Genomic DNA, 69,904 nt, shown 5'->3' with positions numbered 1-69,904 from the left:
GGAACCACGCCTTCTTCAATTCTGTGTCCCCAAGAGCCTAGCACATGGCCTGGCTAGAAGACGCTTTAAAAATGTCAAATACGCCCTGGCTGGTGTACTCAATGGATTGAGCACCAGCTGTGAACCAAAGGGTCGCAGTTGCGATTCCCAGTCAGGGCACAGTCCTGGGTTGCAGGCCAGGTCCCCAGTAGGGGGTGCGTGAGAGGCAACCACACATTGATGTTTCTCTTCCTCTCTCCCTCCCTTCCCCTCTCTAAAAACAAATAAATAAAATCTTTTTTTAAAAAAGTCAAATACTCATTGACCTCCTGGAAGTCTTCCCTGATCACCCTAGGGAGCACCGAGAGCATTTCTTCTCCCGGCATCCTCTGCACACTTGGCCTGAGGTTGCGGGCTCACCCTGCACAGTTTATCAAAGAGCCATGCCCACTGCAGGGACTGGGCTCGCTGCCACCTCCACACCTTTACCCACACAGTGCGCCCTAGCTGGCCACTCTCCCAGGCTGATATGAACATCGATTGTTTCTCTCTCATCTTCCACTGCCCTGACAGCAGTACCCCAATAAGTCACTGGAAAGCACAGTAATATTTAAGTGGGATGAACCCCCATCCCTGCCAGTCAGCATAAACTATCCCCCTGGCCACAGAAATTAGTTCAGAGCTGGGCAATGAGCCAATCAGAGGCAATGTAATACTTGCCAGGACTTTCAAAAATAAAAAGCAATGTTTCTTTTCTGAAGGAAATACTTCAGAGTTTCCCTTGGGTGTTGCAGGGTGGAAGACTGAGGGTCAGCAAAGCAGCAGCCGGCTGGGGAACATGTGGGAAGAACCCGAAGCTAACAGGGGCTGCAGGGAGGAAGCCCCGTGGGAAGCCTGAAGACTAAGAGAAACCTTGAGTCCTCAGTGTGAGGGTCTGAACTGCTGAATCAAACCTTGCCCGAAAGCACACAACCTCTGGCCTCTTCTGTAAAATAAGCGATATTTTCCCTTCATTGTGTAAACCCATCTGAGTTGGGTTTTCCATTGCTTGAATGTGCAAGACTCCTAACCGCTGCAGCATTCCTTTTCTTTCTCTCCACTGAGTCCACCTCTTCCTTGAAGCCACAGGAAATCATTAGAGTTGCTCCTCCACCGGCCTTACCTTCCAGCACAGTGAAGGCCAGGGTCGACGGGGACACAGAACAGGAGGCCCCTCAGGGTCATCGCTGAGGGCGGTACCTGCACAGTCCTCATAGAAGAGGTGCAAATAGGAACGGACCCCATACCACTTGCCATCTTCCACGTTGGGGCCCCGGCTACATCCACAGGAACGGTCATAGCTTGGCATCTTGGATTCCTGCAGGGCAGGGAAGGTTCAGCCAACAGAGGGAAGGGTCAGTGAGAGCTGCGCATGGAGACCATTCCAGGCTCCTGAATCTTCGTGTGCCATCCACTTCTGTTTCAGACACTCCACACTCATAGCACAGCCTGGCCTCCCAGAATCCTGGCCTGGCTTTCTCTGGTGTACTGTGAATGGGCCAGTGCACTGAAGTGCTTTGCCCAGTGCCTGGTAATCGTAGGTGTCAGTAAAGGTGTGTGTTTGCTCAGGAGGCCACTCAGTGGCTGGGACGGTGGGCTCTGGAGCCTCGCTATCTGGACTGCAATCCCAGACCCACTACTTCCTGACCATGTGGCCTTAGACAAGTGCTTCCACCTCCTTAAGCCTCAGTTTCCTCATCTGTAAATCAGGGCTAATGATCACACCTTCCTTTGTATAGTTATTGTGTCTTCCGGTGCCAAAAGCAATGGTAGCTGTTGTGATGGTTATTATGATGGTAATTTCTTCATTATTATTTTTATCCTGTACTTTTTGAGTCCCATGTCTGGAGCGAGAGGTCCTCATCTCCATCTCCTCTGAAAATCTCCCTGCCCTTCAGTGTAGCTGTCCTGGCTGATGCTTGTCCAATCAGGCAGAGCTCCCCAAGCTGCAAGGCCTGAAAGGGTCTTTCCCCAGGGCTGCCACTGGAAAGGTGACAACCTCCAAGTCCCAGGGAATCTTGACTCCACAGGAAGTGAAAGTCAGGAGCCCTTGGGATTAGGGGCCCTTAGGGTCAAGGGCGTTAGATTTCTAGAGAAGACTATCTAAGGTCCCCTCTCCTCATGCACGGAACCACAGGTATCAGGAATGAAAGGTACTTGCGTATCCACACACAGGTAGGACTAGAATCAAAGCCGGGGAGTGGGGCGGTGCTGGGGGAGGACTAGGCTCCTGCCCCTCCCACCTCAGTGATGGCCCTCAGACAAAATAAAGGAGTTTACACCGAAGGGGAAGACGAATTTCCAGCCCCCTCTCACTTCCAATCAGATGTGGCCCTCAAACCCTTGCAGAGAGAGACTCACCAGCAACTCCCCCCCCAAACAGAAACATACACAGATGGACACGGGCACACACGCACCACTGAGACACACACCAACACAGACACCCGGAAGAGACACGCCAGACAGCCACACGTATTACACCGCACAGAGACACAGGCAGATAAACACGCACAGCACAGAAAAGTAAACACATACAAACACACATGAACAGACACACGCAGACACACGTAGGCACACGCACAGCCAGTGTTCGTTGGGGTGATTCTTGGAGCCCCCCTGCGATCCACCCATGTCACAGGCGTGCCGTAGCTAACACCTGCCTATAAATCACAGCTCCTCACAGCCCTCCCCTGCAATTCAGGCAAGAAAGAGGAGAAAAAGGAAGAAAGAGAGAAAATTGACAGGGAAAAGGCCGAGACTAAAAGCGGAGGAGAAAAAGGACCAGAGGGCTAGAGAAGGCGGGCGGGGCGGAGCTCCGAGGAGGCGTGGCCAGTGCAGGGACCGCCCCGGGCTGAGGAGCCGAGGAGCAGGGGTGGGAGAATGAATGGGGCCCGCGGAACAGCCGGAGTTAGGGCTGACACCAATAATTTAAGGCCCTACGGAAGACAGCAGGGAAAGGGTTCGGGGATGGCTGGCCTGGGTTAGCTCCTCCCCTGCAACTCACTGTCCTTCCCCAAATATACATAATCACTCAATCCTGCTGGCAAGGAAGAAGGAAGGTGACCTTGACGCTGCCTCCCCCTCGGCCTGGCCCCTCCCCCTCCCCTTCTCCAGTTGCTAGGAGGCGGTCTGGCGGTCGGGAGGGGGGAGGGAGAGGATGCTGAAGACCCCGCGCGAGTACCCGGGACGAGGCTTGCCGCGGGAACACTGGGGAGGTGCCCAGAGGCGGGAGCGGGGAGGAGCTCGTTGGGAAGCGAGCGGGAAGAGGAGGGGGCCCAGCTTCCGAGAGGGGGCACTGCGGCCGAGCAGGCGCTCGGGGGAAGGCGTGCGGGAGGATGACCGGCGCGAGGGCCTGGAGACGGACGGAATCGCGCCTCTTTGCACCGCCTCAGTCAGTTCTCCTTCACTGAGCCCCAGACCCGCCCACTCCAGCGCCCTACACTGCCCAGGCCCGGAGAAGGGGCGCCCTCCTGGGGGCCAGGACGGAGGAATCAGGCCAACTCCCCTGCCCCCCACCACACCAATGTTTCTGACCCAACCTCGGTTCTCTGGTCGACAGTAACTGCGTCCTTTCCCCTAGAGGTAAACTAAGTCGGGGTGGGTGGGGTAATGGCTTTTTAGTAGAGAGGTGGGCGCGGGTCTTGTCCTGAGAAGCCTCCTCGCAGCCTATCATCCCAGGGATGTCTGGGGCGATGGCTGGTGCGATCGCCGCCCCTTGCTACTTCACCGAGAGCCCACCTCCCAAAGCCCGAGGCACCCCAGGGCTCGGGCGCTGCAGTCCTGCCGGAGGGAGGCGGGACGCAGCCTGAGCTGGGGATTCGGGCAGGGGTGGGGGTTCGGGCAGGGGTCGGTCAGCGCGTGGAGCGGGGTTAAGCTCACCTCTCCGCCTGCGGTCTCAGCTGAGCGGGAGCAGGAGCGCGAGCAGAGCAAAAGCCGGTTCGGTCGCGCCTGCGCCGCAGTCGGGAGTGGAAGGGCCCCCCCAAGGAGTAGCTCTGCAGATTGCGGACCCCTGCAGGATCGCGAGCCCTGTCCCCTTCCAGAGTTCCGTTCTCTGTCTGAGTCTCCAGGCCCCCCGCAGAGACCCCACCACCTCCCTGGACCACAGGCCTCATGCAACCCCCTCAAACTCTTCACCCGAATCCCGCAGCACTCCCTCTCACTGAAGACCCTTGCCCTCAGGGAGCCTTCATCTCCTCACTGTACCCTCCGCCCCCCCCCTCCAGGTCTCATTCCCCTCATGGAGCCCTCACCCCAGTATACAAACGTCTATCTCCTCCTGAGCCCCCACCCTCTTCATAGACTTCATCCCCACCTTCTCTCTGAGCCCCCACCCATCACTGAGCCTCACCTATCTCACTGAGTCCCTACAAGAGCCCTTATCTCTTACTGAGGACCCTACCCTCACATTGAATCAGCCATCCTCTCTCCATTCTTTTTTCCTCTTTGAGCCTCTACCCCTTGCTAAGGATCACCGCTCCCCCCGCCCCGCCCCATCATGAGAAGGGAGTTGGGATTGGGGTGGAGGTGTTGGAAAAGAAGATTTTTTTCTTCTCTTTCTTTTTAAGATTTTATTTATTTATTTTTTAGAGAGGGAAGGGAGGGAGAAAGAGAGAGACATCAATGTGTGGTTGCTGGGGGTCATGGCCTGTAACCCAAGCATGTACCCTGACTGGGAATTGAACCTGCAACACTTTGGTTCGAAGCCCGTGCTCAATCCACTGAGCTACGCCAGCCAGGGCTGGAGTAGAAGATTTCTTCCCCTAGGAAGAAGCCGATGAGACAGGCTCCTTTGGTGTCTCTCCCAACCTACCCCTGGTTCTGCCCTGGGCAATGTGTGCCTATGGCCCCTCTTGTTGGAGACTCCTTGTCAGGTGCCTACAACCTTGGTTTTGTCCCACGTTTGCTGTGTGGCCTTGGGAAAGTCAGTGCACCTCTCTGGGCTTCCTCAGGTGCCCCTGCACAAACATGTCTTCACGTCTTGACCATCCATTCTGTCCCTCTTCCTGCTAGGGGCTGGGACATGGGGATGAATGAACTCTGCACATCCTTTTTGTTCATCGTTGTATACCGAGCCTCACATAGGGCTTGGCATTGAGTAGGCAGCTCAATAAATATTTTCCAAACACAGACTAATAATAATATCAAATATACAGAATGGGGCAAAAGTAGATTGACAAATGCTTGTATGGAAAAATATAATTAATAAATAATAATACAAGAATAAGCTCTGTGTTTCATAAACCTACTTTTGCTCCACCCTATGTGATGCTCATTATGTGCAGAGGCTTGTCTAAGTGCTTTATATGTACTACTTACTCGTTTAACAGAGAGAGAGAGAGAGAGAGAGAGAGAGAGAGAGAGAGATGGAGCTCAAACTATAAGCCTTGAGTGGAGAGGCAAGCTACAAGCTATGTGAGATCCTTCAGGGCCTCATAATGAGTTTGGACTTCAACCGAAGAGAAGTGGAGATCCATGGAAAGGTTCTAAAGAGTGCAGGGATGTGATCTAATTTGCACTCAAAAGCTCCCTCTGGCCCTGGCTGGTTTTCTCAGTGCATTGGAGTGTCGTCCAGTACACCAAAATGTTGTGGGTTCAATTCCTGGTCAGGGTGCATACCTTGGGTGCAGGTTTGATCCCCAGCCAGGCCAAGTATGGGAGGTAACCAATCAATCTTTCTCTCTTTCTCTCTCTCCCTTCCTTCCTCTCTCTCTAAAAACCAAAAAAAAAAAAATATCCCTGGGTGAGGATTTAAAAAATAAGAATAAGAAGATCCCTCTGGTTGCTGATCCCTTCGGGGAACAGGATAGAAAGCTCAAGAGTGGCAGCAGAGAGACCAGCAAGGAGACTCCTGTCCAGAGATGATGATGCCTTGCCCAGTGAGCTTGCAGAGAAGTGGATTCAAGAGATGTTAAGGGCTAAAATGAACTAAAGAGATGGCAACACATTGGAGACAACCTGTGATCATGTAAAACACGGCTGCAAATTCTTTAGCACTTGTCTTCTGGAGTGCCCTCTCTGTGTGTCTTGAGTGAGCTGACGACTGCTTCAACCACTAGAGTGTGGTGGGCACTATGCCCCGACTGCCAAGGCTAAGACACGGGAGGGTGTGCACTTCCCAGGGAGCTCCAGCTCTTGGAGGCCCTAGGCTTTATGCAAGAAATCTGTCTACCGGGAGGCTGCTGTGGGGTGAGGAAGCCAATGCCACGTGGAGGGCCCACATGAAGGCACCACAGTCTCAGCTGCACTCGGCCTTTGAGTCATCCTAGTTCAGTCATCAGACAAGCGAATGAAGAAGCAACTAGATGATTTCAGCACACTGCCATTTGAATCAGCTGCAGTTCTGATGATATCAGAAAGGGGATGGGTGGGGCTCTGGAGGGGTGAGGTTAAAGTCACGGGAAGATGGGCTAGGCTTGAGCGAGTACAGAAGAATCCAGTGTCCTCTGCTCCGTAACAAACTAGCTGAATCCTGGGGTGGGAAGAGACAGAGGGTGCTGGTTGTGAGCTGAACTCTGGAGTCAAACAGATTCAGGTTGGAATCTCGGTTCTGCCACTTGCTACTTGCGTGATGCAGCTGCTCTGAGCCTCAGTCTCCCTGACTGTGAAGTAGAGGTAGTATTAGTGGTTGCCTCTCAGAGGGTTAGAAAGACTGAAATGAGATGTTCCTCTAAGACACCTAGCAAAGTACCTGGAACATGTTGTTACTACTATTCATGTTACATTAGTTTATGGGTGGGAAGTTGAGCGACGTGACACCTGATAAATTGAATGCTCTTGAGAGAAACAAGACCCATTATCTATAAAGAAAGAGAAAGGTTTTAGTTTAACAGGAGGCCTGAAAAGGGCAGTGAAGCAGACACAAAGGCCACATTTGGTGTGATTATATACAGGAAAGATCCAGTCAGAAAATCCGTAGAGGTAGAAAACAGATGAATGGTTCTAGCAGCTGGGGGAAGGGGAGAATGGGGAGTCCTGCCCGAATGGACTTTTTTAGGGTGATAAGAATATTCTAGAACTACATAGTGGTGTTAGTTGGCCAACATTGTGAATAAACTTAATTTCACTAATGATAAGTTTTATGTTATGTATATCTTACCACACTTTCTTAGAAAAGGTGGAGAAGATCCAGAACAATCGGTAATAATGATGACAGCAGCAATAAATATGTTATTGAGTATTTACTCAATAACTGGATATGCGCCTGGATAATTTATCTTCTCAATAACCTTGTGAGACAGAAGCTGTGATAATTCCAATTTTACAGATGATCAACCCTGGGTTTGGGGAGGGTGCGTCACTCGCCTGAGGTCATTCAGTCACAACGTGGCAGACTCTGAACTGGCTCTGATGCCTCTGAGGCCATGATCTGTGGAGACGGGGCCCACATGGCTGTCACTTTCTTCGGCAGTGTCAGGAGAAACGGGAATGAAGAAGACCGCTGATGCCCCAGCTCCTGGGTCAAGTGAGGTTCTCCTGGACGGGGCGGGGGTGGGTGCAGAAGGAGGGAGTGATAGGGATGCAGAGAGCAGGGGAGAGGGCAAATCCCACAGTGAACCGCAGGAGGATCCTGGCTCGGGGAGGAAGGGTGCCAAGGCAGCCCAGGAGAGGAGCAGATGGGTCTAGAGAAGATGCAGGGATTCTAGACTGAGGAGCTCAAGGAAGTCCAAAACAAACAAACAAACAAACAGCTGGATGGGAAGGAAGAGAGCCTGGAGTCAGAGTGTGGGACCCTGTAGTTCAAGGTTTTAGATGTAGTACTTGTAACAGATGAGAAGGTCTAAGCCAGCGCCATCCAATAGGAGTTTCTGCAAAGATGGGGATGTTCTACATCTGTGCTGCCTCCACGGGAGCCACTGGCCACGTTTGGCTCTGAAGCCTTTGAAATGTGGCTAGTATGAGTAAGAACCTAAACTCTAAATCGTATTTAATTTTAATTACTTTAAATTTAAGTTCAGCCCAGTGCAGTTAGTAGCCACTATATTGGACAGTCCAGGGTCAGGGGGACAAGCCTCGCTGTCGGGGCCCTGCTTTGGACCTGCAGACTGCCATCTCAGACCCCCGTCCCTCCCCATCACTCACTCAGTGCTTTCACCTGCCCTGAGCCGTCTCTTCTCCACACTGCAGACACAGCGATCCTTTAAAGCGTGAGTCGATTCTCTCCTCTCTGTCCCCTGCTCAGAGGCCTCTGATGACACCTCAATTCAGGGTAAAAGGAAAAGGTGTTGTGGATTAAAGATGGCCACAGACTCTTGGTCCCCCTGCCCTTCCAGAGGTGGAACTGACTCCTCCTCCCCTGGAATCTGAACTGGCTGGCAACCGCTTTAACCAATGGACTGTGGTGAAAGTAGTGATGCTGTGCCAGCTCTGGACAAGGCTTTCAAGAGGACTGGCTTTCTCTTCCCCCTCCTGGAACACTCATCTGTGGATCGCTCCCTCTTGGACCCCAGTCCCCATCCTGAAGGGGCCCAAGCCACGTGGAGGTGCTCCAGTTGACGGCCGCAGCCAAACTTCCAGCCCATGGCTAGGACCTGCTGATGCGTCGGACATGTGAGTGAGTCATCCTGGATGCTGCTGCCCACTTGAGCCCTCAGATGACGTCACACGAGCAGAAGAACCATGCCAGTGATTCTGTAAACCCACCGAATCTTGAGACATAATAAAGTGATGTTTTAAGCTACAAAATTGTGAGATGATCTTGCAACAACAGATAGCTCCAACTAGTCCTTACTATGGCCTATAATTGCACCTCCCCCAGAACCTTACTTGCCTCCTCATCTCATCTTCTCTCACTCCCTCCCTCACTGTTCTCTAGCCATGCTGGCCTCCGTGGTGTTCCCGGCATGGGCCGAGCACATCCGGCAAACTCCTACCTCAAGGCTCGGAGCCTCTGCACTTGTTCGTTTCTGTCTCGTGCTCTCAGCTGGGGCTGAGGGCCAGGGGCCTCCTCTGAGCGGGTCTCCACAGTTTATGGGGCTTCCTTGTAGCCCGGTGGCTGGTTCCCAAGGACGAGTATCCCAGGGAAGGGGAGATGAGAGCCATACACTTCTTAAAGCCAGAGTCTGCAAACTGGCACAGTGTCATTTCTACCCTATTCTGTTGGTCCCAGAGGTCAGATTCAAGGGGCAAAAATATGCCCCCAACTCTCTGTAGAAGCAATGTCAAATAATTTGAGGGCTATGTTTTAGAAAAGCTAGGGCATTGCAGAGCTGGTGTGTGACCCTCCAGTTTTCTTCTCTCCTGCCACAACGCTTGCAGAGACTGCGTGTTGGCACAGTCGTGTCAGAGAAGTCGGTAGTGTCAGTGACGGAAGTGGGCTGGGTTGCTGAGCCTGTGAGGGGAGGACAGCTGCTCTGGAGAGTCACAGCATTGGAATATGTTTCAGTATGAAATAGGCCTTTAGCCCTGGCTGCTGTGGCTCAGTGGATTGAACACAGGCCTGCGAACCAAAAGGTCGTCGGTTCAATTCCCAGTCAGGACACATATCTGGGTTGTGGGCCAGGTACCCAGTCAGAGGTGCATGAGAGGCAACCACACACTGATGTTTCTCTCCCTCTCTTTCTCCTTCTCTTCCCCTCTCTCTAAAAGTAAATAAATAAAATATGTTTCTAAAAAAAGAAATAAACCTTTACTGTGCCGGTCCACTGATATTTCCCATTGTGTGTTAACTGGGTCACAATCCAGCCTATCTTGACTCACAAAGAAATTGGTACCAGAAGTAGGTTTTTTGGGTTACTTATGTAACCAAAACTAAAATAGGTGGCAACACCTTAGTGGCTGGCACAGCGGGAAAGAGGGCGGGCAATCCGTGTTATGCAAAGGGAAAACGTTCAGTAAAACCTTCACTGCAGTAACTTGGGAAGCAGGCTGTAAAGGCACCTTGGATAGCATTTGTCCAAATGTTGAAGAGAGAGATGGACTCCGGAAGGAACTGGCTCGTTCGCCAACAGAAATAAAAGGAAACGGAGTTCAGAAGTTTAGGTCCTCGCAGATGTGGCACAGTCTAATGCTTCTTGAGCCCAGATAGAAAGAAATGAGCTTTTCAAAGGTGCTGAGCACAGTAAAACCAATGAATTCTTAAAACATTCCAAGGCAAAGATTAGGTTAAGGCAGCGGTTTCCAACCATCACGCTGCAGGAGTTTTTAAAACATGCAATACCTGAGTATTTAGTGGGGCAGAGGTGGGGGGCACTGCCCTCTTTTTCCCTTAGATTGTCAAATAAAAAATGACAACAGCCAACACAACAATAGCCATCCGGTGTGAATGAATCAAAATTATACCTACTTTTTTTTTATCAGGTTGGCAAAAATATATTTTCCGGTGTGCCATAAATTTCAGTAGTTAGTTTATGTGCGCCATGAGATGAAAACGGTTGAGAGTCTCTGGGTTAAGAATATGGCCTTCACACTCATTGGAAAAACTTCTCAATTGATTGGAGTACCTCAGGCTAAATAAAGTTGATTAAAATAGGAGATTGGATTTTTAAAGCTATTGGATGGAAAATACACTCAGATGGGTAAGATGATTCAGGGCTGAGATTATCTTAAGGGTGTGGCTTCACCACCTGTTACTCCCGAGAGCTGCCATCACCGGAAGAGACCTCGTAGGGTAAGAAGGCAAAGAAACAACGCAAGCCTGCGCTCTCTGTCCTGAAACATACTATGGGTGTGGTTTTGGTGCACGGCACTGGCTGGAGTCAAAGAGATAGGATGACTAAATTTTTGAGGGAACTCTGCTGCCAAAAAAAATCACAAGCCTGGGATAAAAAGCCCATGATGGTTTGAATTGCAAAATGATCCGGGTACCTACGCCTGTTGTCACGGCCACTGTAAAAAACAACAGCAACAGAAAATATACAAGTGTTGGTGAGGATGTGGAGACATGGGAACCCTGGCATCATGTTGGTGAGACAACGGTGTAGCTGCTATGGGAAACACTATGGAAGTTCCCTGAAAAATGAAAAAATAGAATTACCAAATGATCCGGCAGTTCCACTTAAAAGAACTAAAAGCAGGGTATCTGGAAGAGGTATGTGTACGCCAAGTTTACAGCAGCATTATTCACAGCGGTTAATGTGGAAGCGACCAAGTGTCCATTTATGGATGAATGGTTAAACGAAACATAATATATACATATGGTGAAATATTGTTTAGCCTTAAAAAGGAAGGCAATTCTTATTTTTAATTTTGTTATTTTTAAAATATTTTATTTATATATATTTTAGAGAGGGGGAAGGGAGGGAGAGAGGGAGAGAAATATCAATGTGTGGTTGCTTCTCAAACGACCCCCAAGCAGGGGCCCAGCCACAACCCAGGCATGTGCCCACCCTGGGAATCGAACTGGCTATTCTTTGGTTTGTAGACCAGCACTCAGTTCACTGAGCCACATTAGCCAGGGCAGGAAGGAAATTCTGACACATGCTATAACATGGATGTACCCTGAGAACATTATGTGAAGTGAAGTAATATAGTCACAAAAAGACAAGTAATGTAAATTCTGCTTATATGAGGTACCTAGAGTAGTCAAATCAGAGAGAGAAAGTAGAATGATTTTTGCCAGGGCCTGCGGGCAGGGGGAAGGAGGAGTTATTTGATGGGTGTAGTGTTCCAGTTCTGTAAGATGAATAGAGTTCTGCAGATGGATGGTGGTGGTGGTTGCTCAACAATGGGACTGCTTAATGCCACTGATTCATACACCTAAAAGTGGTTAAGATGGTAAAGTTTATGTTATGTGTATCTACCACAATTCTTTTTAAGTATCAAAGTGTTAGAAGAAGGAGGAGGAAGAGGAGGGGGAGGAGATCATCCCAGGGTTCCCAAAGTCTGCAGGCAGGAAACGGAAGGAAAATGCTGTGGGCCACCCCAGAATGCCAGGCAGCCCTGGGTCTGGTTGCCCTCCAGTCCGTCCCTTGCTCTTGCCCTGCCCAGGCTGCGTTTCCCAGCCACCCCTGTCAGCTGGCATGCAGCTGAGCTCAGCCGAAAGGGAAAGGCAGGACCAGAGACTGGCAGGAGCAAGGGAGAAGCCCCATTTTTTCTGCTCTGTCTCCTCTGCTTCTCTAGCCCACTCCGACTGATACGACCACCCCATCTGAAACAGTGGCCCCTTCTCACGCTTCAACCCCATCACCACATGGCATTATTATTGTATCTATTTAAGTGTTGATTTATTGTGTGTTTCCATCCGCTAGAGTGTGAACTCCATGAAGGCAGGGACTGTCTGTTTTGCTCACTGCAGAATTCCCAATCCTTAAGACATTGCCCGGCTCAGAGTAGGCACTCAGTAAACATTTGTTGAAAGAGTGACTAAATCCCATTACTGGGAATATATCCGAAGAAACCCAAAACACTAATTTGAAAGAACAGAAGCACCTCTATATTCATTGCAGTGTTATTTACAATCGCCAAGATATGAAAGTAACCCAAGTGTCCATCAGTAGATGAGTAGATAAAATAACTATGGGACAGTCACACAATGGAATACTATGTGTCCATAAAAAAAGTAAACTTTTACCCTTTGCGACAGCATGGATGGACATTGAGAACAGTATGCTGAGTGAAATAAGCCAGCCAGAAGAAAACAAATATCATATGATTTCACTCATATGGGGAATCTAATGAACAAATTGAACTAACAAGCAAAAGAGAGGCAGACTCATAGATAGAGAGCAGATGACAGCTATGGGGGGTGGGGAGTTGGGGGGTAGGGGGATCTGGCAAAAAGGATAAAGGGCTCATGGGCATGGACAACAGTGTGGTGGCGATTGCCGGGGGGTGAGGGTTAAGGGGGGTTAATGGTGATGAAAAAAATATAATAAAAAAGTGAATCAATTTAGCAGTCAGATAAAACACAGACATGAGAAGGGAGAAAGCCTTCAGGAGCGCCTGACAGGTATCCGTAATCTGCATTACAAACAGAGAGGCCAGGAAGCTTCTCTAAGTCACACAGCAAACCCTCCAGTGACTTCAAACTCGGGTCTCTTTCCATTCTGGGTTGGTATCCAGGTCTCTAAAGAGATCCTTGGTGGGAGATTGCTTTTTAAGATAGAAGAAGCAGAACTTGACATTCATTTAGTTAACAGGAAATCCTGTTGCTAAGAGACCTCTGAGGATTGGGGAGAGGGTTAGAATCTATTGCTAGGCAACCTGGAAGAAGCCAGCCAGGCAGGTTTGGCTATAAGCACCTTTCTCCCACCTTTTCATAGGCTCCTGCAACGCCAGGCGGGGCGTATTCTTACTGCCCTCTAGTCCAACCACCTCACTGAACAGAGGGGGGCACTGAGGCATCAAAAGGTCCTGAGATTAGCCCAAAGTTGCTCCAACTTCTGAAAAAGAACAAAGACAAAAGGCATGGGAGGCCACTGTCATGAGTGGCCTGGCATGGCTGAGGCAGTTCCAGGGCGGACCTGGTAGCTGAAAAAGAGCATAAAACAATAAAGGAGTCCATTGCAAAAGGCCTTGAATGCGAGGTCGAGAGCTTTGACTTTATTGTGGATATAGTGCAGAGCCGCTGAGAGGTTTTCCATAGTGGTCAGACTGCTGTTTCCAGAAGACCTCGTGGGCTGCAGTGTGGAGACTTGGGAGAAAGTCCAGCTGCCTCCAAGGCCCTTCACGCCCTTGCCAGTCTGCTCCTCTCGCCCACCACACTTCCAGCCACAGCTGATTCCTCTCCACATCAGCCTCCCGAGCCTTTCCGCTCGCCTTTACTGGCGTCTGAAAGCTCCGTCCTGTTGTTCTAGTTAAAATTGCTGTCCCCCAACTCAGACGTGTGAATAACCACCATTTCATTAGGCTCACGGACACTACGGGTCAGGAATTCAGACAGGGCAAGAGGAGGTGGCTTGTCTCTGCTCCGTGAGGGCTGGATCTCGGCTGGGAGGGCACTGTGAGAACTGGAGTGACTTGAATGGCGGGGCCGGAATCCCCTGGAGGCTCCTTTGCCTACACGTCTGGCCCCAGCAGGTGCCTGCATGCCCGGAGCACCTACCCGTAGTCTCTCCGTGTGTTCTGAGCTCTTCACCACGTGATGGTCTTAGGGCTGTTGGACTTCTTACCTGGTGGTTCAGCATGGCCTAACCTTGGAACCGCACAGCGTCAATCTGCTGTATCCTATCAGTTACAAGTGGATCACAAAGGCCAGCCCCGATTCAAGGGGAAGGATATTTATGGAAGCAATGTCAAAGAACTGGAAGCCATGTTCTACAACCACAACCACCTACTGAGGTCTCACAGCTTAAAATCACCACCTTCTGGAGGGCACCCTGCCCCAAGCCCGGACTGAGTGCCTCCTCTGTGTTCCCAGCCCTGCTGCTCATCTCCATCAGTGCGTTTCTACCTGTGTTTATGTATCTCTCTCCTTCTCAGATCTGTGGACTCAGTGGGAACGGAGCATGTCTGTCCTTTTCACCTTTGTCTGCCCAGGGTCTGGCATTAGCAAACCCTTAATAAATAAGGGTTTTTTCTGTTGAATGGGTGAGTGAATGAGACATTGAATAACCTAAGGTATGGAGTCTTCCTCATGAAGCTCACATATTCATGAGAAATATAGATAAAAATAAAAACTGTGTGTGCCAAATACTATTAAGAAAAATCAAACAGCCCTGGCTGGTATGGCTAAGAGGGTTGAGTGCCAGCCTACAAACAGAAGGGTCACCAGTTTGATTCCCCGTCAGGGCACATGCCTGGGTTGTGGGCCCGGTCCCCAGTTGGAGGTGAGCAAGAGGCAACTGATTGTTGTGTCTCTCACACATCAATGTTTCGCTCCTTCTCTTTCTTCTTCCCTCCCCCCCTCTCTAAAAATAAGTAAAATCTTAAAAAAATAAAAACACATAAATAAAAATAAAGCAAAGGAGATAGTATAAGGGGGGTGGTGGTGATACTTTATGTAAACAGCTGGGGAAGGCCTTTCTGAGGTAATGACATTGGAGCTGGGACGTGGGGGAGTAAATATCTGGGAGACGAGCATGTCAATCAGGGTGAATAGCATGTGCAAAGGGCCTGAGGTGGCTGTGTGCTTAGCAGCTTTGAGGAACAGCAAGGGAGTCAGGATGGCTAGAGCATGGCAAGCAAAGGAAAAGCCGTTGGAGGTGGGTACCCAGGTGAGCCTCAGCCTTTGTTTGGCTTTGAGTCTGAACGAGATGGAGACCCCTGGAGAGTTCTGAGCAGGGGGTGGAAGTCACAGTCTGATTTATAGATGAACCAGACCCCTCTAGCCGATGTGTGGGCGATTTAAGACTGTGAGTAGGGCGAAGGAGAAAGGAGTCTAACTTGATTGGGAGTAAAAAGGAGAAAACTGTATATGACCAATGATTAATAATAAAAAAAATAATAATAAAAAAATAAAAAATAAAAAAAATAAAAAAAAAAAAAGAGAAAGGAGTCTAGTGAAGAGATTGGTACAGGATCCAGGCAAGAGATGATGGGGGCCATGCCCAGCAGAGTGGCCCCAAAAGAGGTGAGAAGTGACAGAACACGGGACACATTTTGAAGGCAGAGCCAAGGAATCTGAAGCTGTGGAAGAAAGAGGAGCCAAAATGACAAGAGAGGTTTTGGGCTTTTTACTGGTATGGAAGATGTAGGTGAGGTAAGGGAGCAGGCTTGGGGGCTTTGTGGAAACAAGACTTCATCTTTAGACACACCAGGTTTGGGATGCCAATTAGATATCCCAGTGGACATGACAAGAAGGCAGCTAGACATACAAGTCTGGCAATGTTGGAATGGAGCTATAGGCCTGAGAATCCACAGTTAGGATAAGTGGAATTCTTCTTTTTTTAATTGTATTTATTTTATTTTTAGAGAGATGGAGGGAGGGAGAAAGAGAGGGAGAGAAACATCAACGTGTGGTTGTCTCTCAGGCGTCTCCTACTGGGGACCTGGCCTGCAACCCAGGCATGTGCCCTGACTGGGAATTGAAACTGCAACCCTTTGGTTCGCACGTAGGCGGGCACTCAATCCACTGAGCCACACCAGCCAGGGCAGATAAACAGAATTCCTAACATTGCTCCCAAGGTTACCACCTCCTGGCGTGCCTGCTGGACATAAGCCCTCCCCATTGTGAGCAAGACCAGTGAGCATAATGGATGGCACTCCTGTGATTAGGTTACATTATATGGCAAAGGTGAAGGGATTTTTCAGGTATGGCCCAGGTCCCAAATTAGTTGAATTTTAGTTAATCTAAAAGGAGATTTTTCTGGGTGGACCCGATTGAGTCAAGCACGTCCTTTAAAAGAGAGCTTTGCTTGAGTCAAAAGACCGGAAGCTGAGCGTCTCCTGCTGGCCTTGACAAAATAAGCTGCCACGCAGTGAGATGGCCTCTGAAGAAAGAAACCGTGAGCAGCTGGCTCCGAGGAACCAAGCATGGCACCAGGTGACGGCCAGGGAGAAGGCAGGAACCCTGTCCTTAACCACAGGAACTGAATTCTGCCCACCGCCGTGTTAACTGGGAAACAGGTGCTGGGCTCCAGAGAGGAATGCAGCCCAGCCAACACCTGGACTGCAGCCTTGTGAGACCCGGAGCAGAGAGCCCAGCAAAGGCACACCTGGACTCCTGTGAAATAATACACACAGGCTGTTTTAAGCTGCTGAGTTTCTGGCAATTTGTTATGCAGCAACAGATAATCAACACATTAGTGTGGAAGCGTCTTTAAATTCCTGGAACCAAGATGGCTCAAATAACCCAGGCAAGGGACCTGCCTGAGGGCTAAACCAGACTGCAGGAATGCTGCGGGACACACCCGACCCCAGCCCCAACTGCTTCCTACTCCTTTCGGCCACTAGGTGTCCCCAGAGTCCACATAAACAGATCTCCCCACCTTTCTCAGGTCAGAATCCATTTCCTTCTGAAATGGAAGGAACCAAATAGTAAATGGTGTCTCTTCTATTCCTGTTCCACCTCCTCCACTTTACATACAAGGAAACGAAGGCCTGCGAGAGGGAAGGGCCTGGCCCCAAAGTCCCCCAGCGCTCTAGCACTGGAAACCGCCAGGCACTCTACCCTCCCCTGTCCCTGCCCTGCCTCCACCCTGGGGATTCATCCTGAAGGGCAAACGGGCTGATGCTGGCTCTGAAGATTTACCAGGAAAGGGCTGCGAAGGAGAATGACATCAGCAGAGGGCTCTGGAGTGCCCTGGGGGATGAAGCTGGCGTCTGTGATGTCTACTGGGAAGGGTACAACCTCCAGTTTGGGGCAGTGTTGGTGGTGAATGGAAGAGGCTCCTCCTGACACCCCCTCAGAAGCAACTCCTGGGGGCGGGGGGCGGCAATCAGAGGTGCCGAGTTATGGGTTATGGTTGCTGAGCCGTGAGCCACGCCCTTGGTCTAGCACCTGAACCTTCCATTGCAGACTGGGTTCTCCAGAAGCAGACACAGAGACTGAATTTGGGGTGCAAAATATTTATTAGGGATAAACACCTGCAAAGAGAAAAGGGAGGGGGAGGCAGGACTGGGTACAGGAAGTCAATCAGTGGCGCAGGCCTGGCAAAGCCCCCCTCACCCTGGAGGGGCCCTGGGTGAGGATGGGGGGGAGGGCGGGGCAAGTACTGCCTGCTAGTGTCTGACCCACACTGAAGTGAGATGGCCAGGCAGTCACACCCAATTCTGCTCTGACACCAGACACAGGCTGCCTTGGCTGAGTGGCTCTCTGGAGCCGGGGCAGACAGACTGGCGGAGCGCCGACAGCTGGGGCTCTCCACTGACCCTACTTCCCACAGCTGGGGAAGTCCTTCCTAGGAGGGGTTCTGGGTGACACACACATCTGCCACACCTCCGCCACCCTTGTAGGACTTCTTTTGTTTTCTGGTTGCCTAGCTTCCAATTAAGAGACTGAGAAGCCGACACTGGAATTTCTACACTGCCCCAGGCCACCTTTCTGTACGAGCTCAGCCCTCCCAGACTTGCTCTAGTTCCTCTTTAAGTCACCTATAGGCATCCCGGTCCCCAAATACCCTCTGAATGAGGTCGGCACACTTGGCCTTGGTTCTTATTGGGAAAATGGCTTTGTCCAACCTTAGGAATAATTCACAGGATCTGGTAGAGTGAAAACTAGGGTGAGGGGGCCCCGGGGGAACAAAAGGATTTTGAAAAGCCTTGGTCTCGGTTTCCAAAACACACTGGTGAGAATCTCAAGGGCAGGAATGGCAATTTGGTGCTTTTCTTTACTCATTCAATAAAAATATATTTTGGGCCGGTTATGTGCCAGGCACTGGAACCAACACCACCACTCCAGGCCCTGAGCTAGTCTTACACCAGCTGCAGTTGCAAGCAGGGAGAGGTAGCGCCCTTAAGGAATACAGAGACCGGTTGGAGATTTGGAGCTGATCTGTCTCTGACCTTGGCTGCTTGCAGGTCTTCCTGCAAGTTGCACCACCACTCTGACCCCGTTTCCTCCTCTCAACCAGGGAATAATACAGTTCACGGAGCACCAAGTTAAATGCTTCTCACCTCAAACTTCATTTCCCCGTAAGCAGCAGGTACTATCAGTTCCCATGTTACACATATGGCAGTCAGGGTGAACCTGCTCAAGGTCATGCAGGTAATGGTGGACGGAGCTAGGCTTGGAGCCCAGACAATGCGGCCCAACCCTGCATTTCACTTCTCATTAAGATAAGGGTCAAACCGCCCCCCAACCCAGGTATGCTTATACATTTCATTTGGTCCACAAAGATTCAAAAGTCAGCTTTCATTTTGACATGGAGATGTTTAGAAATACCCAGATTCCACTTTCTCTTAAAAAACCTAGCCACTTGGCCACTGTGGGTGACAATCCCACAGGGTCACAGCTGGCAGGAGGTGAGCAGTTGTCCCCACCTTGAAGTGGGTCATGAAGCCAGTGTCCACCCAGACTCTCATCCATTTATGCTACCTGCCTGGCCCCTGCAGGAATGAGCTTGGCACCCTCAGTGAAGACCAGGGAGTCCTGAGATAGAGGGAGGCAGAGGCCTGGAGGAGCCAGGTGCCTCGTCCTGGAATTCCCAGCTCTTCCTGTACAGCGCTAAATCAAGAGACTTGAACCTGGCAAACTGGGAAGGGGTGAGGAAAGGCACAGACATGTAGAACCACAGGGCGAGGTAGGGGCAAATACACTTTATTCAGTCCTGGCATCAGACTGGCGGAAGTCCTGCTGTGGGTGCCAGTGCCCCAGATGGGAGGGATCCCTCCCCTCAGCTACTAGACTAGTTCTTCAAGACCACAGACAATGACATCTCTTCACTCACATGACGTTTTCTGGGTTTTTTTTCATTGTCTTTTTGTTGTTGTTTTACTTAAAAAAGAGAGAGAAAGAGAGAGAGAGAGAAAGAGAGAGCGCAAGAAAGGCCCAGAGCCGGAGCACCAAGCGTAAAGGAGGCAGCTGGTGGCTTTGTCAGCGATGGGAACGCGTGGGGCAGAGGCCAGCAGAGACCCTGGGCAGGGGTCCCGGAGGACTCTGGGACCGTTTGTTCCTGAGATTTGTGTGTGTGAATGAGAGTGTGTGCACACCCGGGGGGTGAACACACGCCGGTGAGATACAGGTAGTGAGGGCAAGGGAGGTGGGGGTGGGGGAGGCCGGAGGGGCGGGGCCTGAGCGGGGAATTGGGAGTTAGAGGGGTAACATCAGGGGCAGGGTCCCTAAGGCACCCCGAACTGGACACAGCTTCCTCTTACAACATCGCTATCCCTATTTTTTCACGTAGAAAAATAGGCGCAGGGCACACCTCCACTGCTCTGACAGCCTTTCAGTCTCACTGGTCCAATCGATGGTCTCAAGTCAGCTGCTCAAAAACAAGGCTCTTAAAAATGAGGCTCTTCTTGACACTCCATCTGCTATCGTGCTTCAGTCTCAAGCCCTTGGTAACAACGTGCCCTGCCTCTCCCACTGAATACTATCACTGGGGGCACAGGGAGGCTTGAGTGATAGGAAGAGGTTGTGGGCTTCAGGAGCCCAGGCTCGAGAGTGTGCCCTGAACTGACAGGGCACTTCCGGAGGAGGGGGGAAGCGGCAGAACACTGTCCCCCAAACACACTGTTAACGTGTCTCAGTTCTGAGTTTTCTTGGTCATCCCTTCCTCTCATGGTGAATTTCCAGAGAAAGATCCTACCCCAATTCCCAGGGTGAGGAATGAAAGAGAGGTTTCTGGGGACCAAGATAGGCCGCAGAGGCATTCAGGTAGTTGGTGTGTGTGTGGGGGGGTACCGGTGGGTCTGCGCGACCCCATTAAGTGAAAGGAGGTTACTCCACTTGGGACATTTTCAAGTTCCAAACCAACCCTTCCGGACCGGCTAGTTAGTCCCTTTCTCCCCCTTTTGAGTGCTCCTCCCATTAAGGCAGTGACGCCCCGTCGGGTTGAAAAGAAGCCGCAGCTCCCGGATCAAAATATTTCTCAGGATACCTCTGTACCCACCCCACTTCTGCCCAGTGCTGGCCAGAGGGACCAGCCCCCTCCTCCCAAGGAGCATTAAGCATGCGCCAAAAGGGGGCGGGTCCCTGCGTTCCCAGAGTAAAAGAAGCGCGCCCCTCCCCCCACTTGGGGGGGAGGGGCCTGGGAGGAGTGCGCGGGGCCTCTGGGCCCCAGCGCCCCCCTAAACGAGAGAAGAGAAGGGCTAGGCAAAGGCGGAGGGATTCCGGAGCAAGGGCAGGGGCGTGTCCTCCGGCCTCGAGGAGGGGCAAGTGCATAGTGGGGGAGGGGCACAGGTCTGTAGGAAAGGACGGGAGGTGTACCGGAGGGGGGCTGGCTGCTGGTGGCTGTGCAGAAGGGGGCAGGGCAGGGAGGAGCTTGGATGTCAGGGAAAGGGTGGGGGTTGGGCTGCCTTGGGGTGTGTCTGCGGGGGAGGGGCATGTCTGGATTCGAGGGGGGATGGGCACGTCTAGGAGGGGGGAGGCTGCGTGGGAGATGGGGTGCCAGCCTCGGCCTCCGAGGGGCCCCAATACCTGATTCCTGTATGTAAACAGCTGGTTTGGGGGCTTGCGCGCCCCGCTGACGGTGGGCTCAGTAGGTGAAAACCAGGTCGGCGATGCTAGACGGGCGCCAGTCCCCCGCGATCATCTCGGTAACCTCTGGGGTGCAGTAGTCCGGGAACTCGAAGTGCGACGTGCCTGACGGAGGCTGCAGGTCAGGGTCGCGGTCCAGGGCGCTGCAGTCCAGGCCGGCTGGGCCCGGGGGCAGTCTGGATAGAAAGCCCAGGGGCTCCTCTCCCGACGCCACCGTCTCCTCTTCGCCTTCCTCCGCCGCTGCTGCCTCCTCCTCCTCTTCCTCAGGCTCCTCGTCCTCCGACGGAGTAGGGGAGGCAGTGGTGACAGCCGCTCCCTCGCCCGACGGCCCCTGAGCGCGCTCCGCTGGTCCCCGGGCAGCCCGCCCTGCCGGGACCATCTTCCACAGCTCCCGCCCGGGGGTCTCGACCAGGCGCACTTCTAGCAGCTCCTCGTCGTCGTCCTCATCGTCGTCCTCGGGAGCCGCCGCGCTGCCCCCCAAAGGCCCTCCTGCCGCTCGGCGGCCCCCGCGGCTAGGCAGCTGCGACCCAGGCTTGAGCCGGCTGCCACCACCGCCGCCACCGCCGGGGGGGCGGGGCCGCGCCTTGGCTGGCGCCCCCTTGCTCTTTTTGCGCGGCCGGTACTTGTAGTCCGGGTAATCCGCCATGTGCTTGAGGCGCAGCCGCTCCGCCTCCCGCACGAACGGGATCTTCTCCGAGTCCTGCAGCAGCTGCCAGCGGCGGCCCAGGCGCTTGGAGATCTCGGCGTTGTGCATGTCGGGCCACTGGTCCATGATCTTTCGCCGTTCGTGCTGTGACCACACCATGAACGCGTTCATCGGTCTCTTAATGTGGCCGCTCGGGGTCTTGCACCAACCGGGCTCACGCGCCCCCTCCTCGGCCGGCCCCGGCCCCGGGGGCGGCGGCCCGCCGTCCCGCTTGGCCCGCGTGCCCCGCTGCTGCACCATCGCGCCTGGGCCCGGGGCCGCTAGACGCCGCCGGGGGCCGTCCGCATCCTCCGCGGCTGGGGGTGGGGGAGGAGGCAGCAGCGACGGAGGGGCGGCCCCGCCCCGTAGCTCGGCCCGGCCCCCGAGAGCTGGGGAGCAAGGAGCTGGGCGCTCGGGCCCAACGGACGGCGGGGGGAGGTCAGCAGCTCGGTCTCAGGCGGGTTCGGCGCGTCCCCGCCGCCTCCCGCAAGTTGCGCCCCGCTGCACGCTACACATTGTTTTGCGGGGGCGGAGGAATCGCACCCCCGGACCCCGCGGGCTCTCCTAGTAGCCTCCTGCTCAGCCGCGGCCCGCGCGCGCCTCTCCCCGCCCGGTTGCCTTCCAGTGTCTTTCTCCCCGCGCGGCCCCGCCGGCGCGCGCACCACCCCTCCCCCTCGCCGTCTGCGGGCCGCTGCGGCGCGCGCGGGGCCGCCCCGAGTAAACACCGAGGTGCCCGCTTGGGCTGCGGCCGGGCCACGCCTCGCGCTCGAGTGGCGCGTCACCCGTTGCTGGGCAGAGAACCTGGTATTTGCATCTCCCAATCGCTGACTGCCGGGACGGGGCGGGGCTGCGCGGTTTCGCGTCTGGGATTGGGGGTGTCGGATGAGATCGGTTTCTTTTCTTAGGTTGGGGATTGGAGGGGGGTGGGCACCAATATTGCCTCCCATCTGGTTCCGAAAGCTTGTCCCCGCCCCGCATTGCCTTTGAAATTTTAGATTATTCGGTGACACCTGCCGTCAGGTAAGACCTGTCCCCTCCTCTTTCGGGGCGTCTTTTTGGACCGTCCCAGAAAAGAATTTGGGGGACCCAGGCTCAGGAAAGCTCATTAAGGGGACCGACTCATCGAGTCATAGATGTAGTTCCTGCCTAACACAGACAGGGTCCATCCACACAGGGGCTCGATAATGCTTTGGGATCCAATGAGCTCTTTCATTTAGTATCTCGTTTGAGGCTCCAGTAGGGTGATTCTCTGAGAAAGAAGAGAATATTACGCTCACAACCCAAGTACGAAACGTATGGACTCGGGCTCGAATCCTAGGCTCTCTTCCCTGATCAGCGCAAAAGGGGTCGGGACATGTCGCCTACCAACCAAGTCCTGAGCAGAACGGACGTTCTGCTTTTCACAGTCCTAGGGCGAGATTCGAGAATGTGTAGATGCCCCATAACCAGGTCCCATTACCTACTGCAACGGGTCTGCTGCGGGACTAGGGCGCGACGCCCGTCCGGGATGAGACGGGCGTGCGCGGGCACGGGGGCGGAGCCTGATCAAGGGGCGTGTCGGCGACGCACGTTCAAGGCTCATGGCGAGGAGGGGCTGCGCGCTCCCTGCTCACCACGTGTGAACCTGCACGGGCACTGCGGGTTATGTGCTAACCCCAGGAGAAGTCACCTTCACTGAGACCAGGACTTGGGCGATGAGAGGGGGCGCTGAGGCCTAGTCCCTCGAAGTCAGTTGCTGGAAAGGGTCGGAATTAGGGGCTTTGAAATGGCATTCTGCTGGGGCGTAGTGGGTGGGCACCGGCGGAGGCGGACGTAACTTATCTCTGGCGGTATACCTTACCTCCACTCGGCGGGTGGAGGCTGAGAGCCTAGCCGGAGGGTGTAGGGAGTGGGGGATGGGATGAGGTGAAGCTCCGCAGTAGCGGGATGGGGGCGGGGTGATGCTCTGGGTGCCCTAGAGGGAAATTGGAGCTACGCGGGCGGGAGGGGATGACTCTTAAAGGCACAGGACTTTCAGAAAGGGAAGGTCCTGCTCCCTACCAAATGCTTCCTTCCCTGTCTCACTAGATGCTATCCCCGAGTTTACACATTCACCACGGCAGCCTGGTAGTCTCAGTGCTCGATGGGGTTAGAATTACTGTATTCATATCCCGGTGCCTGCTTTGCTAATCTTAAAATGGAGAAAAATCAGTTTTTCTCTCATATGGTTGTTTCACAAATTAAATGGGATAATGGATGTAAACGCATCCATTATAGAGGTATCAAAGAGTAATCATGGGGAAAATAAAAGCTTTAACATTTTTTCTAACACTCCTACTTTTTCTATTTAATATTTGTTTTGCTTTAAATCACATAGACACCGCCATCTTTTAAATGCTTAGGGCCTCTCAAAGGTCTTACTCTGGCCCTGTAACTGCTGCTGCTACTGTTGTTGATGTTTACATGTTGGCCTCCTGGATGTTCCTCAAAGACAGAAGATTTGGGCCCATCTCATGGCCTTGGTACAGGCTGTCTCCTCTGCCTGGAAAACTCTTCACCCCCACCCTCACATGGATGGCCCACTTCATTCTAGCCTCAGCTTAGAGGGGACTGTCCCGAGAGGCTGCCTTGTCCACTCTCTTCTGCTGCTGACTTGACTGGTCGTGCACATCTCAGGTGCACAGAATTACTTGTCTGGAACATGTTTTCATCATTGTCTGTGACAGGCTCACTCTGTGTTTTTATGTATTCATTTATAAATAAGGAAAACCAGTGAAATCAGCAACCTAACATGAGAACTGGAAAATTGATAATAACCTACCTTCCGTGTGAACTCTCGGTTTCCATCCCCTGCCTTTCTACACCTGATGTAATGTCTATCCTGAACCTTCCCTTGTGTTAAAAAAAAAAAGCTTTATTGAGATAGAATTCACATACCATACTATTCACCCATTTAAAGTGTACAAACCAATGGTACATTCAGAGTTGTGCAGCCATCACTGCAACCACTTTTAGAATATTTTCATCATGCCCAAAAGAAACTACTCCCCTTTGTTCTCACCTCAGCTCTAGGTGACCATTAGTCTTTCTGTCTCCGTGGATTTGCTGCACCATTTTACATTCCTACCAGCAGTGTATGAGGATTTCAGTTTCTCTGCTCTGCTTTTTAAAATATTTTCTTTAAAAACTATATTTTCTTTAGCTTTATCAAAGTATGATGCTGTATACATTTTCTGGTATTTACTTTCTCGTTCAACATTATAGTGCTAAAATTCATCTGAATTCTTGCCCCTGTGTGGGGCAGTACCATTCATTTTCTTCCGTGGGATATACATACTTTTCCTTCCCGTCAGTTCTCCTGTCCGTGGACATTGGGATCATTGCCAGGATTTTGCTCTTATGAAAAATGTTACTGTTGCTCAAGATGTGTCCCTGGTGCTCAGAGCAGGAAGGTCTCCCAAGTATCTCACGGAAGGCGTGAGTGTGCATCTGAGGACATGTGATTGCTAACTTTTATGAGGTGATGCTAAACTTCCAAGTTATACTAATTCACTTTTCCACCAACAAATACAAGCGACCCTGTGCACCCACATCCTGTCCCGAGTTTGGTATCATCAGGTGTCTTTATTTTGGTTGCATTCTCTTCCATCACCTTCCCCGTTTTCTTGGTAGTACCTATCACATCTGCAGCTATTTTATTTCTTCACTTGGTTTTCAGCATCTCATCTGCACTAGAAGTTCAGCTTCAAGAGGCAGAGATGTTTGTCTTTGTTTACTGCTTTATCCCTAGCAGATTGCCTGGCATACAGTAGGTGGTCAATAAGTATTAATTGAATGAGTCCAAGTCAGTGCTCTATGATGAGTGCACTGAAATTCCTGGGGAAGCCTGAAGAAGGAAGTAAAATTTCGGAGAACAATACTGCAAACTCCAGTCTGCACTGAGATGTGGTAGTTACCAGTACCCACAGACTACCTACCCTAAGTCCTTTCAGATGGAACCCCAGGGTCTAGGCCTTACAGGCGCTAGGAGTTCAAGTGTCGGCTCACCGTTGAGCTGTTCGGTCCAGACTGCAGTAGGTAGGCAGTGAGGTTCTTGGAGAGCAGCTCACCCCTACTACCCCACCAGCCCAGGCCACCATCATCTCTCCTCTGGGCACCTCCCCAGCCTCCTTTCTGGTCCCTACAGCTACCAGGTCCCCTTCCATTCCACTCTCCTCCCTGAAGACAGTGATGGGGTCTTCCAGGCACAGATCGTTGTGCCTCTTCCCTTCTTAGCACTCTCCAGTGGCTTCGCCGTTACTCTCAAGATAAACAACAGACACCTGGCTCACCAGGTTAAGCTTGGTCTGACCCTTGTTCGCTTATCTAACCTCCTCTCCCACTTTCTCTGTTTTGAGCCAGCTCCCAGTCAATCAGGCCTGCTGAGTCCCCACACAGGGTGTTGTGACACCCCTTCTCCTGCTCTTTCTAGCACTTTCACCTGACTGCCTCCTTAGAGCCCCCCTAACTCCGTATTTCTTTTCTTTCTTGCACCCATGGCTTACCTAGCTCACTTGTCACTTGGAACAGATCATTTTTAAATACTGCCCTCCTCTAAATGACATTATTTTCAATAACAGTCATGAAATACAAGAAATACTAATGATAATGGTGAGAAAAGAAATGCAGACAGTGAAAATGTTCTTTTTTTTTTTAAAGGGTTTGAGGTAATTTTTTTTTAAGATTTTATTTATTTTTAGAGAGAGAAGGGAGGGAGGGGGAGAGAGAGAGAGAGAGAGAGAGAGAAACATCAATGTGCGGTTGCTGGGGGTTATGGCCTGCAACCCAGGAACGTACCCTGGCTGGGAATCGAACCTGGGACACTTTGGTTCCCAGCCCACACTCAATCCACTGAGCTACACCAGCCAGGGCTGAAAATGCTCTTTTATTGAACTTTGTACGTGTAACTGCAATTGAAAATAAATAGTACAATACAAAAAAAGGAAAAGAGTATTGAATCAGTGATTTTCAATTACATTAATACATTTCTTTGAAAAAAAATACCCTTATAGCAGTCCATTGTAATAACTACATTAATTACATTACAATTTAAAAACAAAGCACTTTAAACATAAGAATCTGTAAAACAATTTTACTAAATAATAATACAATTTTACCGAATAATAAAATTTGCAGTTACCACACTTTATAGTTTACTCTTTGTTTTACTGGTATAAGTTTTCAGGGCAAAAGCTTTAAGTGGTCACGTGAAATGAGAGAATTGAAGCAACTCAAGTTCTAGTTCTTCAGCTGCATCATCACTGTGCTATCGTTGTTTATCTTGCATCTATTGTTTAAACACAGACATATGTTGTGCCAACGGGGCTGGAGACACAAGTGTTCAGGAAACGAGCTTGAACAATTCCAGACTGTTAGGGACTTACTCTCAGACTAATGTGTGTGGCTGGGTCTGGCTTGGCGTGTGGTGGGGGCTGAGTGTGTAACTGGGAGGGCTCTGAATTGACTTCCTTGTAGACCATAATGTTTATCAGTGTATAAGGAATTAAAATATGCTGATTTGAAGCTTACAAATACATTACTTAGACTGAAGTTAGACTCAACTTGATCTTTAGGGAGTGGAATTTTATCAGTGACATGGTTTAGAATTATGAGCACATGGTGATAATAAAATGCAGATTGCCTCTCAGTCAGTTTTATTACTGTCTTAAATTCTCTGCAGACACAGCCCCACTTGGTACATCATGGCAGCGGAGAAACTCCGTGAGATTGGAGGACCCACCTGATTCCCACTCTCACCTTTTTACCCCAACACCGAGCCGAGTTTGGCATAAGGTAGACTGAAGATCTGTTCAACGAAGGGAGGAAAGAACCACTCAGATAGGCGTGGCTGTCCCAGGCACCATCAAGCAACTCCACCAACCCCAACTGTACAGCTCCAAAGCCTCAGTCTGCAAACGGGCATGATCCTTAAGAACATTCATAATGAACAGTGAGAACATTAAGAGCAAGGTAAGTCAGTCATTTAAAAAAAAAGTCCTCACCTGAAGATATGTTTTTATTAATTTTAGAGTGAGAGGAGGAGAGACATGGATTGGTCACCTCCCATCTGTGCCCTGACCAAGAATTGAACCTGCAATCTTCTGGTGCATAGTACAACACTCCAGTCAGCTGAGCCACCTGGCCAAGGCAAGTCATTTTGTGATTCATCTAAATGTGTTCTTAAAAAATTCAGAGATTATGGCCCTGGCTGGCGTAGCTCAGTGGATTGAGCATGGGCTGCAAACCAAAGTGTCACAGGTTTGATTCCCAGCCAGGGTACATGCCTGGGTTGCAGGCCATAACCCCCAGCAACCGCACATTGATGTTTCTCTCTCTTTATCTCCCTCCCTTCCCTCTCTAAAAATAAATAAATAAAATCTTTAAAAAAAATTCAGAGATTATGATCATGTGTGTGCACTTCGGGCTCTTTCTTTTACTGCATAACAGTATAGAACTGTGCACATGGCTCTTGACCATTAAATATGGCTAATGCCAATTGAAAGGTATTACACAAAACCCTCACAACTTTCAAAGACAGCATAAAAATGTAAAATACCACATTAATGTTTTTTCTATTGGTTACATGTTCAGATTATACTATTTGGACATATTGGGTTAAATAAAATATGTTAAAACTAACTTCACTATTTTCTTTTCTTTTTTACCTTTTTAAATGTGGCTTTTGGAAAATTTAAAATTTCACTTACAGTTTGCTTTATATTTCTTTAAAAATTTTTTTATTGTATTTTTTTCTAGTTTCCTTTATAGCCAATATTTCTAATAGACAGTGTGAATATAGAAGATGGAGGTTTTTCTGGTCTTTACCTGGCAAAATAAAAAAGTTGGTCATCTTTTTGCCCATTCCCAAACTTTAAAATATGTTCTCTTTTGGGGGAGATTATTTTTTTAACTTCTTTGTGAAATCCCAAAGTCTTAAAAACCCTGACGGAATGCTGCACTGCCAACCCATGAGATGTAGTTTGAATCTCAAAGAAGCGCAAGGCAGAGAGGAGAGATCAGAACTGGGGGCATGGTCATAGTGAGGAGAGGACAGAGTCAGAGTCTTTTTAGCAGCAGCAGCACAATTGGTGGCAATGGGGAATGTCAGATTGGGAGAAGGAAGGGGAGGGTGACTAGTTGGGAGAGATGATTTTATCTGGATAGTGGGTCCCCTCTGGTGATTCTGAAATCACACCCCGTTGGCCCATCTCTACATCTCCTGGAGTACAGTCCGTATCTCAGCTGACTCTGAATTCAGTAGGCTTTTCTCTTTGGGGTGACTGTATAATTTATCATTAAAGGGGACACTATTAATGATTCTGCTGGAAAAACAGAAATAAACAGACTGCCTAGGTGAACTGGGAAGTCCCAAATCATCCTCATCTTATTGGCTAAATTATAGTGGATTCCCATAATTCTCTGAAGTCAAACACGGAAATACTGGGGCTTTAACCAGTCTCAGACTCAGGATAATAAGTCAAATTTTGTTCGATGTTGAGTCTTTAGGGAGTTATTTTATCTCATTTGCCTCAGTTTCATCATCTGCAACATTGGAAGAATCTAATAGTTCAGGACAGGGGACATGGGGAAGGTTCAATGAGTGGTAGCTATAACAAGAGCAACAACAAAAATACTCTGTGTCTTCTATTAAAAAAAAAGCAAAAAGACAAAACTGTAGAGACAGTATAAAGATCTGTGGTTGTCAGGGTTTGGTGGGGAGAGGGCTGAATAGGTGAAACAGAGAAGTGTAACTTTCCTCTATGACCCTGCAGGAGTGGATACAGCACATTATACATTTGTCAAAACCTATGGAACTGTACAACACAAAGAACCTTAATGCACGAAATTTTAGAAAATCATTTAGGACATCTGGAGAATCCCAAGATAAAATGTAGCATGTGACAAAACAATCAACTCTATACAAATGTATGCAACAACGTCATTGAAGTGGGTGGGGAAAAGGGTGCCGACTTCAGTAACTTGAGAAATGAGTGGAGTCTATAAAACTGCGAGCATAAGAAAGTGTACTGACGTTCTACAGTCTAGTTGATGAAGGTTCCCACGGGGGTGCGGGTGAGCAGTGTCCACGCTGCTGTGCATGTGTGCTGGAGCTGAATGATCGAGGACGGGTGGTGGGTGGTGGGAGCCAGGTTTCTCACTGTCGGAGTGAGAAAGGATTTATAGTTAAGGAGAGAAGGAGGCTGGAATGATTCATGTGGTAATGGATGAGAGTCGGAAATGTAAATAAGAACTCATGTTTAGCTTAATATAGATACAGATGGTTCCATACAGAAATATTTATAGATATGTGATAAACACAGGTTAGTATAGATGCATATATTTCTTTGCCCTGTTAGTTGAGAGGGCTTCAAAGAAAAAACGCCTCAGAAATGAGCACACTCAGTGCCTGGAGCTTGGTTTCTAATATCATTCTCAATAGGGGGAATCAGGGCTGAGTTCCTCTGAGAAATGGCTGAGTCTAGGACTGGAGCTGGGAATCTATAAGATGAGCCTGGGGCATCACATAGTGCCAGAGAGTAAGGAGGTGCTCAAGAACAGCAATTAAAAGGAAAGGCAAAGATGCGGGCATGTGGAAGGGACACGGGAGCTAAGTCAGTCGCAAAGACCAACGCTGGAACAATTTCAGTAACACAATTCAGTACTAGATTACAACCTAAAGTATGAAATAAATATCTATGAGTCCACAGTGATATAAATAAATAACAATTAAAAAAAAAAACAGGGGTGAGGAGACAAATGTTCAATGCAGAAAAATTCCAAATAATTTATGTAGGAACCCCACCCTGGAGGTTAAGTGTGGGCTAAGCCTTACCTTCACTTTCTTCCCAAGAGGATGGCATGGAAAGGGGTAGAAGACAAGTGACTTTACCCTGGAGAAATCTGACAGTGTCTCAGCTCAGCGATCAAAGTCAATGCCAACAGGGAGGAGTCTTGTTGATGTCTGAGAAACTGCCGCAGCCACAAGTGACCTAAGGAGACAGGAGCTAAATGCAACGTGGAATCTGGATGGGATCCTGAGGTAGAAAAAAGGCCGTTACGTGAAAACTAAGGAAATGTGAATTAACTATGAACTTTAGTTAATAACAGTATCAATTTTGGTTCACTGGTTGTACAAACGTGCCATATAAAGGTAAGATGCCAATAATGGAGGAAACAGGATGGGTGGGAGAAAAAAAACTTTGCATTTTCAGTGTTTCTATAAATCAAAAATGTCCTAGAAAATAAAGTGTATTTTTAAGAAAATGGCACTAGGTTTTAAAAAGATAATTAGTTTATCTAGACTTTAGAGCATCAAAGCCATTACACAGCCAAACTTCAAAATGGAACTTTTTTTTTAAAGATTTTATTTATTTTTAGAGAAAGAAGGGAGGGAGGGAGAGAGAGAGAAACATCAATGTGCGGTTGCTGGGGGTCATGGCCTGCAACCCAGGCATGTACCCTGGCTGGGAATCAAACCTGCGACACTTTGGTTTGCAGCCCACGCTCAATCCACTGAGCTACGCCAGCCAGGGCTTCAAAATGGAACTTCTTCAATGGATTAAGAGAAATACTAATTTATCCTACAGTTTTTATATGATTTGAAACCAGGAGTTAAATTGTCTGATAGAAATCAGCTACCAGTTACTCAGGTCAGTGTCTCAGGAACTCAACAGCAACAACTCAGCACCTTTAATTTGCATGTATTGTATTGGAAATACAAACGAGGAAAGATGACTAGTTCCTTGGTCATTTTAAATTAAATGAAAATACCCGCAATGAAAGAAATCCACTTCAAGGAGATTTCAACCCCATTGCCTAAATTTTCATTGCCTACAATTCAGTAGTGAATGACATATCTTGTGTACTTGAAGTTTGTTCTCCTTAAATAAAATACCAGCCAAAGATTACTCAAGGTACAACTGACAGAGGCCTTACTGTTAATTCCTTCTAATTTGGAGAATTCCTTTTTTTTTTTCCTTTCTTGAAAATCGAGTCTGCTGCTACTTTGAAGCTAGAGGGAAAGCAGAGTCGAAGTTCATTAGTAGTGTCCCTGGGCCGAGGGCGGGCTCTAAGCTAAGGGACCTGTCCATTGGTGGGCTGCCGGGCAGCTGTGGGGCGGGGGTGCCTGGGATGGAGCTCGGAGTCCAGGATGGAGCTCGGAGCCCATTGGCTATGTCGCTGGAGGATGGTGTAATGGACCGCCAAGGCCTATGCAGCCCGTTTCTACGGCAACGGAGGCTTGAAAGAACCACTCAGATTTCGGCATTCGCCCTCAACTCCCCCTTCCGGAGGGGGCAGGGCGGCCTGGATTTGAGGGCCGTTGGAGGAGGTATGGGGGCTGGGAGTTAAGGAGACAGGGCCTTCTTCGGACCAACCTAGCCAAGTGACGTTTGATCTGTTTGAACTGGGTGCGAGGAACCTGGCCTGCATGGTCACTGGGGAAAAAAATCAGCCAACTAAAAAGGCATAAAGAAGAAAGAGGAAAATGACATGTAATTCCACCCTGCACTAATTTCTGCACTGTTAACATTCACATGTGAACGAACACAAAGCCTGACACAGGGTAGGAGCCCAGCACTCCACGGGAGGGAGAAAGAAAGGAAGAGGAGGGAGGGAGGGAGGATCCAGGATGTGGGCAACGTGGCGTGAGACAAAGTGCCCGCCCTCTTGGGCGGAAAGTCCACAGACAGGCCCCAAGAACTGACAGTGTATGACGGTCTTGGCCACGGGGGCTTGAAGGATAGAGGGGTCGTCAGCGCACTGCAAGGAGGGAGGCAGCGGCAAACAGAATCCTGACTTTGCCCTAGGACGGCCTGGGTTCCCAATCCCGCTGGCTCTGCCATTTACCAGCCGCCAGCGCTTCAGCTCTCCAGATCCCAGTGTCTGTGTGTTTGGGGAGAAAGATACAGCACCTGCTTCTCTGAGTTGGTGTCAGAACTGAACTGAGATAATACATGTCAAGTTATTAATACAATGGCCGAGACAGTAAACTGCCCTCGCCAGTAGCTATTACCGTGATTGAAGAAGGGGTAGGATTTGACAAGGTGGAGAGAATAGGGAGGTTATCTATCATTACTGGTGTGGGTAAGGAGGGAGGAACCGTGTGGAAATCCTCCAGGTGAGACCGGTTTGGGTGTCGTACAGAAAAGCATGGAAGATGGTAGCCAGAGGGCAAAAAGGAAAAAATAGCAGTGATAATTACTGTTTACTGAGGGCCTGGCTGTCTGCCAAACCTTTACATGAATTGTTTCACTTCATTTTTTCACCAGCGCTGGTCAGGCAGATGCCATTAAACCCATTTTTCTGGTAAGGAAACATCCCTGGAAAGGTTACGTAGCTAAGAAATGACACAACCAAGCGGGCATTTGTAGAGCCCAGGACAAGAGTACAACCGGAGTCCCATAGATCGCATGCCTCTGCATAGAAGTTATACATCAATTTACAGTAGTGTGTTAAATGAAATGTATTCTGTTCTCCTTACCTTCACAACCAACTGGAAGGCCAGGTTCAAATTAAAATTCCAAGAGCCTCAGAGTTCTGGGCCAGATGTGTTGGCCCAGAAGAGCTACCCCCTGGATCCTGCCTCCAGCCTTTGCCCAGCTGCTGCCCCTCCTGTCGTGAGGGGTGCCATGCCCAAGCTGCCTTGCAAAGAGCTACTCTGAGACCTAAGCCTGAGGTCTATAAAGGTGCACCAGACAGTGCAATTAGCCCTCAGCTGAGACGGACCCAGGGATGAGGCCCACAAAGGCTCTGTAAAAAAGCTTATGGATATTTTGGAAGGGAATGCTGGGGGCTCAGGATGTTCTAGAAAGGGAGGGCAGTCCTATAAACCAAAACATCGTGGTTCCATCCCCAGTTAGGGCACATTCCTAGGTTGCAGTTCGTTTCCCAGCTGGGGTGGGTTCAGAAGGCAACTGATCCATGAGTCTCTCTTTGTCTCTGTCTTTGTCTCTCTCTCTCTCCCCCTCCCTTCCTGTCTCTCTAAAAGCAATGAAAATATGTCCTCGGGTGAGAATTCAAAACAAAACAAAACAAGAAAAAAAAAACAGGGAGGGCAAAGACTGTGGCTAGGAAGTTCCTCCAATGCCTACAGAATCCTCACCCTGTCCCCTGAGGAGAGGGAGTGGGGGCTCAGGGCAGGGGCTCCTCCGACTGGGCATGAGGGAGTGTTGAAGCCAGACGTTGGGAATCCAGGAGTCTGGTGCCCCCCTCCGTGCCAGGCGACGTGCAGGCCACGTTTCAGTGATACCTCCTCGGAGAAACAGGGAGCATGGGCCTGACCTCCCAGGCAGAAAGAAGGCAGGCCTCACCAAATGTGAGAAGACTGGAGTGAATTACCTTCTTAAAGATGAAGGGATAAGTCCTTCTCCAGTATAGAGTCAGTGATGGCTGTGCTTCAGGGTATCGTTAAATAGGGACGAGTATACACATGTCCTGACCTGTAACCTCAGCCAAGTTTCTAGACCATTCATGCCATAAATACTTACCAGGCTGTTACTGTGTTCCAGGCACAGTGCTAAAGGCTGGAGCTATAGCCAAGAGCAAAAAAAGCCATGGTCCCTGTCCCCTCGGAGCTCAAAACTGAGAGACAGAGGCAGGCATCAATCAAACCATGGCGTAAATAAACGTGTCACTGTACCAGCAGCAACTGTTGGAAGGAGAGGAGAATGTAAGAGAGAGAGTCCAGTATAGAAGGCTGGGGAAGGTTGAACTAGGAAATGGAATCAGCGCTGAGCACCGGGGAAGGGAAGGGTTAACCTTGTCCGGGAGGGTGAATTCCTGGAATGACTAGCAGCAGCCCAGTCAGGGTGAAGGGTGAGGCCCAGAGGAGGCAGGGCCTATGGGCCCCAGGGAGAACACAGAGTCTTTGAAGGTCTTTAAGCTCAAATTTCATTTTGAGGACTTTTTGCATTGAAGGAGACCAAGCTTGGAAGCAGGGAGACCAGATTTGGTTGCTGTAGACTGTTGAATTTTCCCATTGAAGCTGCTTATTTTTCAACATAGGGGAAATGGACTCCTGCCTTTGCAGAGTCTACAGGAACTTCTTTGAAGTCTTCTGTTTTGCACTGATTTTTGTTATTAGTTTTTGGCCAGAGATAATACATGAAATAGTCAAAACAAAAGCAAAATAAAAACACCCCCCTCAAAAATGTTTTCCTTCCATCCCAAACCTCTAATATCTCATTCTTCTCAGAAGCTACAACAGTTACCAATTTCAGTAATATCCTTCCAGAGTCATTCTGTACATAAATAAGCACATATATTTATTCCATCATTTAAAATTGTGGTACATACATAGATCACATCAAACATTTACATCTGATGATTTTGTCAATTACACCTCAGTAAAGCTGAAAAAGTAAAACTGAAATGTAAACAGCATACCATATCTTGCTTTGTTCACTTTAAAATGTGCCTTAGAGGTTGTTCCATATTAACATATACAGAACTGTTCCTTTGGCAGCCGCATAGTGCTCTACTATTTGGATGTGCCATAGACTGTCTAACCAGTTCCCTACTGATAGACAATCAGCTTGTTTCCAGTCCTTGGTGCCCCAAGTAAGGCTTCAGTGAACTCATCCTGGTACATTCATATTTGTGATCATGTCCAAGTTTAGGTAGAGATTCATTTCCTATAAATGACTGCGTGTTAAAGGACATGTGAATTCTAAATGTTAGCAGTCAGTGTCAAAGAAACTGCTTTCCAAAGATGTTATTCTACACTGTATTTAAAAATGCTGCAAAATTTCCATTCTTTCCTATAATATAACTGTGTGTAATTTTTTTAAAGATTTTATTTATTTATTTTTTTTAGGGAGGGAAGGGATGGGGAGAGGGAGGGGGAGAGAGAGAGAGAGAGAGAGAGAGAGAGAGAGAAACATCAATGTGCGGTTGCTGGGGGTTGTGGCCTGCAACCCAGGAATGTACCCTGGCTGGGAATCGAACCTGGGACACTTTGGTTTGCAGCCCGCGCTCAATCCACTGAGCTATGCCAGCCAGGGCTAACTGTGTGTATTTTGATGAAACCTGTCCTCTCCAAATTTTTAGTCACACTGACAAGCCAGCAAGTGGTCTGTATGTATCCATTGGCTTTGCGCATGTCTGGTACCCTCTTCACAGAACTCCACTTTTGACTTGGTATGATCAGACCCCTGCTCATCTCCAGCTTCCTCTTGCACCACTCCACCATAATGAACTCCTCCCGTCGGCGCCACACCTAAGGTGACATGAAGAGAAGTAATGGGCATTCTGGCTGAGTGTCAAGTCCCAAAGGAGCCCAGGAGTCTCCTGCTGAAGGAGTTGGATTGGCATTTTTTAAAAAAAGATTTTATTTTAGAGAGGGGGAGGGAGGGAGGGAGGGAGGGAGAGAAACATCGTGTGTTTCACTCTCGAGCGCCCCCTACTGGGGACAGAACCGGTGACCCTTTGATTCCCAGGCTGACATTCAACCACTGAACCACACCAGCCAGGGCTGGATTGGCATTTTAAGTTTATTTTTCCTTAGTCCGTCTCCTGCCCCCATCATTCTGCTCTGAAAGGCTCCCACCAGTAACCTCCACCTTACTCAATCCAATAGGTACTCTTCAATTCCTTGACATTTCTGAAAGTCAGTTTTACTTGATCTCTTACAGCACTCAATACACTTGTTAATCCCTGCCACTTGCAACTCTCCTCCCCAGTTTATATGTCTCCACACTCTTGTTTTCCTTCTCTCTTCCTGGCTGTCCCTTACTAACTTGTCATGATATACTTTTCCAACAGGGAAAACTCTCACAGAGTTGCTTAAGGTACAATCCAATTTGCTGTAATTTTTCTCCTCTCTGTTTTCTCTTGTGACCCATCAGGATATTGTAAAATCATTTAATGGGTCATATACGCATTTATAAAACAATGAGGCAATAGAATAAAAATATCAGGGCACTATCCACAGGGTTAATATTATATATGTCGTCGATTTGTTTTTTTGCATATAAATACACGTGTGTACATGTTGGATGGCTGCAATGTAAAGTGTACATCTTATGTGGGTTGTGGATGGAGTGTGAAAGCTCTGGCTACAGGGCGCATATGTTTACTTCTCAAGCCCAGAACTCTCCTTAGAATTCAAGACTGTGCATATTGAATCACCTATTCTTTTCTTAGACAACCTCTACGGAGACAAATTTAACATATCCAAAATCAAGCTCAAGGGCGGGCAACCTTTCCCCAGATGCTTCCTTGCCTCTTTCTCCTAAGCTCCAAGGGCCCTTCTTTTGCCTTTGTAACTTGCTCCCTGATGCCATGTAGCCCAGCTGGCTCATTACTTCTTTTAAAAAAAAAAAATCCTAAACATGGCTGACCAGCTCCACTAAGGTCTCCAGCCTGCCTTGGTACTACCATCTCCCTCCCCCCCTCTGTGTTGTAGCCATGTTGGCTGGGCTGGATATGGTCAGTTGGCAAACAACATCCATTCCCACTCTGTTTATGTGCCTTCCTGTGCAATACGTGCAGGAAAGCTACAATGTTTCCTTTCAGGGGCTCCAGCAAGTAGATGCACTTGCATGAGATTTGGGAAGTGGAAGAAGGCAGAAGTCAAATAGTTTTGGCTATTTTTGCTTGTAAGGTTGTTCAGACACCAGCTTATGGTCTCTGGCTTCACTGGACATTTCACTGTTCTGGCAGAACTGGCAGTGGCTCTCCGATCCCCGATCCCCGCATCCTGTCCTTGGGGGGCAGCTTCAGCAGTGTGTTCTCAGGTTCAGCCTTTCCAGCAGTGACCTCCTGGCTCCTTCCTGTGACAGAGGTAGTGGCTCCCCTGGTAGGTCAGTTTCTAGGGTATTCTAGGAGTCATTCCATATTTACCCAGCCTAGAGCCTATCACTTTCTTTAATAACTAGAGTGGTTTCTGCTTGCAAACCTGGACTCCATTTGATTTCTAGACTTGGACAGGGCTCCTCCTACTAGAGAGTTGTTACACTTGTTATCCCTTTTGCTTAGGCTAACACCCCAGCCCCCTTAACTCCCACTCCCATCTCTCAATTACCTCCTTATATATCCTTTCCATCTCAGGTCCACCTCCATCTCAGGTCAAACATGTTCTCCGGATGTTATCCCAGATCTCTCAGACCAGATCAGTTTTCCTTGTTCAACATGATGTCACTGCATGTTTCTTTTAATGCATTAGCACACTTTGTAATTATGTACCTATTTGTGGGACTCTAGAATTTGAGCTCCAGGGGACTTTACTATTTTGTTTTATTCCCTTGCCTAGAGTCGGTGCTTAACGTATGTGTTGAAAGAATGAACAGAATGGAGGCAGCTAGACTTGAGGGTGTTAGGACAAAATCAAACCTCCAAACAACACTGACAAGCCCCGGGTCACCTTCACTTGGCCTTTTCCCAGCCACCTCTTCCTGTGACTCTCTAGCCAGCTTGAACATGTTGTGTTCCAGGGCTCCGCACAGGCTGTTTCTTTTTCTTTTCATTAATTTTTTTTTCTTTTATCGATTCCAGAGACGGGGAGAAAAAAATAGGGACAGAAACATTGATGTGAGAAAGATGTGAGAAACAGGGATTGGTTGCCTCTTGCACACTACCCAAGCGGGGACCAAACCCGCCACTTTGGCGTGTGCCCTGACCAGCACTGAACCTGCAGTTTGCAGGACAACACCCAACCAACCGAGCCACATCATCCAGGGCTGCACAGGCTGTTTCTGCTGCTCGGATATCTCTTCCCTCTTCACCTGGCTTCATTCATACTGCTGGTTTCAGATGAGACGTTATCTCTTCTAGAAAACCTGTCCTTCAGACAATTCTGTACTCTTTGTAATTTTCTCCAGTGTTTAAAAATTCTTAATACTATATTAAAAATTGCTTGTTCCTTGTATGTCCCTTTGCAAGTGCACTGTCTTGTTCATGGGTGTACACAGAGTGCCTGGCAGCTAGGGAATCTCTGCACACTCCCCTGGAGTCCATGAACAGTGAGGACTTGTAATTTGGGGGCTGCTAGATTGGGAGAGGAAGCTGGGGGAAGTTTGTTCCACTCCAACCCCTGGCTCACTCCCCCATCTCCAGGCAGGAGGCCCTGGAGCGGATTCTGTGGGGGATGGGCAGGGAAAGTTTCTTCCTCTGCTCCCTCCAGGAGAGTAAGGGGGAGGGGCAGAGAGAGGGAAGATCCTTCCTAGGAGGCTTCTTGGCACAAAGCCTGCTAGGAAGAAGGGGGAGGGGAGTACGATGAATACAGGCTTTCTCCTGGCCACTGGCCTCCAAGCCCTTCGAGGGAGGAAAACCCGAGGCAGAGAAGGGAAAGAGATGACGGCGAGGGAGAGGATAAGAGGGAGGACTACAGGGAAGAGTCTGTTTGCTTTGGGAGAGGGCATGGGGAAGGGCTGAGGTAGCCCTGAAAGGCAGGGTTCCCAAGAGCCACAACCAGGCCCCAACTACACGGTATCAGCTTTGGAAATACCCTGAAATCACTGGCTCAGAAAATCAATACAGTGGGAACTTTCTTTGGACCGGATCATCTTAACGTCTCAGCTGGAAAGTTCTTCAGAGGGTTGGGTTTGGGGTAGAGGGGAGGGAAATCTCCAGAACCAGCTTGGAGTGAGTCAGCTCTCCAGGAAGAGTCCTGGAGTTTTTCTTTCTTCCTCCCTTAATAGCTGGAAGAGATGGCACTTTTTAAAAGCCCATGAATATTTGCATCCGATTTCTGGCACTTACAGTAACTGTAAGATGATGAAACTGACATCTTCCCTCTGTCCTTCCCACTGGTTTGTAATTTTCCAAGGGTGGAGTCCCTCTCACTATCTTAGTACCACTCAGAACTGTGGTCTCAAGCCTGGCGGCCCATCAGAATTGCGTGGGGATGCTTGCTAAAAAATGTTTCTCCTCGCCCCAGGGATTCCAATTCCTTGGAGCTGAGTTAGGGACTTGAAACTTGAGTTTTAACAGTGTGCTAAGTGATTAGCACACTGGGTGGGGGGGTTGGGGGAGCAACTCCAAAGGGCCTGGAACAGCAGAGGAGGTGCTAAGTGTTGCCCGAAGGGGCTGGAACTGTATTTGCAGGGTAAACAAATGGTGTGTAGGAAGTATGGATTGAACTAGGGTCTGTGTACCCATGGATCTAACACTTTGAAAGGAAATAACACAGCAGTGTTAGCAATACAAAAGATAAATATTTATTCAGAACAAAACTTTTAACAATGGATTTTACATTCTAAGCCACAAGGAAATAGCAAAATATAATACAAAGGGAAGACAAAAACTAAAAGTAGTGTATTGTCTTTTCTCCTTTAACTTGATTAACAGTTGACCCAAAGCCCTCTCTCCTGGCCTGTTTCGCAAGTATACTTTGGAGTTAACAAGTCACTTGTAATTCTACTTTGAAACAGCCTTTCTCCTGGGAGTCAGGAGCTTGCAGATGAACTCCATTAGCGTCTTCTCTGGGGTTTCTAACTATTGAGGCTAAGGTGCAAATGTAAACCTTTGGTAGGTTTCCTTCCACAGGAACACCCCCATTTGTCACTGGTGGCAATGAATGGGGAAGGGGAAGGCCCCAAAAGATCAGGCACACTGTAACCCAGATGTGGTACCCCAGGGAGCAATGAGTGCACCCTGGATTATATTCTTTTGTCCCTTTTCTATATGCCCAATGTTCAGAAGCCCCTGCTAAACTCTTGTTTTTCTGCTTCCTCCCCCAGATGATTTCTCAAGCATTCTTCTGGGCACATTATTCTGCAGAGATCAGACTTTCAGGGCCCTCAAGTGTTGAGGAAAATGTTGTGAAGTGTGAGAGGTAGTGGAATGAGCACCGGGCATGGGGTCAGGGAACTCTACTCTGGTTAGCGTGGGCGCCAGGCAGCTATGTGATTTTAACCCAGTCACTTAACCTCTCGGGGCCTGTTTCACTGTTGGAAAACCCGGGGATTGGTGTAAACCAGTTTTTTGGTCCTTTCCCACAGGAAAATTCTGGATTCCATGATTCTGTGAAAAATGGCCTCTAAGCCACCAAAAGAGCTGCCCCAACGTCCATGCATTGTAATGCCGTAAGCGAGGCCCTTGGCCACGATTCAGAGTTTACTGACTCAGATTACATACACTTCTAACAACACTGGTTTCACAAATTCTCAGACCACACAGATTAGAAGCAGCAAGTTAAAAGGGAGGGAAAGAGCTGCAAAAGCTAGACACCCAACAGAAGCCACCATCAACAACGTTTTCAAGTCAACCCTGATGGAGTGCCTACCATGTGCTGGGCTTCGTACCTAGTCCTAGGGCGTAACATTGAGTCAGGCAGCCCAAAGGGGGAAAGTCCGGGGAGAAGGCAAGGCGTACAAAGTAACAAGTACAAAACAAAACAAAACCCAAAAACAAAAACAAAATTAAAAAACAAAAAGGGGCTGGAGACATATCTCCACACTACAGTTCTCGGTAGTCATTACTGATGACAAAGTCATCAATTCAGAAAAGGCTGAAATGGAGTAAACTTGATTTAAAAAGGCAGAAAGAGATGTCTTTTCTAAGTTTAAAAAGATCTCCTTTGAACACGATAGAAAACGGTTTGAAAAAAGTTTTGGCACTTAAGAGGGATAAACTGGCTCTGTAGTCACCCTGGCAAGCAGGTGGGCATTCAGTGCCCGGCTACGCCTGTCAGCTGAGCTGCCACGGAATTGTGAACCGCTTTGGGACACTGAGCAAAGGCGTGTCCTCGCTTGCCACAAAGGTTGCACACGATGCCCTTCCTGCAATAAGGGCTCAGGTGCCCCTCCTCCCCACACCTGAAGCACCTGTCCTGCGTGCAGCTGCCGCTCAAGTGGGTCCGGGAACCACATTTAAAGCACGTCTTAGGCTGCCCCTTGTACCAGCTGTAGCCCCGTTCGGCCCCTAGGAAGAAGGCCCCTGGAAGGTGCCTGACTCCACCCTCCCCCTGGCGCAACTCGATCTCGCATTTATACTCCCCAGTCCAGATCCCAAACCTGTCAGTCACTTTCACGGGCACGGCCAGCACTTCGCAGTGGCGCTTGAGCCAGGTCACGATGTCCTCCACGTCCACGGTCTCGTTCCGGAAGAGGATGAAGAGCGTCTTCAAGCTGGACTTGCTCCGCCCCAGCACCACGAAGTTCTCCCAGCAGTCCTCCTGTTCGCGCTTCTCTTCATAGACACGAAGGAACAGGGCCAGCTTCTCCGCCGAGCGAAAGCTCACGTCGAACTCGCGGCTGCCGGGGATCTGGATGACCGCGTAGATGTCGCTGGGGTCCATGCCGATAGAGCGCAGGATGAGTGAGCCGACCACGAAGTCCCGGGTCGGGCAGGCGCCCTCGTCTCCCTGGAAACAGATGCGCACGAGGAAGCGGCCCTTGCTCGGGCCAGACGCTGAGCCCGCCACCGTCATTCCCGGCTCGTCCAGGGGCGGCCGCTCGGCCGCATCTTCGGCCGCGCCGGGCCTGTTGGGGGTCGCCATGGCCGCCCCCTCCGCCTTCTTCCTCCTGCCCGCCTCTGCTGAGCCATTCTTCTTGCGGGGGTCCGCCGCCTCGCCGGCCGGGTCTCTCCGACGACCCTTCGGGTCCCCACGGCCAGCCGGGGGGAAGTCACCCAGACCCGGCGCAGCCAGGCCCGCGGGGGCGCCAAGCCCCCCGCCCACGCCGCTGCTGCTTTCCTCCTCCCGCCGCGGCGGCCGCGACTCGCGGAACTCACCCTTCTTCTCGGCCAAGTTCTTCACCACCTGGGCCCAGCCCATCTTCTCGCGGCCGCCCTCGTTCTCCTCAGCCCGGACCGCTGGGCGCGCGGGGGTCAGAAGGTGCAACCGCCCCCTCTTCCTTTCCTCCTCCGGGCCGCCGCCGGTGGCCATTTTACCTCCTTCCCAGCATCCTCCACTCGCTCCCGCAGCCAAAGGGCGCCCATCGCGCGCGGGGCTGTGGGGTTTGGGGTGCTTTTTTTTTTTTTTGAAATTTGATGCTACTTTGCCCCGCCCCGCCAAAAATATTTACAAGCGGCGCGGGGCGGCCAGCGCCAGTCCGGAACCCCCTGGTAACGGCTGAGCCGCGTTTCCGCCGGGGCTCGCCAGCCCCACCTCCTGGGCACCGGCGCGGGATGGGGAGCTTGGAGCGCGTCCCTGTCCCTTGCGAGGGTTTGGCAGCCTTGAGCCTCGCTCTCGAGGATTTGGTATTTCGCAAGCGGTCCTCGATGATTTCATTCAAGCAGCATTACCAACGGCCCACAGCCGAAGGCGGGACAGCGTTGAAGGAGATCTCGCCCATTTTGTTTTCTTTTGTATACCTTTTCTATTAAAACAAAACGCAGCTCTCTGTCCTCCCAAAGCGTACCACAGTGCGATTTTTTAACATTGTATTGTGAACATTTTCAAGCGTGCATAAAGTTGAATTTTACAGTGAACAATTTGACCTTTAGCTTTTTACTATTTTAACTGTTCACCATTAAAATTTTACTATACCTTTATCACACTACATCTCTATCCATCAGCCCTTGTTTTTTTTGACACATTTTCAAGTAAGTTATATTCCATTATTTCTTTAAAAAAAAAGATCTCCAGCATACTCGATGACAATTACAATTGAGCAAAGTGCCCCGAACTGTTATAAGCACAATGCAAGCCTTATCACATAGAATCTTCCAAGACAAAGCTGTAATTACCCATTTACACAGGGACTTGGAGATAAGGTTAGATCATTTGGCCAAGTGGCAGAGTTAATAGGGAGCCCCTAGTTATAAATAGATGACTTAAATTTATTTATTAAACTTCTTTGCTTTTGACCTGTGGATCAAGGACTATTTGCATCAGGCTCTCCAATAAACCTCTTTACACATCAATTCCCTGGCTAAAGTTAGCACTGGATGGAATCTGTTCCTCTATCATTTGCCTCGACTGGTTCTTTGCAAGTATGGATAAAATTTGGGTGGTTGAGGAGATGTGTTTAACATCTTTTGTCAGCATTGCTTTCTTTCTGTATAGCTGTACATTTCAGGGTGCTTCAGTGACCTTTCCAACTTCAGTGAGAGAAAAGGTGAGCTGTGGAGTCAGGGAGACCCTAGTGTGAATCCGAGTGCTTCCATTCTCAGTGGGTCCCGAGGGCCAACGACTTGGTTTTCATGGATCCGTTACAAAGAGGTATTAATATCTACTTGTCAGAGGAATGTGGGGGGTCGAGGAGATAACCTGTGTTAAAGAGTTTGGTGCGCAGTGCATTTCCTAGATAAGTAACAGGATTGGTTAATTTAATCGCTCGAAAATGCTATCAAGGGAACAGGCACCACCACTTTCTTTTCCTCAATTCCATTCGGTTAACTCCCCTCCCAGTTCCACAGTTCTTGGAATTCCATACAGATGTGACAGTATCTAGAAGCAGATGCGGGAATTTTTTTGCAGTGTCTTTTTTTAAAGTGTGATGAAAATCTTTTCCAAAAGGCTCTGAGTAGACTTCCTACCCTCCTCTTTAGCCAGATGTTTACTACTTGCATAGACTAAACCTGTAACTGGCAAGGGAAATGGGCCCACAGCCTCACTTAGAGCAGTCAGGACTGCCAGAGGGGGAGCTGGGATTAGGGCTGGGGCTCACCTCCTCTACAGACCATGCATATCTGAATAAGATCAGGGGCTGCTGGCTGAGATGGATGGGGAGAAATGGGTGTTGAGTAGGCAACCACCTGGGTTTGCCACATATTGCTACCTCCTACTTTTTAACTGTTTCATGGTACAGAGATTCCCAGCTGGAGTGCTGTGGTAGAGTAGGATCTGCAAATGGGGTTGCCTGACATAGTGATTCCTTCAGCTCTAGGAACAAGCCAGAGGGTCCTGGATGGCCAGAGTGCCCAGGTGATCACTTACCGTAGCGGTCTCTTCTGTTTACTACAGTGTGCAGTGCAATTTAAAACATTTGCCTATGATTTTAAAGAGGGGGATAAGGTTGGGAGCTCTGGCCTAGTATTCTTTTTTTTTTTAAGATTTTATGTATTTATTTTTATGGAGAGGAGAGGAGAGGGAGAAAGAGAGGGAGAGAAACATTAATGTGAGAGAGAAATATTGATCCGCTTGCCTTCAGTGTATGCCCCAACCAGAGACTGAACCTGCCACACCCAGGCATGTGCCCCAACTTGGAATCCAACTGGAGAACTTTAGCTTTGTGGGACAAGGCCCAACCCACTGAGCCACACCAGTCAGGGCTGGCCTGGGATTCTTTAGTAACATTTCCTGATTCAAGTTTAAATGATTTCAAATTGCTGTGGTACTTGTCAGCTTCCTAGTACTTGTCACATTTTGGTGACAAAATGTTTCAGCACGTAGGCACTTGCTCGCCAGGTGTAGCACTTGCTTGCCACGTGTAGCACTTGCTACAACTTGTATAAGTCACGATGTCACCTGGCAAGAGAAAATGCTTCAAATACTTTGTTGCTTGCTTGCCACTCAGAACGAATCAAGGACAAGTAGAGAGGTACCACTATATTTGCTCTAAATTATTTTTTAAACTGGAATGCACTTTTAAATTTATGCTCCATCTAGCAAATCGGGTGTGGAGAGAGAATTGGAGTGGGGCTGGAGCGGGAGCTGATACTACAGTGGTGCAGGCCTGAGAGGAAAGTGGAGTATGTGTAGGTGGTGGTAGTAAGTGCTCTGATTCCAGACATACGTTGAAGGTATTGCTGACAGATTTGGATGACTCCAGCAAAAGAGCTGTCATTTTGACTTGAGTGGAAATGTTTCTGGGGGAAAGATTGCACGCTAGTTGCCTATTCGGTGTCCAAATGGAGATTCTGAGTAGACAACTGTATGTATGTGGCTGGAATTCAGGGGAGAGGGTGAAGATGTCAGTCTGGGAAGCAACTGGATAGAGGTGGCATCGGAAGTCATGAGACTGGAAGGGAGCACATGGAGTGAGAGCAGAGAGAGAAGAAGAGAGGACCAGATCTGAGTCCTGGGGGAATCTGATAATAAAGGGAGAAGAGGAGGAACCAGCAAAGAGAAGAAAAGGAGGTAGGAAGCAACTCAAGAGAGTGGTTTCCTGGATGCCAGGTTCAGAAAGTGTGTCAAGGGAGGAAGGGAATGACCCATTGTGCCACATGCTGCAGACAGGCCACGTAAGATGAGAACTGAGACGCGACTGTAAGGTTTAGCAGAGTGGAGGTTACTGGTGGCGCTGACAAGGGCAGTTTCAGTGGAGAGGCAGACAGTGAGAGCCTGGCTGAAGAGGGAGAAAGGAATGGGAAGCAACGTAGGCAAACCTCAGTTTTGCTGTGAAGCAGAAATGGGAGGGGGGCTGAACGAAAGTGGTCGCTATTTAAAAAAAATTTTAATCCTCTCCCAAGGACATTTTTCATTGCTTTTAGAGAGAAAGGGGAAGAGGAACATCCATGTGAGAGGGGAGCATCCATCGGCTGCCTCCTGTACACGCCCGGACCTGGGACTGAACCGCAGCCTACATGTGTGTCCTGACCAGGAATTGAACTTGCAACCTTTGGTTACAGGGTGATGCTCCAACTAGTTGAGCCACACCAGCCAGGGATCACTATTTTTTTAATAGAAAACATTAAAATATATTGATATGCCAATGGGAATAATACAGAGGAGAGGATGATGGGAGAAAACGGGGTGAATTGCTGGGGAAGTATCTTAGAGAAAGCGAGAATAGGATTCAGTGCATAATTGTAGGAATCGGTCTTAGTAGACAAAATAAATAGTCCAAGGAGGGAGGAGAGTAGGTGGGCAAATGAGGTGATGTGAACCTTTGAGTTCACTGGTTCTGTGACTTTCTAAGTGAAATAGGAAGCAAAGTCAAGAGTATGGATGGGGAAGGAAGTGATGTAGGCTTGATGAGAAAGAAATATGACATAGTTCTTTAGGATGTTGGGCGGGACCTGCTGAGGGATATTTGAAACCAAGATGAGAAGAATGTATAGAGAGCTACATTTTGCCCTGCGAGATTAGACCCTCCAGGCGCTCGGTAGTCTGCGTCCGTTTCCTTGGAGACGCAGACCAAGAGGGAGCATCGAGTCTCCAGGGGAAATTTGAGTGGCCTGAGTTATCAGGCGATCCTCGCTGAGACAAGGAAGATGGAGAAGAAGCCGAATAAATAGACATCCCAAGAGATCAGTGGCCCACAGACTTACGGCGCTTCATCCATTTTCTCCAATGGCGAGCGTCTTTCCGAAGTAGGTAAAAGGAGCGTAGAGATGTGGTGAAGTACGCATGCGTGTCCTCCTGCCCAGCTCTTGCTGGGAGGTCCTCCCCGGACTTTGACCCCGCCCTCTCTCCGCCTACATCCCCGTAGCCCCGCCTCTCACTGCTGCTCTCTGGGTTCTGGCTTGGCTTGAGTCCCTAGTAAACTGCAGTTTTGGATTCGAGACTCCAAGCCTTTTTCACGTCCCGTGCTTGCATCCCCATGGGTTGGGAATGATAGAAGTTCTTTCCTGTCTCAACTTTTTCCAGACCTTTTCATTCTGGGAGTCGCTCCACAGTCCATAAGTTTCCGATTCTGGTGAGTTCGGGATGGTCAGGGCGCGGGAGGGGGGCTCGCTGATCCTCAGCCTGCTGTTCCTGCGGAAGCCACTGTCCCGGGTGGTAGAGTCTGGACACCTGAGTTCCAGGACCTACTGTGTCACACATTTGCTGTGGGACTGGCGCATGACTCCGAACCTCAGTTTTCTCACTACCTTATCAGAATATAAGGGTATATTATGTTGCTCTCTTATTTATGTTTGATTGCTGCTCTGGTTTCCCATTGGGTCTTTCCCATACTTTCTGTTTCTCACTGTTCTTAACACCTCACAGCTTGGAATGTGCTTAGTAAACTCTGGCAGATAAAAAAAGTGATAGCGTTTATGGGACACTTACCACATACTTTATAAATATCTCTCAGAATTCTCGCACCAACCTATGGAGGTCGGTTTATAATTAGAGCCAGTTTAAAGATGAGAAAATTGAGGTCCTGAGAGGTAAAGTCACTTGCTCAAGGTCACAGATATCTGTAAGGGGTGAAACTGGGGTTTGAACCCACCAGGCTGTGTGACTGATTCTGTTATGACTGGTAGGATTGTGGTCCATGGCAGCAGCCTAAGCCGAAAGTCAAGCCATCCACTCTGCTTCCAGTCCTACAAACCAGTGGCCCCAAGAAAAGCAAAATGAAGACTTGGATTAGCATCCAGCCAGGTGAGCAGAGTCACTTGGGGGCTGGTGTGGGAGTTGGGGATAGGACAGGGGATGTTCTTGGCTCTTGGTGATACCGTTTCTGAGGGGGTCCCCAAAAAACCCCCTGGAATTATCTTCTGGAAGGTGAGCACCTTGTAGTACAGGCTTCTCCCAATGGGTGAGTGTTCTAGAAATCCGTCTGTATCAGTGTACCAGCTGGCATTGTTGTGAGAGACTGCGTTTGGCTTCAGTGAATTTTTTTTTGAAGACTTTCAACATGTTTGCCCATTTCATGACGGGTGATGTAGGAGCACACCTGCCGCACTGTGCTGAGTGTTCAGCAGTTTTTGACCAAAAACAACATGACCCTCATGCCCCACCATTCCTATTCACCCAGTCTTGCCCCGAGTGAATTTTTTTTTGTTTCCCCAAATGAAAAAGTCCTCAAAGGGAAATATTTTGTGGATGTGCAAGAGGTGAAATAAAACACGGCAGCAGCGCTATAGGCATCAAAATCGACGAGTTCAAAAACTGTTTTAAGCAGTAGAAAAAGTCTTGATATGTGTATTGTGTCAAATGGAGAGTATTTGAAAGGTGACAAGTTTAAACATGTAAGAACAAATACACAATTTTTTATAAATAAATTGTTTTTTGGGTCCCCCCTTGTATGTTGCAGTAGGCGGGTTACTTTAATCAACAATCAGATTTCAAGTGTTAATACAGTAGCTTATGTCTCAGATATGTCAAAGTACATTTGTGGATCTGGGCAGGAGAAGGAAATCTTTTCTACATGATTATTCAGGGACCTGGACTCCTTTAACCTTGTGGCTGTGACATTTTGTAAGGCACTGAAGTCCTCTGCTGGATACTTCTGCATCCAGCAGCAGAAACAGAACAGAGAGAGAGCAAGAATATGGCCCAGATTTGAAGTGATACAGTATCACTCCCACTTATATATTCCAGTGGCTTCAACTCAGTCATCTGACCACCTGTTAGCGCAGAGGAAGGTGGGAAATGTAGTCCCGCTCTGTGTCCAGGAGGAAGAGAAAACAGGGCTTGGTGAATGCAGGATGATCTCGGCCACATCGCTGTCATTTCTGCCAGGGGAGTTCTGAGGCCTTGGCTCAGGCAGACATGGCTTCATATCTTGGCTCTGCCATTTACTGTCTTGGGAAAGGCATTTATCTTTCTGAGCTTCAGTTTTCTCATTTGTAAAAAGAGGACACTTACACTTTCCTGATAGGATTGTCGTGAGAGTTAATTGAGATCTTTTTAGATTTTATTTATTTACTTTTAGAGAGTGGGGAGGGAGGGAGAAAAAAAGGGAGAAAAACATGGATGTGTGAGAGAAACATTGACTGGTTGCCTCTACATCGACTGGTTGCCTCTCACATGCACCCCAGCTAGGGACCAGCCCATAACCCAGGTATGTACCCTGACTGGGAATCCTACCAGTGACCCTTTTGGCTCAGTTCATAGGCCAATGCTCAGTCCACCGAGCAGGGCTGAGTGAGATTTCTTTAAAGTATCATTGCTTAACCTCACCAGACCCAACACTCCTTTAATAACTACTATTTTGTGATATTCCTTTAGTGTCCTGGAATAAACTTCATAGGTAATATAACCTACTACATATATAATAAAAAGTTAACATAATGCCCTAACTGTAAAGTAAAAGGAAAGTTGTTTGTAGTTAAGTAACACATAGTTCAGTATGTAATGCTCAGGCTGGATTCCACTGGAAGACACGATAACTTAGAAGCGTACTCATCGGTGTTCAGTCCTGGTGAACGGACCATTTTCAGAGGCAACCACACATTGATGTTTCTGTCCCTCCCCTCCCCTTTCTAAAAATAAATAAATAAAATCTTTAAAAAAAAGAAAAATAATTTAAAAGTGTAAACATTAAAAAAAAATAGGAAAGAAAAATCTCTAGGCCAAGTAAAGAGTACAGACTGCTTGATCCGTAACAGAAAAATGAAATAAACAGATAAGTTGGACTTCATTGAAAAAAAACAAACAAAAACCTTTTGTTCTATGAAAACTTCTGTTAAGAGGATGAAAAGACAAGCTACAGACTTGGGGAAAATATTTGCAAACCCACATATTTGACAAAAGACTGCTGTGTAGAATACATCAAGAATTCTCAAGCCCTGGCTGGTGTGGCTCAGTGGATTGAGCGCTGGCTTGCCAACCAAAGGGGTGCTGGTTCAATTCCCAGTCAGGGCACATGCCTGGGTTGTGGATCATATCCCCAGTGGAGGCATGTGAGAGGCAACCACACATTGATGTTTTTCCCTTTCTCTTTCTTCCTCCCTTCCTCTTTGTCTAAAAATAAATAAATAAAATCTTTCAAAAAATTCTCAAAACTCAACAGAAAAACTATTCATTTAGGAAACGGGCAAAAGACATAAAGAGACATTTCACTGAGGAGGATATACAGATGGTAAATAAGCACATGAAAAGATGTTCAACATCATTATCCATTAGGGATATGCAAATTCAACTACAGTGGGTTGTCACTGCACACCTCTCAGAATGGTTAAAATGAAAATATAGTGATAACATCAAATGCTGGCAAAGAGGAGAAACTGTATGATGCATTCATTGCTGGTGGGAGTATAAAATGGTGCAGCCATGCTAGAAAAGAACGTGGCAGTTTTTAATGAAACTGAACGTGCACTTCCCATAATGATCCAACAATTGCACTTTTATGCATGCATTTCAGAGGAATGAAAACTTACTGTCACACCAAGACCAGAGCATGAATATTTCATAGCGGCCTTATTTATAGTACCCCCAAACTGGAAACAATCCAGGTGTCTTTTAGTGGGTGAATGGTTGAATAATCTGCGGTACCTCCATACCATGGCGCGCTAGTTGGCAATAAAAAGGAAAGCACTATTGATACACTTAATGACCTGGATGAATCTCCAGAGAATTTTACTGAGTTAAAAAAAAAAGAAAGGCCAGTCTCAGAACTTACATACTTTATGATTCCATTTATATGACATTCTGGGAATGACAAAATTATACAAATGGAGAACAGATTAGGGATTCTTTTAAAGATTTTATTTATTTATTTTTAGAGAGGGAAGGGAGGGAGATAGAGAGAGAGAAACATCAATGTGTGGTTGCTGGGGGCTATGGCCTGCAACCCAGGCATGTACCCTGGCTGGGAATCGAGCCTGTGACACTTTGGTTTGCAGCCCACGCTCAATCCACCTAGCTACGCCAGCCAGGGCAGATTAGGGATTCTTAGGGTACAGAGACAGAGGTAAGGAGAGGATGGTAAGGGGAGGGAAGTGGGTATGGTTATAAAAGGCAACATGAGTGATCCTGTGGTTAGGAATTGTTCTGTATCTTGCCTGTCTTAATGTCAATATCCTGGTTGTGATACTGTAATTAGTTTTTCAAGATGCTACTGTTGGGAGAAACTGAGTTAAAGGTACATAGGATTTCTCTGTATTGTTTTTTAAAACTGCATGTAACCTGAACTTATCCTAAAAAGTTTAATTTAAAAAGAAGATAAACCAGGATTACTACCATTAATGAAAAGAAATACTCATTTAAAAAATATTTTATTTATTTTATTTTTAGACAGAGGGGAAGGGAGGGAGAAAGGGAGAGAAACATCATTGTGTGGTTGCCTCCTGTGTGCCCCCTACTAGGGACCTGGCCCGCAACCCAGGCATGTGCCCTGACTGGGAATCAAACCAGCGACCCTTTGGTTCCCAGTCTGGTGCTCAGCCCACTGAGCCACACCAGCCAGGGCAGAAATACTCATGATTAAAGCTATAGATTTTCCTAAGTACTTAAGTTCAATTTATAAATCTTATTATTTTTATAAATACTTGTAAGGGGGATTTTGGAACTTGGTTAAATTCCCCTAAATCTTTTAAGGTTCATTTAAAAATAAGTATATTCATTTTCATTTCTAAGTAATTCACTTATCTGATTAACAAAAACCATTGGTTATTAAAGTAAATCTCATACATATAATAAATAAATCCCTAAATACAGTTAATCTTAAGTTCTTTTAAAAGTTTTGGAATTTAGCTCTAGCTGGTGTGGCTCAGTGGATTGAGTGCCAGTCAGCTGACCTAAAGGCGGACAGTTTGATTCCCTGTCAGGGCACATGCCTGCAATTTCGGGCCAGGTCCCCAATAGGGGGTGTGCAAGAGGATAGTTGTTTCTCTCACATGGCAGTGTTACTCTCCCTCTCTTTCTCTCTCCCCCATCTCTAAAAATAAATAAATAAAAATTTAAAAGGTTAAAAAATATTACACTAATAAAGTAGAACAATCAGTGATAGGCAGCTACTAGTGCCAGAGGCAGCTGTTGCCTGGAGAGGTACCACTATTGTGACAAGCAGACACTACAGCGAGAGGCGGCCACCAAGAGCACAGGCAGCCACGCGGACATTCCTGTGATAGGTGATAATCATAATAAGGGGGAATACAGTTCGGTCTCCTGACAGGTGGGCACCAGGACTGTGCGGGAGCTGCTGCGGGGATGGGAGCCTGCCACCCACTGGTACCTCCCCTCACTGGCACAGCCCACTCTGGGTATAGACAACCCTGTTATTAGAAAGATCTTTATTTTATTGAGACCGAAACATCATTCCCTGTAATTATGACCTTTGGTTCATGTCTAATCCTAAACATATACTTAGCCAAAAATTAGCCCTTAAGGGACCTGAAAATTGGATTGGGTGATTTTCATGATAAATATGTAGAATCATTCTGCTATGGAAAAGAAAAAAAAGCAGAACAATCATAACAATATACTATATTAAAAGTTATGTGAAGGTTGTATCTCAAAAAATCTATTGTGTGCCCTGGGCGGTGTTGCTCAGTCGGTTGAGTGCCGCCCTGAGAACCAAAGTGTCACCGGTTCGATTCCCAGTCAGGGCACAGGCCTGGGTTGTGGGCAGATCCCCTGTGGGGGGTGCAGGAGAGGCAACCACACACTGATGTTTCTCTCTCTCTCTCCTTCCCTACCCCTCTCTCCTAAAATAAATAAAATCTTACGAAAATAGATCCTCTTAAAAAAATCTATTGTACTGTGCTGACCCTTCTTGGATGATACAACATCTGCGCCCCGCGTTGCAGCGAGGTGAGGGAAGCAGGCCTTGTGACAGAGCACTGGACTGCTGCTGTCCTTCTGACGACAGGGCAGCATGAGGATCGCCCAGCCGTGATGATGTCATGTCTTCCACACGCGGTTTCATGCCTTTCCCATCCTGACTAAGCAAGCACTGTGCACTGCGGCTGTCACTCGTGCAGCCTGAGGTGCGACAGCAAAACTGGCACAAATTTATTTTTCCTTCTTCACAATTTCACGGATAGAAGACTTGTTCTCATCGCAGACCGCAGCGACCTCAGCATATGATTTTTTTCTTTCCTTGTTGAGCACTTTCACCTTTCACTAGAAGGAAGCCCTTGGCAGCCTCTCTGTGGCGTGTCTGAATTGCCAGCAGCACGGCTCTCCTGCTTGGGGGTGCTGTCGAGGGAAGGGAGGGCACACGCGTGTGCACGGAGGCACTGTGGTCCCTCCGCGGCTCTGAAGACGACGATGCAGATGGCCACCGCGTGACTGAGGGGCAGGGGGCGTGTGGAGTGTGGAGATGCTGGGCGAAGGGAGGGTTCAGGCCCCGGGTGGGGCGAGCTGCACGGTGTGAAATTTCCTCAGGCTGCTCAGAACGGTGGACAGTGGAAAACTTGGGAGTTGTTTCTTTCTGGAATTTGCCGTCGTATGGTTTCGGATCGCGGCTGACCGCGAGTCACTGAAACCTGGGAGAAGGGGGGACCGCTGTACAGGGCATTCGTACGTCCACACAAAACCGTTTGAGTTTACTTCATCGCTTCAATACTTAATACTAAAATTTTCCAGGACTAAGGGTATCGGTTCATTAGAAATTATATATTTTTGACGTAAACCAGGGACTCTGGTGGGGCCTGAGAACTTGGCTGCAGCATTTGTGGTGACTTGGGTGATGTGTCTCCTGCCGCTGCAGGACACGCCGAGAGGGAGCAGGGGTTCTCGGAACAGGCCGTCTGAGTGCCTCGTTCTGACCGGGATCGTTTCCCTGACCTGCCTTTCTGGCAGGACCACAGCTCGTAAGTCCGTGGTAGCCGGTTGGGGTTTTGCGTCAGCCTTTGATCACGTGGTCCTGAGGCCCACTCCCAGGTCATTGGTGGGAACAGACGGCTAGTAATGTGTATCCAGCACTCAATATTTTAGCTACTCTTCCAAACACTTTATTTTTTAAAAAGATTTTATTTATTTATTTTTAGAGAGGGAAGGGAGGGAGAAGGAGAGAGAGAAACATCAATGTGCGGTTGCTGGGGGCTGTGGCCTGCAACCCAGGCATGTGCCCTGACTGGGAATTGAACCTGCGATGCTTTGGTTCGCAGCCTGCACTCAATCCACTGAGCTACACCAGCCAGGGCCCCAAACACTTTAAAACACAGTAACTTCTTACTTAATTTTCAGGACACCCCTATCAGCTAGGCAGGATGGTTATTTCTGTTTTGCAGAGGGGGTGATGGAGGGACAGAGAGACTGTGAGACCTGCACAAGGTCACACGGCTCATAGAAGGTAGAGCCTAGATTCCAGCTCCAGGCTGTCTGGCTCCTTAGTTCTTGTTCTCAGTCCCTACCCTGTTTGAGCTTGCTGGTGGCCCCATTGGTGGGAGAGGTGGTGGGGGCACCTGGCTGTTTCCTGTGCTCCTCCTCCCCTCTGTCCACACCCATGGTCACTGCGTACAGGGAAGTTCCCTGGGCTGCTCCCGCCCTTACGTTGAGGCCCAGAGTGGGGCCCAGGAGCCTCCTGGTGGGTGTGAGTTCCATCCTGTGCCTCACTGTCCCACAGTATAAAGCTGTGAGTGTGCAGGGCTGGGAGCCTGGGCCATCTCTTGTGGATTGCGTGTTCCCCGGGACCTGATCCCAGGCCTGCCTGTGCCCTCACTCTGTGCCCTGTCCCACGCCCTAGGGTACTCCAAGCCCACTATGTTGAGGACAGGCCAGCTGAGGAATCCACAGGAACCTCTGGGAATGCGGTTGGACTCTGCAAAGGCCAAATTCCGGCTACTGAAGGTATTCGGAGCATCCTCCCTCGGGCTCTGGGGCCCGGGTGTGGGGGTGGGGATGGGGGTAGCAGACATGCTCAGAGCGCTTTGTGAGTCTGACCTGACCCATTTCCTCTTCACAGCAGCTCCGTGGACACACTCGTCATCGTCCCTATTCTACAGATGAGAAAACTGAGGTGTAGGGAGATAAATGACTTGAGTGAGGTCACACTGCTTGAAAATGGCAGTTCCAGGGGTCAAAGCCAGTGCAGCAAAGTGCCGCTGTGTTTGGGACTCAGGAAAGAATCAGAATCCCTTTTCACTTCCCTGCATTAGGAATGCAGTCTGTGGCCAGTTCATTTTTAGGAAATTCCTATCATGGAATACAGTGCCTCTTGAAACAAGGCTTAGAATAGTACTATTAATTTGTTTACATCAACTGATAGAATTTTGAATCATTAATTTTCTCACCAACCATTGTTTTTTACAGCTTCTGAATGATGTTTCAAAATATTTGAAATAACTAAAAAAAGGAGTGAGCTTTCGTGTCTATAGCAAAAAGTATAGTACTAACCACTATAAGCATTACAAAATACCGTGGAAGAATTCTTAATTTCTCCAAGAAAGTGTTTAATAGCTCAGTGAACAGTGATTACTATATAAACAAATAGCAAAAAATGTATTTGCTTTGAAGTCTTTCTTTCCTTTAACCTTCAATTTTTGCAAAACAATTGAGAGGCAGCCCAGCATTCTTAAAGGAGGAACTTGTATTTCTGATGTTACTGTTAGTCTGACTTTAGAAGGGTTCATGTGTTTTTGTTTGATAAAAAATGAACTGAGACAATTTGGCTCGAAAACCTGTGCTCCTCCCAGTTTCTAACACTGCCTCTTGTAATCATTCATTTGTTTACTTAGTCAACAAATATTTATTGAACACTCACCGTATTGTGCCGTGTATAATGCACTCCCAAGTGTAATGTTCACCCATGTTTTTGGGCCAAACTCAGGAAAAGAATCTTTAGTTATAATTTTTAAATTCAGTTTATTTATTTATATTTAGAAACAAAAACAATTTTCATATTCCAGGGTATTATTTTGCATACGGATAGTTATTGCTTTCTAGAGTTACACTTTTATTTTTTAAAATATTTTATTTATTTATTTTTAGAGAGAAGGGAAGGGAGGGAGAAAGAGAGGGAGAGAAACACCGATATGCAAGAGAGACATTAATCATTGTCTCTTGCACACTCCAACTGGGAACCTGGGCTGTACCCCAGGCACATGCCCTGACTGGGAACTGAACCAGCGACCTTTCAGTTTGCAGGCTGGTGCTCAATCCACTGAGCCACACCAGCCAGGACTAGAGTTACACTTTTAACGCCTAAGCATAAATATAAGAATTAAAAACATTTATGTAGATACAGAGTTAGTACCACTCATATATAATGTGCATCCTTATTTTCCCCTCAAAAATTTGGGCAAAAAGTGCAGATTGTGCATGGTAAAATACGGTACTGTGCCCCAGGCCTGTGCCAAGTGCGGGGATTCACCAGTCCTATGGCCTCTGACACTCGCATTCTACTGGGGGAGACAGACAACAAACAAGTGTGTAGTACATGTGATGCTAACGGCTTATGAAGAGGCATAATGATAAGGTGAGGAGCCTAGAGAGGCGCAGAGGGGAGAGTGGCCATGACTGTTTCGGACAGGGTGGTCAGGGAAGGCTGCTACAGTGGTAACACCTGAGGGAGGAGTGCTCCGGGCAGAGGAGCGGCAGCGCAGAGGCCCCGAGCTGGGGTGAGGTTTGCGTGTCCGGAGCAGTTGATGAGGGGAAAGATGCTGGGATGCGAGATGAGCGGGATTGCTTGTGTGCGGCTCCATGGTCCACGATTCCACATGGTGTATTTAAACAGGAAGACCCTGGAGGGCTCCTGAGTAGAGTGGGGATGTGACCTGACCCCGATTTTCACAGGAGTCCTGAGGTGCTGCTGCCGTGTGGAGAATGGACTTGTGGAGACAAGGGGGAAACAGGAAGGGAGTAGAAACCATCCACTTGGTTTGTTCTTGAAGATGGAGTAGGATCCTGACTCTGCCTCTCAGCCTCAGGACGATTATTTATTCAATCTACAACTCGAGAGAGAGTGTCTACTGTGTGCCAGGCACCATGCCAGGTGCTGGGGACATAGCCATGAACATGGCACTCAGAATTTGTGCTGTTATGGCGCTTCCGCTTTAGTGGCGGGAGACATAAGTGAATCTAAAACACCCGGAGAATAGGTACTCGTCAGCTCATTCAGCCCACACTTAGGGGCTCTGGGCGACGTCCTGTGTGCCGGAGATAAGAATTGTGACAAAACGACTGATGCCCCTGCCCTCTTGGCTGTGACATGCTAGGGGGGACAGACAGGAAACAAGATAATAAGAAAAATATGTTTTGTTGGGTGGTGATAAGTCCTTGGAGAAAAACAAATTGGGAGCGGGGAAGACGTAATTATAAACTATAATTAGTAGTTACAGATTGGTGTAAGGGTCAGGAAAGAAGCAAAGAAAGGTTTCTACACTAGATCTAGTGGCGAGATGTTAGCAATTATCATTCAGTCTGCCTCCTTGCTTCTCCTCCAGACATGGCCCATCACCTTTTTTACCTATCTGGGGCATTTTCTATTATAATGACTATTACTACTACATTTCATTGATTCTAGGGAGCCATTGATAATAAGTGGCGAGAGAAGATCCATTTCTAGAGCAGGGGCTATTAATTCCACAGTTTATCCGAGTGACTGGGAGTGGGGTGTGTTAAAAGCACAGATTCTCAGTGGGCCAGAGACTGGCCTTTTTCACAAAATGCTTCTGGTTCCTGTGGGCCAGTTTTGGAGATATTTTGGGGTGGAGATGTGGAGGCAAGATAGTGGAGTGACCTCAGGTAACTTACCGACTCTCGCTGACCCTCAGTTTCTGCATCTCTAAGGTGGGGCTAATCATAGTGCCAGGTGAGGTGGTAGGTGTGACGGGCTTAACACTGTTCCAGGCACATAATGAGCACCCCATAGGTTTGCCCCCTGACTCTTACTATTATGTGAGGAATAGAGGAGCTGAGGGATAGTAAGGCGGGAGGGTTCTGGCAAAGGACGGAGAAATAAGGAAAACGAGAAGGAATAAGGGAAGAGCACAGAGGTACGGCAGAGGTGGAAGGTTAGAGCCGCGAGAGTATCAGCAGCTCCTTTTCACTGATTGCACACTGAGTGTGCAAAGTGTTGCCACTAAGTGGCCTGATTGTGAATATGATCTCACTAATGTTTTTTCCACAGCAGCTCTCTGAAGTGAATGTTAGTTATCCATGTTTGAAATGAGTATAGTGGGGCTCTGGGGACTTAACTCACCCTGTTTCCTTTAGGTGGTAAGTGACAGAGCTGAGATTTGAAGCTAAGTGCGTCTTGGCCTAACATCTACCTCTTAATCACTGGGAGGTTCAGCCACGCCTTGCAGCTTTAAGCCCACTCAGCTCCTTGTCTCAGTGTAGTGGAAAGACAGGCACACTCAGACTCAGAGGTCTGCCTTTCCAGTTCCTCGGGCTCCCTCCCACTTCCTGGCTGTGTGACTTGCGGCAAGTCACTTAACCTGTCTGAGCTTACACCTGTCGGTAAAATTGAGTTAGTAAACACAGGATTGTTAGAGGATGAACTGACACCATGTGCCATGTGCCAAATGAGGCACAGTGCTCAGACACACAGTAGGTCCTCAACAGTTGTTGTTGTTGGTGGTGGTGCTGTGGATTCTAGGTATCTGCTGGACGGAACTTAAGCCCTTAGACCCTTGCTGTTTCCACAGGGGCGTTGAATGAGATGAAAGGGTACTCAGCTCAGCTGCCTGATGGGAAATGCTAGCAATTATCATTCAGTCTGCCTCCTTGCTTCTCCTCCAGACATGGCCCATCACCTTTTTTACCTACCTGGGGCATTTTCTATTATAATGATTATTACTACTACATTTCATTGATTCTAGGGAGCCATTGATAATAAGGCACACCTTTATTTTATTTACCCACTAATAAAATATATGTCAGTTAGACTGCGACACGCACTAACTGGAAGTTGCATCCTTGCATTAGAGATGTAAAATGATGGGGAAATGGGCATTTCCGAATGGATGAAATAGTTGGAGGTGCCGTGACCCGTAGACAATGGGGAGCCGCCTCCCAGCCCAGGCCGCAGTTGCAAATCGAGGCCACTAGGAGGCGAGTGTGCGACGGGAGGGAAATGGTCCCCAGACTCCGGGAAGCTCTGGCCGCCTGGTGCAGCACCGCCCCCATACGCTTCCCTCCGCCTGCAGGTGATGCTCAGGAACCGGCAGATCTCACTCCAGGAGCTCTGCAACCAGGAGGACTTCCTCACCAAGCTCAATCAGGATCTGATCAAAACCATCCAGGACATGGAGGACAGCTCAGCCCGGAAAATGCGCAGCATGCTGCAGCAGCAGAACGTCTTTGGGGTGAGGCCTCACCGGTGGCCTTACAGCCCCGCCTCTGCCCTCTAGGTCTGGGACCTGCCCACCACGCCGCCCTCCTGAGCGCTCTGGCGCCCTCTCCTGGCCTCTTCCGGCCGGTTGCACAGCTACCAGGGCTTCGAAATCAGACCGGGTTTGGCGAGGCTCATCCTGATGTCAGTACTTAGTAGCTGGGAGGCTTGGAGTTGACCTCTGAGCTCTGTAAAATAGGGCTCAATAGCACCCATTCCAAAGGTGGCAGGCGGTTTGCACTTGGTACACAGTAGGTGTACAAGAGAAAGTCGCTGCTATCGCAACCAGGCAGCAGCAAATACTTCCACAGTGTAATACTAAGTGCTTTGTGTATACTCAAGTATCCTTACAACAACCTTGTGGGTGGGCATTATTATTATTATTTTTAATTTTACATATGAAGAAATGGGTACACAGACTAGGTGACTTGCTCAAGGTCACTTTCAAGGTCATCCAGCTAGCAAGGGTCAGAGTTGAGATTTGAGCCCAGGCCGTCTGGTGCCAGGATCTGTGTTCCTTCCACCAGCTGCGATTACCACCCTCATCCAGTGGTGGCACTTCCGGTCCACGGGTGAAGAGTGACTCTGCAGAGAGCCCAGGGAATGTCCTCAGCCTCCACCAGGAGAAACTGGGTGAAGCTGTGGTGAGAGGCTAAAGGTTCACAGGGGACCCAGGAGTTGGGGCCGAAGGAGAGGCAGAGAAAGTGGTTTAATGGAGAAGTGAGTGCCCTCTCTGACCGCAGTTGGCCCAGGAAGAAGGGAGGCTGAGTTCCCCAGAGCCTGTGAGGTGAAGAGAAAATTAAGTTTTGGGAACTTGGTTGGTCTGCTTCGGCTGCCATAAGCAAAATACCACAGAAGTTTTGGCTTAAAAAACCAAAGTTTATTTTTCACAGTTCTAGAGGCTAGAAGTCTAAGATCGAGATGCCAGTAGGGTTGACGTCTGGTGAGGTCTCTGTCCCTGGGGTGTAGGCAGATGCCTCTTGTGTGTCGTCACGTGGCCTCATCTCTGTGCTCACCGGGAGCGAGAGATCTCTGGCATCTCTTCCTCTTCTTATAAGGACACCAGTCCTATTGGACTAGGGTCCTATCCTTTTGATCTCATTTATCCTTAACTACCTTCCTAAAGGGCTTATCTCCAAATTCAGTCATGTTGGGGGTTAGAGCTTCAATACACGAATTTGAGGTGGGGTGGGAGGGATACAATTCAGCCCATAACAGAGACCAAGGGCATGCGGGGTTATTCAGCCCAAGGAAACTCAGTGGAATATTTTCCCTACCTAGACAGAGTCGCTGTCTGATTTCCTCCCATTGATCCATTCATTTTTTTTCATCCTGAGAACTTCCTGTAGGCCCTTGGGAAACAGTGATCAGTGGGACACCTTGTCCATATCGAGCTCTCATTCTAGTGGGGTCACAAGCAGTTAGAAAGACACTTGGGTGTACTGTGATGGGGACTCAGGACTCAGAGCACAGTGGGGCTCTCTAACCCAGACACGGGAGGATCAGGAAGGCTTCCTGGAGGAAGTGATGCTTGGGTTGGCACATGCAGCCATAGGTATTAGCTGGCAGAGAGCAGGTGAGTGTTCCAGGCAGAGGAAATGGCTACATGGGCCTGGGGTGAGAAGGAGCTTGGCCAGCCCGAGGTGCCACGTGTTGTGTAGCGTGGCCAGACAGTAGGTGTGAGGAGGGGATCGGAGGGAGGTGAGACTGGCCCAGGCCAGATGGGGGAGGGCCTCGTTTACAGGGCAGCGGGGAGCCATTGGAAGGTTTCAAATAGGAGAGGGAGAAGGTTGCCGTTTTTTAAAGACACATTCTGACTTCTGCATGGAGGATCAGTCAGAGGAGAGGACCAGTCAGGGGTAGCTGTTGCCACATTTCAGACCGGAAATGAAGAGAACTTGAGTAAGGTAGTGGCGGTAGAGAGAAAGGTGTGGCTCTTAGTGCAGTTTGGGGTATAAAGTCCGTACCACTCGGTGACGTTCTGGGTGAGAGAGGGTAGAGACGGATGCCTGGGTTTGGGCCTGCGTGCCCGGCTGGGTGGTGGGGCTGCTGGCTGAAGCGGGAGTTAAGGGGAACTGTGGGAGGGGGTAGGGAAGTGGGTGACTGCTTTCCGACCTCTGGAAGGTTTCTCAGCCTGGGAGTGGGGTTGGGTTTGGGGACCCCTCTTGGGCAGTGCTGAGTCCCCCAAGTGGCCATGCTCTCGGTGGCGCAAGCCAACCCTGCCACTCCCACAGACCATCGTCCACCTCCTGGCGTACTCAAACGAGAAGAAGCTGCAGCAGATGAAGTGTGAGCTGCAAGAGTGGAAGGAGAAGGAGGACTCCAAGATGAGCTGTAAGAACCCATGCGAAAAGCTTCTCGATCTTCACCTGGCCCTCTGGGGAGGTCATCTGCAGGGCGCTCACCTGGTGCCTGCTGTCCTGGAACCACCGGGCCCATCAGTTCCCTTCTTAGGCCGGTGGAAGGACAGAGATCCAGGGCTGATAGCCGGCCAGTGGAGCATTTGGCACTTCCAGGCCCCACGTGTCTTCGTTTTTATGGGCACACTCTGTCGTTTCAACCACCTGTGAGGCAGGGAATGTTCTCCTGTTTCACAGATGAGGAAACTGAGGCTAAGAGAAGTGAAGTGGCCTGCCGAAGGATGCACAGCTAGGGGCCAGAATCCAGTCTGAGCCTGCCTCTGTTTCCTGCCAAGGTGGCTCTGGGAGTCAGTGCCTGGGCCAGGTGCCAGGTCCCCCGGCGTTTATCCTGCTGAGCCCATGGCTGCTTTCCCCTGAGCAGACTATGAGGCCGCCTGAGTGGAGGGATGGAGTGTCAGACAGCCTCAGATACTGGGGATCCCCTCCGAGGAGGACGGCAGGGGAGACCTAATCCTGCTGTGGCTGGGTCTTGGGAGCCAGTGTCGCCCTGTCTCCCTGGGCTTGCCGTGTTGGGGATGTGTGTATGAGGGGACTGATGTCCGGACAGGGACGGTCTTGGTGAGGGTCACAGTGCAAGTCAGTGGTAGAGCTGGGACTAGTCTTGGGATGCTGCACCAGCTTCGTTTCTCTTTCACACCCTGTACGGCTTCTTCTGTGGGGGTAAAAGACTCTCCGGGGCCTTGACTTTTTCACCACCTCCCAGCCTTGTGTAAGCTGGCTTCAGCCCAGAACCCAATCCATTGGCCAAGGAGAGCTTTGCCTCCGTGGGAGGGGGTCCTGGAGGGAGGATCCTGCCTCCTGCCCCTCCTGACCTCTCCAGACCTGAAGCAGCAGGTGGAGCAGCTGAGTGCCAAGATCAAGAAGACGCAGGAGGAAGTGAACTTCCTGAGCACTTACATGGACCATGAGTACCCGGTCAAGGTGGTCCGCATCGACAACCTCGTGCACCAGCTGCGGCAGGTGAAGGACAACCAGCAGGTATGTGAGTCCCTGGCTTTGCCCTGTTGGACCAGCGGGGAGGCAGGGCTGGTGGCCAACATGCTTCTGCTGGTCCCCAGGATGAGTTGGATGACTTGAACGAGATGCTCAAAAAGGTCCTGGAGTCTTTGTCTTGTGAGATTCAGATGAAGAGAAAAAAGCTTCTGAACTCCCTGGTGGTGGTGAGTTGCCGGCGGCTGTGGTGTGTATCCGGGCCCTCCACCCAGGCCTGCCTTCTTCCCCATCCTCTGCCTCCAGGTCCCCTGCGCCCCCACTGGCCTCTGCCATGCACTGCTGTGCAGGAAGAGAGGCACGAGGGGGCCAGACTCTGCTTCATTCACAGAAAACCCAGCAGCCCTGCCAGGAGGTTCTTCTGCAGAAGACCGCGGAAAACCATAACATGGTGAAGCACGCAGACAAGTTCAGAGAAGTGAGTGGGCAGGGACGGTGACGGTCAGTCTGTGAGGGAGCAGGAGGGTGGGCAGTCCCCAGGACCCGTGGCGGCAAGCTGGTCCTGATCTGGTGCTCAGGAGTTCTCGGGAGTCTGGTGTTGGCCCTTCTCCTTGCCGGTGCCATTACTGTCACTTGTCACTCATCTGAGAAGGGGATTTGGGGTGGCTTAGGCCTTGCCTTGTGAACTCTCATCACTGGGCATGACCCATTGGTGACATCACCAAGCAGTGCCCACTCCACCATCATTTTCCTGTCACTAGCCACCCCCTATCTTCACCCCTCAATTCTTGTCTTGACCATCACTCATTACTTGTGTTAATGAACTTCACCATCATTAGCCTCTTCATTTTCATCATCTTGCGCCTTCATCATCTGTCTGTGTCAGTGGCCTTCACCGTCTCTGCCAGCCCTCATTAACCTTCATTACCACGCACTGTCCCCCCGCTTTGCAATGTCTCCATTCTCCGCAGTCCCCTCCCCTTTCTGAGGACCATCGAACATCGTCCCTGACTTGTGAGCCAGGCCCGCCCTGCCCGAGCGGCCCCTCTCTGGAGTCCCCCGATTCCTGGGGACGAAGCCCAGGCCACTTCTCTGAATGTCTGTACTCCTCGTCCATCTTGCTCTCTTCTTCCTTCGGTTGGGGGGAATTTGGCTTCTCAGTTTCCCCTGCTCTTCCCCTCAGTTCACCAACCAGTTCAAGCAGGAAATACCCAAATTGAGGGCCGAGGTGGGACAGCTCCGAGCCCAGGTCCAGGACCCGCGAGAGATCGTGTTTGCAGACGTTCTGCTCCGGAGACCCAAGTACGTGATCGCTGTGCAGGGGCCTCGGTGGAACCGTTCCTCTCGCTCCCGGTGCGGGAAGAGTACTGCCCGTCACTTGCCGAGCCCTCACCACACGCCGGCGTGATCCCATGCAGTCCCCTGCCACCGGCTGAGGTCGAGTTACTCCCCGTTGGCTGATGAGGGACGGAGGCCCCCCGGCTCTGTCCCACAGCGAGGTGCACGGGTGCCAGCTGGAGAGGAGGGGCTCTGAGAGGGGTGACAGGGTGCTCGGGGTGGCTTGGAGCCGGGTCTCCACACGGGTCACCGACTCCAAAGACAGCGTTTGACCCGAGGGGCCCCAGTGTTTCAGAACCGGCTTCCTGCTCCCTCTTGACCGTGGTCTCTGCAGGGCCTTGTCAGTCCTGTCACACCCGCCCCTTTTCCGAGCGAGTGTGTTGTGCTGTGCACGGGCACGCCCTCACACAGTTGGGCTGCGAGGTTGCAGATGTGTTTTGGGTGGGGCTCCCCAAGCAAGTGCCTGTGTTCTAAAGAGCAGGGCTTCCCCGAGGACATGCTTGCCCACCCTATAACTCTGGCTCCTGACCTTGGCCTCTCACGCCCCCTCTTTGCTCTTTCCTGCCAGGTGTACCCCAGACATGGACGTCACCCTCAACATCCCCGTGGAAGAGCTGCTACCCTTCTAGGTGGCAGGGCCACGGCTGCCCCTGCTTCCCTGCTCTCTCCCCTACCGCTGGAGCCTTGAGTCGTCTCCTTCCCAGGCCACATCCGCATTCAGACCCCACTCGTCTGCCTCCCCCTCATCCTTCCCCTCTGTCCTCCCTCTCTCCCTCCTCCTCTTGGTTTGGTGCTGCTGCTTGGGCCAGGTGGGAATTTCCAGTCAGGTCTACCGTTTCTTTTTGCCAATAAAGCTGGATTTGCATTTGCACTTTGCCGGTGCCTGGGGATTCCCGGCAGGCCTTGTGAGAAGATGCAGTAGTAATGGACTTTGTCTTCACATGAGGGCAGCTGTGCTGGCTGCACAACTTCCTGAGGAATGCCACACTGACCCCTGCCTGAATCTCCATGGCTCTGTGGCTCCAGCCCCCCCTTCCTGGTGCAGTGGAAGCCCAGGTTCCTGCCCAGGTTGTGCCCAGACCTGTTCAGACTGGTGCCGACAAGGGCCAGGGGAGAGGGGAGACTCCCTGAGTTTGGTACACATGGGGACTGGCTGGGCCCTCATTGCGATGGCCGTCTCTCGTCTAGTCCCACTGTCTGTCTGTCCATGGCCTCACCCCAGCTATGTATGGACACGTACACAAACTAATGCTCAGGTGCACAGTGAGGCACAGGTCCCCACTCCATGCACCATCCAGATCCCCCTTGGAGCACGGGCTTGCTGCTCGGGTCACTGGGAGTGCCGTGGCGGGTGGCCGTCAGCTGTCAGGCCCTTTAGGGTTTGCCTGGGCTGCAGAAAGTTACTGTTTTACTTTCCCACAGGGTTCCAATTTCTCATATCCTCATTTACAGTTATTTTATTCTCTTTTTATTTTTAAAAATATTTTATTTATTTTTAGAGAGGGAAAGAGAAAGAGAGGGAGAAAAACATCAATGTGTGGTTGCCTCTCATGCATCCCCTACTAGGAATCTGACCCACAACCCAGACCTGTGCCCTGACTGGGATTTGAACCAGCGATTCTTTGGTTTACAGGGCAGCACTCAATCCACTGAGCCACACTAACCAGGGCCAGAGCATGTTGTCCTAACATTGAGTCTCTTAATGTTAGCATCCTTTGCCATTTGGGTAGCTTGGGTATTTCTAAAACCATCAAATTGTGCTTGCTTTTGGGGTAACAGTTCTCTCCTCAATTTATCTCTCTTTTTTCACATTTTACTATAAGCAGCAAGAAATCAGGCTTCCCCTGCAACACTTTGCTTGGAAACCTGAGTGTTCAGGTTCATGGCTTACAAGGTCTTTCCACACAGCAGGACACGGGTCCCCTAAGCCACAGGTACAGGACCCCTAGCCTCCGTTTTGCAGTGTTGTGTTGCTCGTTGTCTCCTGACTTCCCACCAGCATCGCCTTTAACATCCACAAGTCTACCCACAGTCTGTAAATGAAAATTTCATTGTGAGCGCTGCCCCCCTTTGCCATGTATCGTGAGGTATTCACAGGTTCCAGCGACTGGGATGTGGATTTCTTTGAGGGGACACTATTCTGCCTCCCACACTTCCTCTAGCCACATTGCACTTCTGCGGAGAAGCCCCCTTTCTCCACACCAGGGGAGTTTTGTCCCCAAGGCCCACCCAGCACTCAGGCAATCTGCGGGGGGTCTTGGAGCCTATGCTTGCTTATGCCCGAGACCTTGAGTCACGTCTGGGGCACGGTTTCTTCCCTTTTTTGTTCTGTGGCAACCCGAGTTCCCAGTACAGGAGAGACAGGAATCCAGCCCAGATGAACCCCATTCGGACGGGCTTGACAGCCTGTTTTCCAGAAGCATCCCTCTCACCTGTCCTCTCCTGAACAGGCACGGAGCCCTCCTCATGTGGGTGGGAGCCCATCTTCCTGGTAGTCTTGGCTGCAGAGGCCGGCTGGCCAAGAGCATGGAAGGTGGCCCCGTGGCTCATCAGTTTGGGTTGGGAATGTCCCATACCCACCCTAGGAGACAAATGAGCCCCAAAAGATCGAAGCGTGGCAAAAAGGCCATACAATGATGGGTCATGGTCATGGTCATTGTGGCTGAATCCCACCGTTGTGGGTGCATGGGAAGGAGCAGGGAGCGAGGGGAGTTGCCCAGGGGTCAGCAGGGTTGAGCCCTGGGCTGACAGCACCCAGTGGGAAGGCCCGGCCAGGTGTTTGAGGTGTTTCTCAGGAGTATCAGTTTTAAGTTACTCTGCCCACGACTCACTGTCCACACCATAGTGTCTGCGAAGCTGGGTGCCTTGCCTCCACCTCGAGTGAAAGTTCATCATTGTTATTAGTGAGGAGTTGGCCCTTGTGTCCTTGGAATTTGGGCGAAGCTTCATCCAGATTCCAAATCAGCATACTTGGGGCCATGGTTGGTGGGGCAGGGGGACTAGATAATGAAAGGGTCCCACGCTGGCATCTGCGGTCAGCCCGCCCACCCCCGGTTACTGAGCAGTACAGGGCAGCAGGAGTGAGAGCAGCTGTGTGCAGGTGGGGAGGAGGAGGGGGAAATCGCTTGGTGTTGCCTTTAATGGCAGGAACGGGTGTCTCCAGAGCATTTTTGCGAAGGTGTAAAGTGCCCCAAAGGGGGAGAATTGAGCGTGATAAACTGTGTGAGCAGGCATAACGCAGGCAGTGTTAGATGACCAGGCATTTTTAAATTTTAGCAGGGGACGTTTGAAAAGCCTATTCTGGCACTCAGTCCAGCTAATCGAGTAAATATAAGTTTCTTGTTCTAAGGCTCATCTCTGTGTATAGTGTGAAGTTCCCTGATCTTAATCTAGTTGAGCACACCAGTAGGATTTAGGAGGGTTTTGGTAAGGTTCTGGGCTCGGAGTCACACAGAGCCCAGTGGATGCCTGCACTAAGCCATTGTGTCGACTTTGGCGTGGACATACCGAGGATAACCAGAAGGTGGAGGTAAAGGGCAAATAAAATGAACATATCGAGCACTTGAAGGTCTGGCTCCTGGGGAACGGAATGGATCCCCAGCTTGTAAAATCGCCAGTGGCATGTTTTATTGAGGAATTCACGATTGGAGACGATCATTTTGGCTATCAGTGTGCAAGTGGGAGGTCTTTGGTTTGCTCCTGTTGCTATTGCTCGCTCCCTGTCCACCTGAACCGGCCTCCAGCCTCATCTCACCATTCTCCTGTGCCCGTTTCTTAGTCCCACCAGCCTGCCTTACTCCCGCCAAACAAGCTCCTTCCCGGCTCAGCCTCTGCAGTGGTTGGTCCACTGACCTGAATGCTATTCTCCAGGTCTCCGTGCAGCTGAGTCGCCATGCCCTCTTAGTTCTAGTTTCTTTTCTCAGCGAGGTCTTGCCTGACCACCATTTCCCCTTGCCCATTGCTCTCCACCACATCGCTGTTGCGTTTTCTTTAGAGCAGCGATCACCATCTGATATTACACGTTCATTTTGGCCGGTTATGTTTGTTACCGGATTCCCCCAACCATAAGGTAAGCTGTATGAGTGTGAGCAATTTGTCACTCTTGTTCATGGCTGCCGCAGTGCAGAGAGCAGCACCTGGCATACAGGTGGTGCTCAATAGTTATTTATTCCATTATTGAATGGGTGAACTGGCTCTAGCTATTGAAAGCCAGGTTTCAGCAGTGACACTTGCATTGACGTGGCAATAAAGCCGCATTTTAGGAGGACATCCAATGACGGAACAAAACAGAGCACAGGCTCACACCCTGCCCTGTGAGACTCTCGCCGGTCTGTGGGCCTGTGACCGACCGCCAGGGGTGCTCCTCCGCTCCCTCCCACACTGCTGAGGCAATAAACGGAGAGCTGGGAACCTGAGCTGTCCCTCCGCTCTTTCTTTGAGTACCTATATTTTACATTTTTATTGAATTAATTGGGGTAACAAGGGTTAATGAAATTATATATGTTGCATGTGTACAATTCTACAACACATCACCTGTGTATTGTACTCTGTGTTCACCACCCAAAGTCAAGTCTCCTTCCATCACCATTTCCCTCCTTGACCCTCCTCTTCCTCCCCATCCTGCTTTCCCTCCAGTAATCTCCACGCTATTGTCTGTGTCTCTGAGTTGTTCTCTGCTTAATCCCCTTATCTTTTTCACTCAGCACCCCCTGTGCCCCCGCACCCAGGGTTGTCAGCTGTTCTCTGTATTTATGAGTCTGTTTTTATTTTGTTAGTTTATTTCAGGGGTGTAAAACTCATTTTCACCAGGGACCACATCGGCCTCCCGGTTGCCTTCAAAGGGCTGAATGTAATTTTAGGACTGTATAAATGTAACTCCACCTTAACAGTAAAGGAGTTGAAATTACATTCAGCCCTTTGAAGGCAATCATGAAACTGATGTGGCCCCCAGTGAAAATGAGTTTGACACCCCTGACTTGGCATAACAATCTCCAGGTCTATCCATGCTGTTGCAAAAGGTAAGAATTCCTTCCTTTATATGGCTGTGTAGTATTCCATTGTGTAAATGTACCACAGCTTTTTTATCTGCTCATCTACTGGTGGGCAGTTGGACTGTTTCCATATTGCGGCAATTGTAAATAACATTGCTATGAACATAGGGGTGCATATGTTCTTTCGAATTAGTGTTTTGGGATTCTTAGGATATATTCTCAGTAGTGAAATCACTGGGTCATAAGGTAGTTCCATTTTTAGTTTTTTGAGGAAACGCCATACTAACTTCTACAGTGGCTGCACCAGTCTGCATTCCCACCAAGAGTGCAGAGGGGTTCCTTTTTCTCCACATCCTGGCCAGCACATGTTTGTGGATTTACAAGTGTGAGGTGATAGCTCATTATGGTTTTAATTTGCATGTCTTTGATTAGTGATGTTGACTATCTTTTCATATGTCTATTGGCCATCTGTATGTCCTCGTTGGAGCAGTGTCTATTTAGGTCTTTTACCCATTTTTTAATTTTTGGTGTTGAATTGTATAAGTTCTTTATAAATTTTGGACATTAACCCCTTATCAGATGTATCATTGGTGAATATGTTCTTCCATTCAGTGGATTGCCTTTTCATTTTGTTGATGGTTTTCTTTGCCTTGCAAACACTTTTTAGTTAATGTAGTCCTATTTGTTTATTTTTTCTTTTGTTTCCCTTGCCCAAGAAGATATATCAGAAAAAAATACCGCTATGACAAATGTCTGAGATTTTACCCTTTCTATTTTCTTCTAGGGTTTTTATGGTTTGGAATCTAACACTTACGTCTTTGATTCATTTTGGGTTTATTCTTGTG

The 69,904-nt window shown here is 49.3% G+C and overlaps 4 protein-coding genes across 4 annotated transcripts in view; 1 reads left to right on the top strand and 3 right to left on the bottom strand.

Moving 5' to 3' along the window:
* NRSN2 (neurensin 2) overlaps positions 1-3,974 on the bottom strand; it is a 6,484-nt gene extending 2,510 nt beyond the window's left edge. Inside the window, exons 1-2 of the mRNA XM_045833302.1 lie at positions 3,898-3,974; positions 1,142-1,336 (exon numbers count right to left, since the gene is read on the bottom strand). Of these exons, the coding sequence (XP_045689258.1) occupies positions 1,142-1,327 (186 nt within the window). The 5' untranslated portion in view covers positions 1,328-1,336; positions 3,898-3,974. The remainder of the gene's footprint in view (positions 1-1,141; positions 1,337-3,897) is intronic.
* Positions 3,975-19,076: 15,102 nt separating this feature from the next.
* Positions 19,077-22,369, bottom strand: SOX12 (SRY-box transcription factor 12). Its single transcript, XM_045833553.1, has one exon. The coding sequence runs from the start codon at positions 21,918-21,920 to the stop codon at positions 20,973-20,975; it is 948 nt and encodes a 315-aa protein (XP_045689509.1). The 5' UTR covers positions 21,921-22,369; the 3' UTR covers positions 19,077-20,972.
* A 17,443-nt stretch (positions 22,370-39,812) lies between these two features.
* ZCCHC3 (zinc finger CCHC-type containing 3) lies at positions 39,813-43,214 on the bottom strand. Its single transcript, XM_045833725.1, has one exon. The coding sequence runs from the start codon at positions 42,502-42,504 to the stop codon at positions 41,287-41,289; it is 1,218 nt and encodes a 405-aa protein (XP_045689681.1). The 5' UTR covers positions 42,505-43,214; the 3' UTR covers positions 39,813-41,286.
* Positions 43,215-46,965: 3,751 nt separating this feature from the next.
* Positions 46,966-64,920, top strand: CUNH20orf96 (chromosome unknown C20orf96 homolog). Its single transcript, XM_045833326.1, has 10 exons — positions 46,966-47,143; positions 47,697-47,814; positions 54,791-54,894; positions 59,196-59,354; positions 61,615-61,714; positions 62,621-62,778; positions 62,859-62,960; positions 63,122-63,208; positions 63,914-64,032; positions 64,637-64,920. The coding sequence occupies exons 2-10, from the start codon at positions 47,787-47,789 to the stop codon at positions 64,695-64,697; spliced, it is 918 nt and encodes a 305-aa protein (XP_045689282.1). The 5' UTR covers positions 46,966-47,143; positions 47,697-47,786; the 3' UTR covers positions 64,698-64,920.
* The last annotated feature ends 4,984 nt before the right edge of the window (positions 64,921-69,904 follow it).

Source organism: Phyllostomus hastatus, unplaced genomic scaffold, assembly GCF_019186645.2.
Source record: "Phyllostomus hastatus isolate PE091 unplaced genomic scaffold, TTU_PhHast_1.1 phas_contig_17, whole genome shotgun sequence".
Classification (NCBI taxonomy): Eukaryota; Metazoa; Chordata; class Mammalia; order Chiroptera; family Phyllostomidae; genus Phyllostomus; species Phyllostomus hastatus.
The sequence above is the reverse complement of the archived record's forward strand: the minus strand, read 5'-3'. Positions and strand labels throughout refer to the sequence as shown.

What these genes read in the sequence shown, in the direction of transcription:
- SOX12 (XM_045833553.1), bottom strand. Translation starts at nt 21,920, where the DNA reads ATGGTGCAGCAGCGGGGCACGCGGGCCAAGCGGGACGGCGGGCCGCCG.
- ZCCHC3 (XM_045833725.1), bottom strand. Translation starts at nt 42,504, where the DNA reads ATGGCCACCGGCGGCGGCCCGGAGGAGGAAAGGAAGAGGGGGCGGTTG.
- CUNH20orf96 (XM_045833326.1), top strand. Translation starts at nt 47,787, where the DNA reads ATGAAGACTTGGATTAGCATCCAGCCAG. An exon ending in CCAAATTCCGGCTACTGAAG is followed by an intron (nt 54,895 to 59,195) that starts GTATTCGGAGCA and finishes CTCCGCCTGCAG; the next exon opens with GTGATGCTCAGGAACCGGCA. An exon ending in ACGCAGACAAGTTCAGAGAA is followed by an intron (nt 63,209 to 63,913) that starts GTGAGTGGGCAG and finishes TCTTCCCCTCAG; the next exon opens with TTCACCAACCAGTTCAAGCA.